Consider the following 72,089-nt stretch of genomic DNA (forward strand, 5'->3'; position numbering starts at 1 on the left):
GCAGCAGGAAGTTGCGTTATTGAAAACGACTACTTCCAAACTCTGACACTTCAATCATTAAAAAAATATTTATTTTTTATAGATATAATTTATTATATTCTATCACTGACTAAACTCTGGCGATTCTATGTGTAGAGGCATTGATTGATTGATTGATTGATTGATTGATTGATTGATTGATTGATTGATTGATTGATTGATTGATTGATTGATTGATGCAACATTTTCAACGGATGCAACAGAACTCCTCTGCTCTGTGCTAACAAATTAGACCTCACCTTGATGACATTGATGTGGTCTTAGGCCTACTTGATAGACCTATTTCAGCAATCATTTTAATGTGCACTTTCAGAGAAGTTTCTACAGTGCTCAATAAATAAATAATAATAACTATTTCAGCAGTCTGCCAGTCAACAACAACACTTAGGCTATATTCTGTATAGGGCATAGCAGTGGCGGCCATTTTCTGGTTCCACTTCAAAATAATCAATGCATTTTTCCCATTGACATTTCCAAAAATATTTATATCAATTAAGCCTAGAATCAAGCCATCCAGGGTCCTGGTGAATCATGACCATAAACATTTTTTTCTGTGATTTTATTTTATTTTATATTTAAATATGATATACTATATTTAATAAATACCCTTTGGTTTGCCGTTTTCAAAAAAGTTTTTTCACAGAATCAAACGTTTTATGGTCATGATTCACCAGGACCCTGGGTGGCTTGATTCTAGGCTTAAAATAATTGATATAAATATTTTTGGAAATGTCAATGGGAAAAATGCATTGACTATTTTGAAGTGGAACCAGAAAATGGCTGCCACTGCTATGCCCTATAGGCCTACATGTAGTCTAATGCAAATGTTAAACGTACATAGCACATCAGTTCATCCCTCACACATCACTGTATTGCCTATTGTATGAATTGTCAACTCAACCAAGACAGTCACATTGGAATTTGTTTGTATAAAAAGCTAGGGGCAGCTATCAACACTACTGTAGTGTCAGGACATGCTACCCTTTCAACAACGTGCACATTGCAGTCTGAGATCACAAAAATGATCATGCTCCAACTGAATGCTTTCAGCACATGCACTTGAGAATTCTTGAAATCTACTGAAAGGGATTTTGTTAGATTCCCTAATTGGAATTGATTATTATGAGACCTGTCACAAAATAAATTGACACCTGCCATGGAGTGCATGTTTTTAGTTTATTCCTGTTTTATTTGCTTGTTTAAATATTGTTATAATCTGAAATTGCCTGTGTTGCCTTCTTGGCCAGGGCAGGGCCCACTTGAAAGGAAAGGAAAGATGGAAAAATCTGTGGTTGGCCTGGTTAAATAGGATACAAAAAAAAGAAGAAGCAGGAAGTCTGTCAGACAAAAAAAATCAATCGGAACTCAGTCAATGATTTATGCCAACATTGATCAGTTGAACATTAGGGGCAGAGGAAGGAGTAAAAACGCCAACAATATAATAAAATACAGTTTATCTTATTGTAGAGGAAGACCCACACACAGAAAACACATGCAGCCACTAGGGAAAATTAATGGAATACAAACTCTATTAAATTCTCTCTCTCTCTCTCTCTCTCTCTCTCTCTCTCTCTCTCTCTCTCTCTCGTTCTCTTACTATGTCTCTCTCTCTGTCTCTCTCCCCCCCACTCTCTCCACTACACACAAAACTATTGCCTTCTATCACACATTGATAAATCTGGGTAGTATTCGTACATAGGGTTCTGCTTATAAGTCTCATCATCTCATCGAGACACATGCAAGACCATTGATACTTTTACTTAAGTAAAACAAATATGTAGGCCTACTTTTCCCACCGCTGCTCTCCACTATATACACACACAACTAGCCTTCTATCATCACACATTGATAAATCTGGGAAGTATGGGATTCTGCTTAAAGTCTCATCGCGAAAAGACCAGCATCGTTGCGAGCGGGCGAAGAACACAGCCTAGCTAGAGCCATGCACTGACTAGAGAGAGAAAGCTACACAGTCGAGGAGGAGGAGGGGGCGGGGTCGAACGAGAGGAGATTAACGTCGCCTAATTGCGTGCGTCTTCTCCGTCAGCATCCTGACGCACCTGCCCCGATCGCTCCTCTGATCTGAATGAACGAACGGACGAGGGGGAATCGTGTCCACATTACACACGCAGCCAAAACAGGTCGACAGACATGGATTATTGAGCAGAGGGGAGCCGTGGTGTACCAGACCTTCACTGTGTTGTTCCTGTTCCCGGTGTTTACCAAGTTGTTTCTTGGCCAGGACAGGACAGGACGGTTGGGACCGTTGGGACGGCGCGGCGCACCCGGCGCTCACCAAGTGATTATAGCCAAGAGTGTCTCCGTTACTCGGTTAGTACCCTGACTGGTCTTAAAGCGCTGTTTTGATTTGATTTTATTTATTTATTTATTAGATTCCCATTATAGCTTAGCTTACTGTACAGTTACAGCAGCTACTCTTCCTGGGGTCTCAACCAGCATCATCAACAACAATAACAACAACAACATATTTAACATCAATATAACATTCATTCAACAAACTCATCACAAATTACAGACAGTAGCCTACACAACACAAAGACACATGACCTGTCTAATACATTCGATAGCTCTATAGTACAATTTAATCTTCAACATAATTTATAAATCTCTTATCTCAACCTTAAATGTCAAAATAGATATTACAGTGGGATGTAGATAGTATAGTGGGATGTGTAGCTCATATCCCCCTTTGTTTCTTTTTTCTTTTTTTTACATCACTTCTTGTGTGAACCAATTCAAATGTAACTTTTTCTTAAAACTCATATAGTATTAATTACTTTCAGAAATTAAAAAAATAGGTAATGAATTCCATGCCACCCATGTCGCCCATCATTTGGCATTTATTAAAGACCAGACAAAACAAACCCAAAATAGATTTCAAATGTATTTTTGTTCTGACTCATTGCCTCACAATACTAGCTGAACAAGGTGGTGTCTACTAGGTTGGTTCCTGGGATATTGTCAATAATGGTTGGTTGTGAGCATAACTGTTCTGTATAGCGTATAGGCTACTACTTTGACACTTACTTACAGTATGTGGGTTTATCCTTTCTCACCTAAGGCGTGCGTTTTGTGCTCCTAGGAAAGATCCCATCCATCCCCTACTACAGCCTGCAATACACCATTCTCAATGTAGAGTTCGGGGACCCCCAGGGGTCCTTGAGGTACTAGCAGGGGGTGCCCAGCTAAATGAATAATCGGACTGTATCTCTGAGAGTGTACAAATGCATTTATACACTCTTGCTGTTAAATTAACACTAAGGATTTTACAGTGTGGATTGGGGTGCCAGAGATTAAAATGGTATGAAATGGGGGCTGCTGTGGCCTAAATGCATATGAGGGGTCCTTGACATTAAAAGGGTTGAGAACCACTGCCCTACGCTACACTGCTGAGTGTACAAATCCAACAACAGCATTTTAGAATGATCAGGTGAGCCCATTGAAAACTGATCTCACTTATGAAATCAATGTAATGAAGAGGAGACATGCATTTAACGGAGACAGGTTAGAGTACAACTCTTGAGACTTTAGACCAATCATTATGGATTGTGCAAATTAAAGTCCTAATGTTATATATAGGCTACTGAGAATAGATCTTACAACCTCCACACCATTGGATAGCCTTTTAACAAACCTTTTCCTGGTTCCTTGTGAAGCAAATGACTCATTTGTTTTCCATATACAACCAACCACTGATACACTATTGATGAGTGCACTAATAGTGTAGTCTTTGTGTGAACTGTGAACAGTGTGAAAAGTACATCAAGAAAACTAAGAAAAACATGCACACATTCTTACAAACTATACCTAGATTATATGTAGTCATAATGTATCAGATTAAAAAAAGAGCAATTAGAAACCTAGCTAAAACTAAGCTCGTAAAAACAAAGGTTAAATAAAAAAATCTTTAATTTTGTTAGATTGTGATATGCATTTTGTTCCCCCACTGTATCAGTACTGTATGTACAATAGTTATCTCAGTTGTTCAAGAAATTGTACTATATTTTGCTGTATCATCATACTGTATACCTCAGTCAATCTCGCGGAAGACCATGAACACCGTCTAACCCGTCTGGCAACTTGCTGATCTTTGCCACAATTTGCCCTGTTCGGCTGTGCCCTTTATTTGTTTGACTGCATCATACATGTATCTATTCACAAACAAATACAGTATGTGTGTTAAACATGCCATTCCTTCAATGAATATTAGCCATTAGCTTAGTCCCAAATGAAACAATCGCTGTGCATAAATTCACTTGTGTGGGTACTGTACTGCATGTCTATCTACTGTAATGCATGCATTTGATTGCACGTATATCTGTGAGTGTGAATGCTATACTTGTCCACGTGTTTCATGTATAGACATACTATGTCAATACAAAGTGAGCACAGACACCCAGCAGCAATGAAACAGAAGAGGAATTTGAGGCTGCCTGCATTCTGTAGCCCCCCCCCCCCCATGCCTTACTAATTCATGATGTTATTCTTAGATCGGGCTACATTTTTAATGCTGCATATTTGTCAAGTTTAATACTGGGCGAAAACTCAGGGTGTGTCTGTTGTCGTCATTGTTGTACAACAGTCTCACGTTTACTCCATCCCAGCAACTGCATACATACAGTCCTGTCTGTACACATACGCTCTTGCACATACAAACAGGTAACCGGAACACTCGCCCCAAAACACACTCGCCCCCATTTCTTTCGTGGATCGCTCGCCCCCCAGCGGTTCTTGTATTCTTGTATTTGTTTTACTGAGGATAAGCCAAGGTTAGGAATAAGTTTAGGTTAGGCATAGTTTTACTGTGGTTACGTTTAGGAATAAGGTTAGGTTTTGGCATAGTTTTACTGAGGTTACTTTTAGGAATAAGTTTAGGTTTAGGCATAGTTTTACTGAGGTTACGTTTAGGAATACCTGGTGGATTTGACCCGGGCTAGCGTGTTTTGGGGCGAGCGTTCTTGTATTCATATACAAACATACACACACATATGGACATGTGTGTAAGCACACATGCACAAAATGGGTGTTTTGCATAGCTATTTGTAATTCCCTTGCATAGTATATTGAACACTCATAGACATGTATGTTTACGCACACACATACTGTTCAGTTGAGACTAATCCTCATAGTCAGACCTCCTTCCAGCCAGTTGATTCCAAATGGTCTAAGGTAGAAGGTTTTAATGCAGTGAATTACTGTAGGCATGATGAAGTAAGCAGTGGGACTAGTCAAAATAAGGAAATATGAACCAAATTAATCCTATGAAAAGTAACTGAATGCAGTAACATTATATACATATTCACATTTATTTGATAAGGATGCCCCTTTAACACAGAAAGCCCAGGATATTGAACATGGTTTCAACACACATTTGACCCATTCACACCACAGTATGCATGGTCACAGGTAAGTCCTGTGTCACTGCCATCATGGTTAGAAATGAACTAGGGCTCTAAGCAATGTGTCCACATTTATTTCAGTAGCCTATAAAGGGCTTCCCATTAGATCCGATGGCCCCTTATTCCGACGTCCCAATAGTCCAAAAAATGTGTTAGGTCAGTGTGAGGTTAGGGTCAGGCTTAGTTATAATGCGTGGCATCTGGACCAATGATATTTTGGAAAAATGGGCTGATGGAATAATGGCATGGCACCAACATTTAGTCTGAGTAAAGCTTCCGTGGACTAATGCATCATGATCTACACTCCACCTCATGAAACCACACAAGCAACCTGTTTTTTCCGGTATCTCTAGAGGGGTCGTAGCTGCTGTAATTGATCCAAGTCAAGTCAGTTGATTGGCAGGTGAAGGTTGTTGCACATTCAAATATGAGAACAAACTCAAGACAAGCATTGGTTGAGTGAACAATTAACGGAGCCTGTCCAGACGGAGCCACGGAGGTGCATTAGCCAGTTTAACATGTTAGCCTAACTTAAAATGTGGGGGCAGAAGATGCCCCTGTTCCATTGTTGTTTTATTCGTAACACTTGATACATTGTTTTGTTCAATCTAGTTTTATGGATGGATTGTTGTCTTACTGTTATATTTGTTTATATGACAGAAAACAGCCATGATTGAGTAATTATTGCAATGCCCTGACAATCTAATCCAGCGGGTATAAATTTCCCCTTGGATTTGATTTAGTATATTTCTTACACTGGTCTGGGTCTGCATTTTGAAAGCTTGCCTGTGTTAAGTGCCGTTGACGCCATTCTAGTGCAGAATGCCCCAATGACAATTCTTCTTTGGTCGTTGCAGCAGTCTTACTGTAGGAGTAACGTAATTAAAAGGACCCAGAGGTGCAGATTTCAGTAAGTGCATGTTTTGGTTAGTTCTAAGAGGAACTAACCAAATCTGCTTGTCCATATACAGTAGACAACAAAACAGTTCATGAAGCATTTTAATGTGTACCAGAGGCACATCTGTTGTGCCTTTTGTCTTTTCACTGACAATTGCCTTATAAATTCTCAGTGAATCCAATCTGAACATTATTTAACATTTGAATCAGCATTTTGTGAGCTTTATCAACATTTAAAATGTGTTTGTCTTCTCGGTCACCAGAATAGCAAGTAGTAGGAGTTATTTATTTTGTGATTAAATAACATAGCCACTACTGTAGTCAGTACTGTTGAGCTTATACCCATTTGCATCCACAATACACTAAAAGTGTATTCTATCCACAGACTCCGCACTACTTAGCCGGTGAGACTGTTGAGACAGTCTCAACTAAAAGTTTAGAAAGTTGATTCTGTCCGCAGACTCCGCACTACTTAGCCGTTCGCCTGTTTTACTCAATATTTATGAGTCAGGCATCCTCTGAGTATATGCTCTTGAACATGATGTTCAGCATACCATCAAAATTACTGTAGTATTTTGTTGTATACCACATCATATTTCAACTGCATTTTATTACTGTCTTAACTTAAGGCTTGACAATGAATACCAGAACTACAAGCAGTGACGCAAGCAAAATTTGTCATGTTAATTAGACTCTAATTAACTTAAGGCTTGACAATGAATACCAGAACTACAAGCAGTGACGCAAGCAAAATTTGTAATTCGGTATATAACACTAGCTAAATGTGTATGCACGTGCGTGCGCATGCCACACACGTGCTCACACACACGCACGCACACACACACACACACACACAGTCACTACAAGGTCTCTGGGAGATTTCATGGATAATTTACATCCTGGTACTCCATATCATGTCTTATTAATCCACATGACTGTGTTTACAAGAGGACTAATGTCAGACTGACACATGGTTTACAATGTGTGTCACATGACTTGACACAATGGTCAGTGTGACTGTACACGGCACACACATCATCAGTGTGACTCCACACAACAACAACACACACAGACACACATCATCAATGTGACTGTACAGTGTGTATCATCCAGTGTCAGTCAATTAGGCATTACAGAGAAATGTCCCTGGGTCATTAGGTCATTGTGTGTGTGTGTGTGTGTGTGTGTGTGTGTGTGTGTGTGTGTGTGTGTGTGTGTGTGTGTGTGTGTGTGTGTGTGTGTGTGTGTGTGTGTGTGTGTGTGTGTGTGTGTGTGTGTGTGTGTGTGTGTGTGTGACAGAGAGAGAGAGAGAGTGAGATTGTGTTGAGGAGAGTAGCTAATTGGATTGAATCCCCTGTCTCCAGCCCACAGAAGATCTAACAAATAATCCTAGCAAGTAGGAGAGACGGGGGGAGGGGAGAGATATAGATTAGAAGGATGATAGTAAGTGTAGTTGTGTTTCCACTGAAATACCAGTACATTGCTGGGTAAAACATGAACATAAATTGCCAGTATTACACAGTGGGACAGTCATTCCCACAATGCCCTCCTTAATATTTAAGTATTTGTTACTGTTCCCACATTAGATGAATATAACGGGTAGAGTACTTAATGATTGCGTAAGACGTGTCTATAAGCACGTGAGACTAGGAATAGGGTATGATAAAATATGTATTTGGTACAACTAAACAACAAATATCTGCAGTCTGGGAGACTGTCTAATTTAACTCTTGCTCTCTCCCTCTCTCTCTCTTTCTTTCTCTCTCCCTCTCTCTGTCTCTTTCTTTTATTTCCGGCACCTCACTGTTGAGCACTAGCTGTTCTGCCAAGGTAGACAAGGTACAACATTAAATATAACAGTAAATTGCAGGTATTACAAGGAAGTGGGAATGCAGGTTTAACTAAAGGAAGGAAGTCAAATGTATTTGTATATCATCTTTCCAGAGCAGTGTCACAAGGTGCTTCAGTAAAAACAATCAAAAACAACAGATCATAATAACTTACACAGAGAACTTAGCAAAGGCCAGTCTGAACAGATGAGTCTTTAGTAGTTTAGTTGATATTTAGCCCTGCTCTGAAGGCTGATTGACTGGTTGGTTGGTCAGCCCGTCCATTCTGAATGGCTTGTTGAAACAAGAAAGTGACCGGATTGTCTTAATTAAGCCTAGTCCAGATCTCGTCAGATTCATGACGAGATGGAATGCTTTTAGAACGTTGCAGAGGAAAGTCGCAGTAGTCTGAATTATCCTGTGACAGTCGGCTGATGCTGGCTGATTGACTCGCAGGAGATTCAACTTGTCCAATCGCCATCAACATGTTCCAACGCATTTCTGATCCCACAAACACTTTGCATTAGCACCCCCCCCCCCCCCTCTCTCTCACACACACACCCCCCCATCTTCTTTTACTGCCCCCTGAGAGAGAGAGAGAGAGAGAGAGAGAGAGAGAGAGAGAGAGAGAGAGAGAGAGAGAGAGAGAGAGAGAGAGAGAGAGATGAGAGAGAGAGAGAGAGAGAGAGAGAGAGAGAGAGAGAGAGAGAGAGAGAGATGAGAGAGGAGAGAGAGAGAGAGAGAGATTTGTGTATTCTGTTGCAAGTGGTTTTAAGTTTAAATTGCTCGTCGTGAGCCGAGGTGAGTTCTGAAGAGTCTTGGTCTGGACTAGGCTTAATTTCACAGTTTGTGTGTTAATTAACACCCATGACATGTGACATTGGTTAATTAACACCCATAAGATCGTGCACGCACATCTATCTAAGTGCCCAGGTGAAGGACAAACAACAGTACATAAAAGAAGAATAAGGTCTGCACACTTATAAAAATTAGCTCCACTGTTTGTTTATTGCTTCAACCTTTCGATCACAAAAACAATTCCTGATGAGATCCTTGTCAGTGTTGCCAGATTTTGCGGGAGAAACAAGCAGCCTCTATGAAAACAAGCCTAAAAGAAGCGGCTAGGCTACACGAGCACTTTAAACCTATATACATTGGCTATTTGAAAATAGCCGATCGACATGCTTACAATGTCGCGACGCGCTGTGAGCTTGTAAATCTGCTTTTTTCAAAAACATCTTGAAAAGAAAAAGTGAAATATTTAGAATATATTTGAAAAAGAAAATCTGATGGTCTGCGTTATATACATTAATTTGGGCGTCCTTGATCTGAAAATGTTAGAGAACTGGTTTTGAAAATGGAAGCAACACCAAAAAACAAGCCCAAAAAAACACAACCCGCAACTACCAATAAAGTAACTTTACAGAAAAACAAGCCCAAAGTTGCTTATAATAAGTAGACATGGCAACACTGATCCTTGTGTGCAAGCAATAAACAAACAGTGGAGCTAATTATTACCAGTGGGCGGACCTTATTCTTATTTTAATTAACCCCCATGACATTGTATGGTGTTAATTAATATTATGAAGTTTTCATAATAATGGGACCTTTAACCACTATGTACTTGACTGGGGTCCCCAAGGGCACTATTCACACGCACGCATGCAGGTGTGCATGCGTGCATGCGTGCGTGCGTGCACACACACACACACACACACACACACACACACACACACACACACACACACACACACACACACACACACACACACACACACACACACACACACACACACACACACCTACCCACAGACATTAGACACGCATGCACACACTTACTATATACCTTTCTGAGGATGTCAAAACTATTCTCTCATTAAAAAATGCCATACTTACCAAGTCTATCCCTAACCTATATTTACTCTATCCTAATCCTAACACTATTTTGCAATATGCCATGCAATTTGCACTTTTTTTCTGTACTATTTGCAATATCTTTATTACCCTTTGGTCATAGGGACCTGGGGCATATTACAGAAAACTCGCAACTCCAATCTTATTTCTTTAGTAACCATGGTGATAATATCAAAGAAAATAGCCATTGCAGAACAGTACTTAAGTTATTTCCGTAGCCTAACTGTAGATAAGATAATTGTATTTCAGAACAAGCATAAAATCCCAAATATAAAGTCCTAGAGATAACCCTGTTGGTGTCCTAACTGTCACATTCTAACATTCAAATCATTCAAAGGCAAAACACGGTTGACTTGATAACTTTGACTAGTTATTGTAATGGCTGCTGGAGCAAAAGCTTTGTAAACAATATTAGCAAGAAGTTAGAACAAAGTACAACCATGCTTTTTTCATAACTTTTATATGTCTAGTTTTTGAAGAGAATGGTTTTATAGAAACTGCAAAAGTAATTTATTTGGTTGATATTTGGGTCGAAAACTGAAAATGTACCCTTCTTCAAAAGGGACAGTGTCTGCCTTATCACATGTATCTCTGGAATTAATGATCAGAATGTTACCAAATTTAGACAGTTTGCAGACAATATAAAGCATGATCTCATCAATATCTCTGTCCATCTTTGAAATGTACATGAATTATAGGCAGAAGCCTATAGCCAAAAGTTATGCATATGTGTTGTATTGTATGTCTATTATTATTTTGAAAATTGTGAAAATAGGCATTGCGACGTGTTGTGAACTTGTAGATCTGCTATTTTCACTACTTTTGTGCGACACTCTTGTATGATGAAGTAGGGCATGCATTCATTTATGAAAAAACATAAAAGATTGAAATATCTTCTTGTAAGGATCGGGCATTCGTGAAATGAGAAATGTGAAAAAGGTTATATTAAAAAGAAAACAGGTCAAGAACCAAACCGATTAAAAATAAAGATGACTTATAATACTCTGTTGGCTCTGAATATCGGCACTGGATCTCTGAATGAGTGAGTAAATGAGTGAGCATGCTGTACAGTTTATCAAATATAAATGCACTGTGAATATATGAATGAATATTGGCACATCTCTCAATGAACTTATGTACAGTCTATCAACAATGAGTATACTTTATGGGTGGATATTTCAACATTTCACATTTAATGCATACTGTAGTGTTTTTTGGCAGTGGCATCAAAGTTCAGTTGGGGCAGTTGAGAGGCAGCCAGGCATGTCTGAGGTGGTTAACATACCTCAACTCATCCAGTGCATTACGTTGAACCCCTTTCTCATTCTTCTTGTGGCCATGCAAAATGAGTGCATAACGCAGTGATGTCAAACTGGTGTTTCGCGGGCCGTTTGTGGCCCGCGACGTCGTCAAATCTGGCCCGCGAGGTGATTTGAAAAAACGGCATTTAATACTACCTCTATTGGAAAAAAAAAAGGCAGAAAAAAACGCCAGCGCCCAGCAGCTCCTTACTGAGGTTGCCTGGGGGTTGAATACTGGACAAACTTGTTATGTGAGAACAATGACCAAGCCGTGAAGCCACAGCCAAGGTCATTAACATACAGAAGACCATCACCATTCAACTCTACCTGAGAGAACGCTTTTTCAACAGCATCACAAATCCGGTAAAACACCGTTGTATGGAGAAGTATATGTCAGTTGCGTCTCTCGATCATCTGGAGGAGTAGAGAGTGGCTGCATTCCTCCCCACAGCCCGCTCCCCCCACTTTGTAACCAGTGTTGCTGTTCTAATCTTGAAAACTAGAATCCATTTGTCAGAGGGTGTGACATTAGTAGGATAACCAGCGATAGTAAGAGCCTGCGCACTGTGCGCAGGGCAAAATAATTAACACCAGCTGTGAATGCTTGACTGTGTGTGTGTGTGTGTGTGTGTGTGTGTGTGTGTGTGTGTGTGTGTGTCTGTGTCTGTGTCTGTGTCTGTCTGTCTGTCTGTCTGTCTCTTTCTGAAAGCAATAACTTCTCCAAAACGAAGGAATGGCAGGTCTGATGGACAATAAATAAATAATCCTTTTGCACATCCGTGTTCTGTTCGTTTGTCAACAATGATCTAAATGGGAAGTTTATTTCAGCAGCTAATGTGACAGTTTTAGTCCGTTTTTTGATGCGCAACACAGCCCTCGTTTAAGTGAATTGCTTTCACCTGCTGTTGCTGTGCGTTGTGTGCGCAACAGGGCATATCTCCGCCAAGCCAGAGTGACCTACCCAGGCCCATGAAATTCATATGCAGGCATAGTAGCCAATTAGAATGAAATCTGCTAAAACTAACTCATATACTGATACAGAACCATATATTGGCTATATATTATCGTTGGAAATATTGTATGTTCCTTTTTTTTATTATTATTTAAAACAATTTAAAATTGTGAAAATAGCCAAAATTACAACACCAAAGGCCAAGTGGCCTTGCCCCTAAAATGACGAAATTCCAGGCCTAATTATATTGCCTTTTGTTAGGCTATTCAATGTTAGTTAATTTATTTAATTTGCAATACTTCAACTGTATGGCATGCTAAGGTTTTGAGACATATTGTATTATATTACTACACAATAGTAAATAAATAATTCTAAAAATATGCTTTAAATAACTGATCTATGGATTATAGTTATGATAAGTGTTGCCATAATCATGTAGCTCTACAACAGAGGCATAGCCATGACAGAAATGGTACAAAATAATATTTAAGAAAATGTATATATATATTTTTTTAAATAATCATTTTCAGCCAACCCACACACACACATTACCAGGTATTGTTTAACTTCAAATTGAATTATTCTACTTAAAATGGTTTATTATTATTATTATTATTATTATTATTATTATTATTACAAATTGCATTTGTTTTTAATGTCAATAATTAAAGTAGCTATTCTTCTTAATACATTTTAAAAAAAAAGTGATATGCATAGTTAGTAGCAGTGTCTGAGTGCGTGTGAGCGCGCATGTGCGTCCGCAACTGGTTCCGGTCACCATTTGACCAATCTGGCCCTCACCCCAAAATGAGTTCGACACCCCTGGCATAACGTCTGGCTACAGGCTACAGGAAATGACTCCTTTCAATGACCTTGAGGAAGGCGTTCTCAATAGAACCTTTTCACTGCTCCCGGGATTAAGGGAAAAACTCAATTGTGTTTCATGTTTTTTGACGAATATGACCACCCAAACTCAAAATCAAGGAACAAGAGAGTCAAAGATGTGGAGTGAATGGAGATGCAGCAGGACCAACACGTGATCTCAGGGCACACAAAAGTACCAGTACCAGTAGGAGGTAGTTGACAAGCAGTAGCAACAAGGCTTCGCCTTTTGCTTCTGTGTCCGGTTCATGTAGAATCATCTTGAAGAAAGAAAGAAGATCATCTTGGGATTTTGGAGATGTGGAAGAAACCAAAACCATGGAAAAGGACAGTGTGAAGAGCCTAGTCGATTTGATGAGTGATCAAGTAGAGGTGTACGTACAACAGGATAGTGCTACATGCCATCCACCTAGCCAAGAGACACACAAGTCATCATCAAGTGGGATGGTACTGACGTCCTTGTGTTGCTCTTGTATTACGCAATTTGCAGCTTCCACTCTAAGGCGCAAAGGCCATACTGTTCAGGCAAAGAGAGGTTTGTGCTAATCAATACAATCTACAAAAAAACTGGGGAAAGCTTTGTTCCAGTGCAGTGCTTTCCAGCTTGCCATGCCCCGATGGACTGTGATACAATAAAAACAACAGTTCCTTTTTTTCTTTTCTTTTAATAGGAAAAGAAATGCTTTCACTAAATTTCAGAAGCACTTGGAACTTTGTTTGGACAACAAATCTCCTGGAGTCATTGCCTGTAGCTAAACGCAATGCTCTCATTTTGCATGGCCATAAGAAGAATGAGAAAGAGAGGGTTCAGTGTAGTGTACCACTCTGGAAAAGTTGAGTGCACTGTCAACCACCTTAGCCATGCCTGCCTCTCATCTGCCCCAAGATTCATTAGGCAGCATGTACTAAGAGCAATGTACCAAATGGTAGTTTAAAGACATATATTGTCTAATGACGTTTTCTTTTCCCCTCTATTAACACCCCCAGCACAAGGTCAATTTCTTTCTAGTTTTACAATCCTCATGGGGACTTTTGGTTCCCTCAAAGATAATAACACATTATCACACACACACACACACACACACACACACACACACACACACACACACACACACACACGCACACACACACACACCGGATCTACTGTAGGTCAAAGTTCTTTCATTCTTGAAAATAAGTGGTTAAATTGCTTTGCATAGTGTTTGCCCTGTAGGACCATGCAATGCCAATACAGTGTCAGTCATATTTCTAAAGTTGACTGGCTACGCCTGTTTTCGATCAACATACTATCTTACAATATCTGCAGGAAACCACATCCATGTGGTGCTTCAGTCAGCTTCCTTGCTCACATTTCATTCTCTTGCCTTCTCTTTTCTCGCTCAACCTCTCTTCCTGTGTTCCTGTGTCCGTATGCCTGTTAGGAAGTAGCTGTTGGTAGAGTGAAGTGGCTGCATTATCTAGCTACATTATTGATGCAGACTGCACTTTAACGCACTCTAACACACACACACACACACACACACACACACACACACACACACACATACACACACGTACACACACACACACACACACACACACACACACACACACACACACACACACACACACACACACACACACACACACACACACACACACACACACACACACACACACTGCAAGCACACACATAAACATACACAACCTCTGGGAATTTAAGCACCACATACACGAAAGAAGCAAAACGAATTTGAGTTGCGTGTATCTAAATGTGTTTCTCGATGTGTGGGTAGGAGAGAGAGAGAACATGAGCATGTGTGTAAAATGTTCCTTTGTGTGTGCGAGAGGTATCAGCTGATCATGCAACCTACTGCCATCTCTGCTTTTAAGAAAAGTTGACCAAATAATCAGGCTTGATATTAATTGAAAATAAGTTGATCAAGACAAATTAGTCTTAAAACAAGTGATAGGGACATCAAGAGAGTTGGGTAACTGAGATAAACTGAATAAGGGGTTGTGTGTGTGTGTGTGTGGGGGGGGGGATTCTCGGCAGCGTTCCATTCTTAGGGCTTTGTAAGGGCGTCATTAAATATGGATGGTGTTTGGAGCAGAGCAGGGGCGAGTGGGGCACCACAAACTGCAGCACAGAACGCTATATGTCTGTCTGTCTGTCCCTTTTCCTCTCCACCGTTGTCTCCTGTCTCCATCCACGTGGATGTTTCTCTCCCCCATCCTGTCTCTCTCCCCATTCTCTCCATTTCCATCATGTCATCTGTTCTCTTTGCTGTTGACCACACTCGTGTTTCCTTCCCTGCTTGCTCCCTTATTTTTCTCATGTCTTCTTTTTGGGGTTGTCTTTTCAAAGCAAAAAGCTCTGTATAGTGCATTCTCAAATTAATTGTCAGTCACCCATTTCCTCTCCTTCCCTCTCAAACCACTTTGCCTCTCTCTTTCACTCCTTCTGGTCTTTCTCTCGCTGTAATGATAGCTGACTCCTTTTGATTAAAAAACGAATAGGGGAAGGCTCCCCTCCCTTGTTAAACCTCTTTCATAATATCTATCGCTCCCTTTCAGATGAAAAACATGTGCACTGCATGCCATGGTAAAAGGTGAACAATATGCTGATGATACCACGCATGCTCCATCTGTCTGCCTGTATGGCTGGGTAGCTAGCTAGCAAGCTAGCAGCATTTAACTGCATGCCTTTTCATGTCTACTTGTTTGCTTAACTGCCTGTGGTTATTTGAATTGGTTGGTTATAGTTCTTGCTTGACCGCTGTGCATTTTCGTTTGAGATTAATAGCAAGCATGAGAGGATAGCTTATAAATGTACTATACCATACGATGCAGCCAATGATCTGTTCAAAATCCTGCACATTTTTGTACTCGTATAAATAAAGGGCTATTCAAGATTCATGATTGTTACATCTTCTATACTGGTACACAAAAGTACAATTAGTTGGTTTTGGTTCATCAACATTCTAGCAGCAATAGCAAAGAAATAATAAAGAATAGCACCATGCAATAGTAAAAAAAAAACAAATATGTACTGTACATTGTTCATAGCACAAATAATGTAATTTGGTCATACATTGGTCATAGCACACTCTGAGGTGCTTGAAGGTGCTGTGTGCATGCATGCGTACGTACGTACACTGTGCAGTGCAGGTATAAATAACTGTTTACATGTATCTACTGTATATATGTATGTACATAGCATTGTGGGCATATGTAGCAGAGGAGCCAACCCCCCCTTGCCAAGGGGGGGTTGGCGCGTAAGCGGCAGATGTTTGGCTTTAAGCCTAGCCTAGCCAAATGTGGGAACTCAGTGTTTGAATCTTGGGTGTTACATTGGTGCCATGACCATATTTTCGTCTGGGGGGGAGGGGGGGTTACTGAAGGTAGCAGAGTAGCCTGAGCCTGAGCAAAAAAAGTGTCATGTCCCCCCAAGGGGGGGATTCCCTCTTAGTCTTCTTGACGTAAGCGGCAGATGTTTGGCTTTAACGCTTGCCCCATGGGGGGAACCTTGTGTTCGAATCTCTGGTGTTACAGTATATTACACATATTTCTACTTCTGATGTCTACTTCTGATTCAATGACATAGACATACTATACTGTAACATAATCCCGCCTAACTGTTACTTCCTGTGTGTGTGTGTGTGTGTGTGTGTGTGTGTGTGTGTGTGTGTGTGTGTGTGTGTGTGTGTGTGTGTGTGTGTGTGTGTGTGTGTGTGTGTGTGTGTGTGTGTGTGTGTGTGTGTGTGTGTGTGTGTGTGTGTGTGTGTGTGTGTGTGTGTGTGTGTGTCTGTCATCAGGCCATGGAGAGGCATCATGCTGGTCTTCATCAGCAGAGTGCTGAATGGAGTGAGGGCAGAGTGGGAGTGTAACCGGCACCTGCATGGAGCCCTGATACAGGGCAGAGAACAGGTACAAGTCTTTGTGTTTGTCTCTGAATGGGACTCATGCAGCAATAAGTTCCTAATATGTTTCCTCTTACATTTCTTCCTAAGTGAATTCCTAAGAGAAGTCGAGTCAGATTCATGAAACGTTCTTAAAAGGCAGAATTGTTCGTAACTATGTTCTTATGATGATGAATCCCAATCCTCATAACTTGAAGGGGTGTGCCAGTTAATCCTAATTACCATAGGGAGCCGCCCCATCAATCCCCATATAAGGCATGACTGCATGGCTTTGCCTGCAGTCACACCTGTGTGTGATTGCTGCACACAGATATCACAGGAAATCACACACAGGAATAAAGTTGACAGAATGAAGTAAAGAATACCTAAACTAGTAGAATTGAAGAAACTTAGAGAATAAATTATTTTTGCACGAACATGTCACACTTAAGAACTCAAAGGCCACCCTAAGAGTGCTCTTCAGTGTGTGTAGATTATGTTCTTAAAAACTTCTTAAGTGGGTCTAAGAAGAAATGTCCTCTTAAGAAAGTGTGCATAGATTCTGTTCTTACCTAAGAACAGATCACAGCTAAGAAAACATTGGAGTATACCAAAATCTTCTTAAAAACTTCTTAAGTGGGTTTAAGAAGAAATTTCCTCTTAACACATTGGGTACCAGTGGGCCTCATGCAGCAACCGTTCTTAAGAGGAAATTTCTTCTTAAACCCACTTAAGAAGTTTTTAAGAAGATTTTGGTATACTCCAATGTTTTCTTAGCTGTGATCTGTTCTTAGGTAAGAACAGAATCTACGCACACTTTCTTAAGAGGACATTTTTTCTTAGACCCACTTAAGAAGTTTTTAAGAAGATTTTGGTATACTCCAATGTTTTCTTAGCTGTGATCTGTTCTCAGGTAAGAACAGAATCTACACACACTGACGAGCACTCTTAGGGTGGCCTTTTAGTTCTTAAGTCTGACATGTTTGTGCAAAAATAATTAATTCTCGAAGTTTCTTCAATTCTACAGTTGTATAATATAGGATTTAAATTACAATAATATTTTTTTATCATATCTTTAGAGCACTGGTTCTCTATGTGTGGTCTGGGGACCCCCAGGGGTCCTTGAGGGAGTTCCAGGGGGTCCACAGCAAACGAGGAACAGTTTAATCACTTTAACCCTATTTTATACTTTGTTTGAAAATAGCCGATCTACAAGCTTCTTTACATTCATTACTGGCCATTTTGAGCTTGTAGATCGGCTATTTTCGAAACATTTTGATAAATCTTGATTTTTTTTCCCTGGCAAAAAAATATTTTCAGGTGGGGGTCTACAGCCAAATGCATGTGAATTTGGGGGTCCTTGACATGAAAATGCTTGAGACGGGTCTGAAATTACAATCTAACCCAAACGGACCCGGTTGAGTTGAAGCCCAAGCCCCATACCCACCCCATACCCCCCCACCCAACCCACCCTCATCGCCCCCCCATACCCCTACCCCCATATCCCCGACATTCGCCACACCCCCATTTTCCAGTCCCCTTCCTACCTGAAAGCCCCCCTATACCCACCCGTCATACCCATCCCCATACCCCCCACATAGCCCCCTACACCCCTCCTTGCACCACCATATCAGTCACCCACCACACCCCTATTTCCACCCCATTACATACCAAGCAGCTGCTACCTTAAAGACCCTCCATATCCACCCACCAGCTTTCAGTAATACAATGTTTTATATCCACTACTAACGCTACTCCAGAACATGAAATATGGATAACATTTTTTAACAGCTAATTTCAGCAAATGTACATTGATGTCTAGTGGTGATATGTTGATAATAAAATACACAAATTAATGAAATAAAATAATTTACTGTTCACTTCAGAAGTACCTCCACAGAACTATGAATTAATGTATTTTTATGTTTGGAGTCTGGTTTTCCACCATCTTTAGACTTATAGTTTAGGTATTCTTTACTTCATTCTCTCAATTTTATTTCTGTGTATGGTTTCCTGTGATTTCTGTGTGCAGCAATCGCAGAGCCATGCAGTCATGCCTTATATGGGGATTGGTGGGGAGGCTCCCTATGGTAATTAGGATGAACTGGCACACCCCTTCAAGTTATGAGGATTGGGATTCTTCATCATCAAGAACATAGTTACGAACAATTCTGCCTTTTAAGAACGTTTCATGAATCTGACTCAACTTCTCTTAGGAATTCACTTAGGAAGAAATGTAAGAGGAAACATTAGGAACTTATTGCTGCATGAGGCCCAGTGTTTTTTAATAACAGAATACGTTGGGTGCCAGCAATCTCACCATTGACTGCGCTTTGCTGTTTAAAGCTCTAGACTCCACGACGAGCAAATCCATGTAAAAAAAGCATGCATTCATGGAGCGCGATGACCCTGGCTACATCCTGGAACAATAACATTTCACTCGCGAGTTACAACGGGGAGGGATCGCGCATCGCGCATGACCGGTTTTCCCCAGCGGAAACAGATTCGGAGATACAGACGTTTTAAAGAAGGAAATAGACAGGAAGCGGATGGGGAGCCATGTTTTTTACACGGTGATCCAACTGGCCTATCCTTCTCGGAATCGCCTAGGGTGACTCCAGAGCTGCTCTAGCCCCTCCCGTGAGGAAAAAAACGGAAAAAACAAAAAGACTGAAAACACGGTTCAGACTGTGTTCGGCACCAATGCGCTACTCTGTGTAAACACGGTTCAGACCGTGTTCGGCACCCGATGTGTTAAGAACGGTTGCTGCATGAGGCCCAATGAGTGCATGTGAGGGGATTTATGCAGAGAAAGAGAAAACACATGAATTAAAGAGAGAGTGAGAGATGGATTAATAGATAAAATATGATGAGAGTACATTTGAGTACATTTGTTGACAGACATTTGTCTTGTAAGTATAAAACAGCCTTTAATCTGGCTCAGCAGGAGTGACGTGCTAACTCCCAGACACAAACACACGTTCTTCTAATCCTATTATTCTGGCGTGAGTGCGTGCATGCGTATTCACACATTAGCGTGTGCATGCGCTTCAGAGTACGGTGCAAAAGTTGTGACGTTCTTACTGATCCTATACACTGATACACTTCCTCAGATCGAGTTACAGCCCACTTTTTTTCATACACGCCCATCTCCAACGGACTCCTCTGCCACTTGTGTCTTCCCCTACACATGTCATGATGATATAATAAGCCATTATTGCTTTCACGTCTTTCACTCTGCTCAGTCTATTTCAGGGAAAGAGCAAATGTTCCTAATATTTTGTGCCCTTGTGAATACTGTGAAGTGTTCGTAATGGAAAGATCCATAATAGAGAGAGTATGGGGAGGTGGTGTGTGTGTGTGGGGGGGGGTTACTAGATGTGTTGCCAGATGAAAAAATGACAAAGTGAATGAATGAACAAGAGTGCTTGAGTGTAAATGGTGCTGCAGCCCCATTAGCCTGTGTGTGTGTGCCGTGTGCGCGTGCGTGTGCGTGTGTGTGCGTGTGTGTGGGGCACAAAAGGGACACAGACAAACGGGTACAATGGGTATTGCATAACCGGGTGGGGCATGCATTCCCAATTTGCATAATTCTCGATTAGATTGGTCTATTAATAATAATAATAATAATAATAATAATGATATTAACCACATGAGAAGTAGGCTACTCACTGAAGCCTGTGGGGTGTACCACAACACTTTGTCAAAAGAACCCCAACATACGTCTATCCATCATGTAGCTCACAGCAGCACTGTTGAGGACCGAGTAGTAACTGCAGTCAATCATGGGACACTAGTGCTACTTTGCCTATAAAGTCAATCAAAAGCACTTACTGTAGGACATTCAAAAGGGAAATATGATTTTGGGTTTTGAGTGGATTGGATTTGATTTATTATTATAATATATTGAAAGGGTTGTTTTATTTTCGGTGTACAACATCAGAAATGAAACTGCATGCTATGCTTGATATTCAGAGCCTATATTACAGTTCAAAAGAGGGCATGGCTAATGAATATTATACTTTTTTTCTTCTTATTGTATTGTTGAAGTACAAGACTTCACTGCCTATAACTGTATTGTATGCATATAAGGGTCAAGTGTGTTTATTGAAACGGTAAACACTTGACCCTTATACCATGGCCACGGTTACTTGATTCTGATTTGCTGGAGGGTGTGAAATATTTATAACCGCACACCTTTGACGTAGCGGCCTCATCACCGCTATACAATGATACACATAATTCAAGGTCCAAGGTTCTTTATTGTTAAATCTTGTGTACAGTTACAGGCACAAGAGTACTTTGTTTTTGTTAAATGACACTTGTACTCTAATAAAGGTTATTTAAGTTAACATTGCCTACAAGCTACAGTATCCTTTATATGGATTTCAGGATCACATTCAACATTTTGGAGGAACTTATGTGTGTAAAAGATGTGATTATTGTCAGCTGACTAACTCAGTTGGTGGGTTGTTACTAAAGCAATAAGCCCCAAGAGGCCATGGTTTACAGTGATTTTAGAATAGCTAAGGGGCGTTGTTAGGCACAATGCGGAGCGGAGCTCGATAGAGTATTTTACAATGGGACCCAGCCTATCAGAACCAAAATGGAACCTTCCATTTTATAATACAGCTGGAGTAAGGTAACATTTATTCCAAGGTTGACACGGATATAGTGCAAAATATAAAAGATTTACATGTATTTCTGTGGTGCATAAAAGTTTTTATATAAAAGAATATTGCTTCAACATATTAATACAATACTAGTAATATTTTACTATAGCTGGTCCAACTCCGAGCCATGTGTGGTTATTGAAAAATACTGCACACATCATGCATTGTTTTTTGACAACTGCACGGCTCATCATTAATTATCCCTTACATAGCTCTTCTGTGATACGTTAATGCATGTACCTGTCCTGAAACACTTGTTAGGTCACCATGCTGCCATCCATGACGGGCTAATGGTTCTGTTCTACATCCCAGCAAACCCTCTGGCTCTGTGCCACTGTAACCTGAGAACCAGAGATGAGAGAGGGAGGCAAATGGAAACAGGAAGATATGAGAAGGGGCGGGGGGGGGGGGGGGTAGGGGCTAGTGAGAGTAGGTGGGGATGATACAGAAGAGAGAAAAGTCAAGAGAGAGAAGAGAATAGAAGGGTCACCATGAGTAGAATGTAGGAGAAAGATAGAGAATGAAGGCGAGAGAGGAGTGGAGAGATGGAGGGATATGTTGACAGATGGAGGGATAAAGTGCTTGTGACAAGCAAGGTACCCCTGGAGACATCACTGTCTGGCTGTATCATCCCCCACTCCTGTTAGCTCCACCCACCCCAAACACAAACAACACACACACACACACACACACACACACACACACACACACACACACACACACACACACACACACACACACACACACACACACACACACACACACACACACACACACCATAACACTAGTGGTGGGAAAAAACGTTTATGTTTCGTTCATGTTCACGGCAATGATTCGTTCACGTTCAACGTTCAGTAGCGCTATTGTAGTGAAAAACACTTGTCGCGGGAGCGTTATTATTACGTCACGTGTACAGCCTGCCCTCCCGTCCTGTGTACGGGGGGAGGTGATGGGGGGCATGAACGAAAGCGTGAACGTAACAACAGGAAGTGAACGATTTCGTTACTGTTCACGGCAATGGACTAGTTCTTTTGAACAAATCGATCATGAACAACCCATCACTATATAACACTCATTTTTGTCTCCGCCAGGCCGATAGGCATGGCGAGAGAGTATGTTTTACCCCCTGTCCGTCCGTCCCTCCGTCCGTCCGTCCGTGTGTCCTGTCCGTGTGTTAGCAGCTAATCTCCGGCACCGTTGGCCCGCTCGCTGCGAAACTGTGCACACACACTCCCTGGATGCCAATTCAGAACCTCTGCCCCAAATTTTTCACATGGGCCTGTTATAGCGCCACCAGGAGGCCGATTTGTGCAAAACCAATTTTTTTACATTACTCCTACAGATGTTATCCAAACGTCATGCAAATAGGTACACAGTATCTCTATAGTCATGTAATCAACCCGGATCTGTCCGATTTCCCATATTCCATCCTGATTGGCTACGGTTGGCTTCCAAAGTTTGCAGGATTGGTCCATTTTGAACAAAATGCCTCAAATCATGAATGCAGCTTGCAATTTCCGTGAAATTTCACACGCATATTCCCATTAGGCCGAGGAAGAAATGCCACCCATTTCACATTGGCCTGTTATAGCGCCACCAGCAGGTCTAATTTAGCAAAACACATTTTTGGAACAAAATGCCTCAAATCATGAATGCAGTGTCCGATTGCCGTGAAAGGCCTAAGAAGAAATGGCACACTTTTCACATTGGCCTATTATAGCGCCACCAGGAGGCCACAATAACGTACCTGACCTGGCGGAGACCTGTGCTCCGAGGAGCACTTTTTCTAGTCTGCTACTCTTTTCTGCCCCTTCGCCATCTCTGCTTCTCCTTTATTCTCCTCCTGGTTGCTGCTCCCCACTGTGGCTCCACCCACCCACTCCCTTTTTCCTCTAATGGACGGTGTTAAATGCCTATCATCACTAATGTCCATCTGAAGGACCTTCAACTTCCTGCAGCTGCTCACTGTGGGAGGACGCCTGCTACATCCACTCATTCATTTTGTCATCCATCCATCCATCCATCTACAGCAGTGTTTCACCGGTGGGCCATGAGGATATTGCAAGTCGGCCCCCAAATAATTGACAAACACTAAGATTTTAATGACAATATATTCATTGATATAAAAAAAAGAAAAGGCATTCAAAGATTTCCATAATAGAGAGAGTATGGGGAGGTTGTGTGTGTGTGTTTGTGTGTGTGTGTGTGTGTGTGTGTGTGTGTGTGTGTGTGTGTGTGTGTGTGTGTGTGTGTGTGTGTGTGTGTGTGTGTGTGTGTGTGTGTGTGTGTGTGTGTGTGTGTGTGTGTGTGTGTGTGTGTGTGTGTGTGTGTGTGTGTGTGTTGGGGGGGGGGGGGGTTACTAGATGTGTTGCCAGATGAAAAAGTGAATGAGTGAGTGTGTGTGTGTGTGCGTGTGTGTGATTTTCAAGTGGGCCCTGATCAAAAAAAGGTTGAGAACCATTGATCTACAGTATATATTCATTCATTCATTCAGTCTATGATTCATAGTTCCATAATCCTGCATGAATGCCCACAAGCAGAGTATCTGTTTCGCTGTCATGGGCTATCTGTTCACCCTTTGATGATCTGATGGTGGTTTTAGGTTACAGCTAATGGCTGAGTCTTTGTGCGACCACCCCGGTCTTCAGGGTGGAGGGGGGGTTGTTTGCTCTGAGTGTGTTTGTGTTAAAGTAGGGTGACATCACCTACATTTGCTTTATGCACCATTAGCATGCCGTTTCACAGCTTGGTCCATGCATTAGTTCGCCAAATGTGCCCCCATAGACACCCATAGATACTAGGGCACTGGGCAGCCAACCGACCAATCACCCACCACATACTGTCTGGAGTCATTTTATGATACCAAAGCCAATGGGAACTAATTTCAATGAAACATCTGCTCCAGAGTATTAATAACTGTTATTATTGACATAAGAGCACCATTTACCATGTACCGTACACCACATGCAGGCAAGTGGTTTATAAGTCTGGCTAAGAGCCTATTAGGCCACAACCACAAGTGACATCACTGTTAGCCTTGATTTATACTTAGTTGTGGAAATTTGCAGATCTATAAGCTCACTTTGCATCCCACTGTGATGCGTTTTGAGCTCGACACCCACGCGCAACTACGTATAAATAAAGCTTCAGCTTCAACCCATTCCAGAAACTCCACAGGGATCCCAAACAGAAGGGCCTGTCACCTACCTGGAGGAGCTGAGCGAGCTGAAGTCGTTTGGACGGAAATCATTTAGTGCCACCATGATGGTAAAGTTGTGTGTGTGTGTGTGTGTGTGTGCAGGGACGCAGGGGGGGGGGGGGGTGGCTTGAACATACTCAGTTCCATTGGGGGGGATATCCCCCCCCCACTTTTGGGATGAAGAAAAAGAAAAAACCTCAGACATCTACACTTCATGGAGTACATTTTTTGTACCGAATGAACAGAATGAACCGAATGAACGCGCACACTAGGAACACATGCACATGCGCTGCGCATGCGTCCCCTTCGGTTTTAACATTGTGTGTGTGTGTGTGTGTGTGTGTGTGTGTGTGTGTGTGTGTGTGTGTGTGTGTGTGTGTGTGTGTGTGTGTGTGTGTGTGTGTGTGTGTGTGTGTGTGTGTGTGTGTGTGTGTGTGTGTGTGTGTGTGTGTGCGTGCGTGCGTGCGTGCGTGCGTGCGTGCGTGCGTGCGTGCGTGCGTGCGTGCGTGCGTGCGTGCGTGCGCACACCATATACACATGCTTTATGTTTTCCTGCTCCATGTACAATATGCATGTGGGTGAATATATGCGTTTCATTATTCAAATGCACGAAGAAACTTGCAAATTGCAATATGCATATGAGACGTAATTAATGTTTTTTTTCTTCTTCTTCTAAAGCACCCTGGAGGAATTCTTGTGTACTTATTATTGGAACCCCTTGTGACACTTGACCTTTGACCTCTTCCAGTTAAATGGAGGAGCGGGATAGAAGTCGCTCGCCGTCCCGCAGGACCAGCCGGGTGGAGCAGGTGGTGGGCCGATGGCTGAGACGATCTCGAGACCTTGGCAGCAGGTCTCACTCCCTAACAAGGTTTCTAACTTTATTATTATTTTTGACCCATTTTATTTTGCCCTGGAAAGCCTATACGTTGTTATACGTATACCTTTCAACCCGGGAAAGCATCTGTGTCATTTTAGTGGTTACTATTTATCGTCACTGTCGGGCAGAAACCTTGCATCTACAAGTTTCAAATTTGTACGTTTTTTCTTAAATTAAAGCCCTGCTTCATCATACAAGGGTGTCGCACAAAAGTAGTGAAAATAGCAGATCTACAAGCACACAGCGCCTTGCACCGCGAGGCGTTGTGCGCTTGTAGATCGTCTATTTTCACTATTTCAAATAATTTTTAAACAGTTTTTGACATACAAGATTTCTACCCGAATATTATAAAAATAATAATAATTTGAATCAAAAATTGAAGTTTTGGAGAAAACTTAGGTTAGGATTTAGAAGATGTTTTTAGAATCGGCCTCAGGCCTAAATGTTTTTATTTTTTATTCTTATAATCTCAGTCACTGTCTGTCTGCCCCTTCCTGTCGATGCCTCTTTCTATTGACATGTGCTTTCAATGTACTCATAATGTCCTCTGACTTACTGATCGGCTCTGCAGAGAGAGGGTCTCGGCGGACGAGAAGACGGTGGAGTCCAGCGTCTCCGACCAGAGGAACCACCCTTTCCGTTTCACTGTTCGGATCCAGCGGGAACCTGGCCTCACCTCCCATGGCTTCACTCTGTCACGCCAGACCCCCATCCTGGTGCAGGTCATCACCCCAGGTAGGACACATAATAAAGACAAACTGTATGGAGGATGCTGAGGCGGACTTTGAAAACGATAGTCTTTGATGATTTGTTTGAACCTACCTACCTTCACCAGATCATCAGACTTCACAACCAAACTTGACCCCGAACAAGGACCTGTTACTGCTCTTGCATATGGACTACTAGGATGTACATTGCAGAACACTGACATATTTATTAAGGATAACTGTTGATTGATGTACATAATTCATTCATACATTGTACAGTACATTATATTCATTCATATTGATTGGTGAGAAACATATTCATTAATATGTTCACTGTTGATATAATGTACATATACAATATACTGTATGTACGGATATACTATGTGTGTGTCATTCAGAGACCCATTGCAGATATTTTGCTCCAGAATCTAAGCTTAGAACTGTTTAATTTATCTTGGTTTGTTTTCTGACCTTTAGTCTTTCCGGTGTTTCAACCTTGATGCAATTGCTGCTATGGCACTTAAATTTCCCTGCGGGGTTGTGGTGTTCTGGCCATCTGGCGTACTGGGGCAAATCCCGGTGGGCCGCCGTATCTCGGTGGGCCGTTCGTTGGACCTTAGCAAATTCCATAGCGTTTTTACCGGCCAACCCGCCCTATCTGTCACTTTTCCAGCTCTATCTGTGTGCCTGTCATTTGGGATGTGCATGACTCATGAGACTGAGAGCATGCTGCGACTGCTGCCGTGTTCTGTGACTGGGCTCACTGGCTGATCACAACCAAGTTAAAGGGATAGTTCACCCACCTTATCGATCAGTCACCCCATGGAGACTTGAATTCATTCATTCATTCCTAAGCCAATAATTTGATGACCAGCGGACCGGTAGGCAGCGGTTCCGGTAGGAGACTTTTTGTGTCTCCTACCGGAACCGCTGCCGGTCATCAAATTATTAGCTTAGGAATGCGACAAAAACAAAAAAATATCCGTGAATTCAAGTCTCCATGGGGTGTCTAATGGATAGGAAAAAAAGTCATTTTGGGGGTGAACTATCCCTTTAAGCGGGCTCACACTACAGTGTTGGATGGATTTATCCTTGATTCAGTTAAACCTGCCCTTACGTTATCGGCTCCACCGTAGCCTACTCCGTCACTACTCTGTTGCAACTGTGGATAAATTAATTGTTCCGAGTATCTCAACCCTCCAGTTTACCTGTAGGTCACTATAGAGCTCTGCTAAGCTCCCTGTCGTCCCTAAAACTCCCTGAGTGGGACGAGTATCCATAGTGCTGAGATGCCAGACCTCTGCTGGCCGTCACCTGCGTTATAGGAAAATATATCTTGTACTAGAGACTGAACCATGGTTTGGTGGTTCAGATTTGAACTGGCTGTAACCCTAGTAACACCTTACCAACATGGTAGAATGGTGGAAATTCACAATTCAGTATGTGACGTGTTTTCCCCATGCCACATGCTTTTACATTACTGCACATGAGCACAGTCTAAAACTCATAAAGACTGTGTGTAACATTCTAACTGCAGTGAGAACAGGAGACAGCATGGAACGCAGGCTTTCTCTGTTGACTCCAGGAAATAAGCCAGAAATGTATCATCACCTTCTTAAAATAATATTATGATATTTTTGCCTAAATCAGCTCTTCATGACACTGGCCACCTCTGGTAAAATCGCCTATATCCTAATTGAAAAGATCATGCTGTTCCCGCGCCAGTAGTATAATGGCCTATATGTCAAGAGTGACATTGGCCATTTTTTTGTCTGGAGTAAGTCAGTTACTCCACAAATAATTTGGCCTAAGTCAGGTTTACAATTGCCTTAGTCAAAACACAAATTGGCCTAAGGCATTTAATCCTCTTATGTTGCATAACTGACAGACAGTGTTATATGTCAATAGTCATATATTGTTATAGACTTGGTTAAGTTTTTTCTGTTTTATTATTTTAAGAAGGTGACAGTATATTGGTAGACTAGACAAGAAAAATGGGCTGCTGCCTGCCCTGGTACAGCACCCCCTACTGGTCAACATATGTCAATGAAAGCATTATGGTGGCCAACCTGCTCCAGTAAGATTGTTTTGCTCAAAGATTCAGGACGACAGCAGGACCCTATATACACAGTCTATGACGTAAGGTGGCGCACTGTCTAAAGCACATGGCGATAGTGCCTTGGGGGTGTGTCCAACTCCAATTTTGCATAGGTGCATAATCTGGGTGCAAAGTAAGGTGTGAGGTGCAAAGGGGTTCTGTTTAGTCTCATGGTGTCTTTTGGGCATATCATGGATTAAACCAATGCAATGTGATCGTCATCTCCCATTCCATGTAAAAAGCAGGGAAATAAAGCCGCTGCACCCTGCTGCAGGACTGTGCTGGAGTTTAGACAAGGTTTTAGCTGATCAAAGGAGCAATTGCTTTTGGACTTTCATGCCCCCTAAGATAGAAATGCATCAACAATGAGCCTGCTGCCTGACCACACCTCATTCAAACCAACAAGCCCATGGGAATGCATATGTGCGCAAATGCAATTGCTACTTACACAATGTGGGTGCTGGGGGTGAAGCTAGCAATGACACTTTACATGTTACAGTATGTGCGCTTGCCTTTAGGCCTACATGTTTTTTCACCAGGTGTAAGACCACTGCATGTTTGAGCACATTTTAGATTAGGGAGAGTGGAATAGTTTGTTATCAAGGTGGGATAATGGTAAAAGAAAATACCTGCTTCGGAATTTCCATGCACTTAAAGTACAGTATGCATGCCCCAATCCAACCATTACTTATCTATTATTGGACGCAATAAATGTTGCTGAGCTTGTAAAAGTGTCAATGGAAATTACGGGAATTGCAGGACTGTCTCTAATGGGCATCTATAGTGCAGAAGGTCTTAGCTCAGAACCACAAAGGTAATTCCCCAGTCAGTGAGTGGTTGCTGTGAATGATCACATCCAAAGTGCTGTGGTCAAGTCAAGTGAATTTTCATTTGTAACACATTTTCAGTAAACTCAATGTGCTTCACAAGGACAACCACAAAAATATACAAACAGATGTAACAGGAACATCTGCATACAGTACCTCATAGATGGTATGGCATTACTTCAGTCTGAATGAATCAGGTTTTCACCTTGCAGAAGGCTTTAAGAATCTTCTCACTGCTATTGGGAGAGGAAAAAAATCAATTGTGTTTCCATTGTGTTTGATCAATATGAACACCCAAACTCCATCAAGCAGCAAGAGAGCAACAGATGTGGAGTAAATGGAGATTGATCTCCAAGTGATCTCAGGGCACACGATAGTGCATTACAGGAATACTTGAAACAAGCATAGCTACAAGGCTACATTTTCTGCTTTTGTTTACAATTACATAACCTGCTCAGGTCCATGTAGAATCACTGAAGAGCAGCTGATCATCTTGGCCAGAGTTTTTTTTTTTAAGATGTGGAAGAAACCAAAACCATGGAAAAGGACAGCGTGGAGAGCCTAGCCGATTTGATGAGTGATCAAGAAGAGGTGGACAACAGGAGTGTGCTACATGCCATCCACCTAGCCAAGAGACACACAAGAGTCTTCGAGTGTGATGACACCTATGCCATTGTGTTGCTCTTATATTATGCAAGTTCCAGCAAGGCTCAGCCTCCGCCCTAATGCACAAAGGCCATACTGTACGGGCAAAGAGATTCTGTGCCAATCAATACAAAAACTGAAAAAAGCTGGGGGAAACATTGTGCCAGTGCCTTCCAGCTTGCCATACCTGACGGGCAGTGATACGATGAGCAGTTATTTTCAAAATAAAATAAAATCAATTTCAGTTGAACTTGGAGGAACTGAAAGCCAGTTCGACAACAAATCTTGAGGAGTCATTGCCTGTAGTCAGAGGTTACATGCTTATTTTGTATGGCCACAATGAGAATGAGAAAGGGGTTGAGTGTTCCACTATGGATGAGGTGAGTTATGTATGGTACATGGCAACCAGTGATGTATGAAAATAAATGTTTTTTTAACCTGTTTGTATTAAATGTATAGACGGTAGTTTTTTGCTTATTCTATGGTTTACACCACAACCACATATACACCAACAAGGTCTCGTTGTATCTGTTTGTTTGAAGTGCTCGCGGCACTAGTTGGAGCTGGTAATATCACAGGGTGAAGTGTTACTTGTTACTTTAATAATGACGGACTTACGTTATATATTATACCTTTTGGATTTCTATTTTCCTATTAATAATAATACATACAATTTATATAGAGCTTTTCTGAGTATTCAAAGTCGTATTCAATTTCTGCCCATGTTTAAGAGCATAGATTTCAATTATGCACAAAGGTATTGATTGGTGTTTTATTGTATGCAATATTGTGAATAACTAGTCCAAATGTGGTGACAATGTGGTCATTATTTCCAGAGATACAGGTGATAAGGCAGACACTGTCCCTTTTGATGAAACTTGCATTTTCATTATTTTCTGTTTTTCAAACATCAATCAAATGAACTCATTTTGCAGTAAAATATTTAAGTATACAGCCATTCAGCATTCTGTTTGATCTGCTCAATTGATGCGATTCCAGTTGTTGTGCACAGTGTTCAGATAATGTTGTAGTTTAATTGTGGAGGTACAGTATGAGAATCCATTTCTTGCTGACATCCAAAGGCCCATTTGGCTCTCTCTGTTGAGTTGGCTCAGGTCAGGACTGTCACCATCGTTTTTGGACATGCACACAAACACACATACGTCACCTCCCCACTAAGCCTTGGCTCAATTCTCCATTTCGCTCTCTCATCTGCTTCATCCTCCTCTTCTCTGTTTCTGTCTGTCTGTCTGTCTGTCTGTCTGTCTGTCTGTCTGTCTGTCTGTCTGTCTGTCTGTCTGTCTGTCTGTCTGTCTGTCTGTCTGTCTGTTTCACTCTTTCAGTTAAGTAATTACTGGTAAAACAATATCTTAATGGGTGTAATAAGTACATATATTAAATTCATTAACTATGAATATTACAATATACTTTATCATATATATATATATATATATATATATATATATATATATATATAAATGATATAATACAGTATATTACGAGGTTCAACTATATTTTGGAGCAAAGCATCAGAGATGGATCACTGCCTTAATGTTGCTGCTACAAGTAATGCTTTGGCTGAGGAGGGGTGCTAATCCACAAAAGTGGTCACTTGTGCAGAACCTTTTCCTGACGTAATTGTTGAGTTGTTTGCTGTGTTGGCACTGAGAGATAGAGTTAGAATTAGAGATAAATCATGTTTATGGATCAATCCTAAATGCCAGTGGTTACACCAGAAGTGCAGCGATGGAAATAAGTCCAGAACTTTGTCGTTGTATCCCTGAAAATGACTTATATTTGTTTGTTAATGAATATATTAGAATTTAGCCAAATAAACCAAATCAAACGTCTACCCCATTGGTTTTCAAAGTGTGGAGACTGCTTTTATTTTTTTGACTTTAAATTTTTTGCCATTTTGCAATAGAGCCAGCAGCTATTGCTATTTGCGGGCCCTTGGCATGGAAAGGTTTGTGAACCCCTGGACTAACCTTCAGCATTAGCTGCCCTGGCGGTTCATGTTTGAAGGTTAGTTTTATTTTGTATGTGTCCAGGTGGTCCTGCAGATGGTAGGCTGGTCCCTGGAGACCGGCTAGTGAAGATCAATAATGTAGCTGTCGATGACCTGACCCCAGAGCAAGCTGCCGAAATAATCAGGTAAGATAGTAACCACGCACTCTCATGCATACAAACATCCCCACACACACATGTACACATGCAAACAAACTCTCATACTTTTAACAAAAGAATATACAGGTACTGTACAAAACAAACACACACATATTGCATATACTCTCACATACAAGGACATTACACCTGCATAACACTCATTATGACTCCATTAATGTGATCCTCTCTCTTCTTGTGTCCAGGGAGTGTCAGGACACCGTTACAGTGACTGTCCTCAGAATACTGGTGGTAAGTTGTTAAATGTACATACGCAGGCATGCACACACGCACGTACGCACGCACACCTATAATCCTCCATGTTAATTTATCTATTTGTAACTAGTCTGAGAATGCGCAAATGTAACTAAATGGACCGGTGCATCTTAAGGGTCCATTTGGTTGCATTTGTGCACTTTCAAAGGGATGTTATTATACTAAAGGGATGTTATTACTAACTTCACGCACGTACAGTATACGAAAATCACCGCAGACTGCACTGTGTTCTCCCTCTCTATCTATCCACTTCTAACAGGCACAGACTCACAAAGACACATGTGTATGCGTGCATAAACGCATACTTTTATTTGGCTGCCCATTCAGTATTGAATTCAGTGATGACTGACCGCTCAAAATGAGGAGGTGATGACGGTGGATCAGTGATGTCGTAGATGTTACTTGATGTGAATGTAGAGAGTAGAGACTGATGTGAAAGCAGCGCTGTCAAGTGGAACATGTCAAATGAGCATTCGTTGCCCTAACCTCAGTAGGGCGTCGAACGCATGCTGTAGCCTAATCATTCGGTTCGATTCCAGTCGGAGCTCAGTGTGGTATTGGTATGTCTGTGGTCTTCCACTTGCAGTTTCCTGTCTCTATATTCCTGTTGAAATAAATCACACACAAAATATTGCCAAAAAGAAAAGGCAAACATCCAGGCTATTTTAATTTGTGTAGGTACTTGAATCCATGCTCACGAACGATACTATGGATGTTTCCCCACATGGGATTTAATAATGCTGTTGTCAACATATCCATTTATCCAATGTGTCAACCAGGCCAGAGGTCAGGCGTCGTTGTTTAACAAACATCCTGTCACCAAGGTCCCGGCTCTACATCATTGTTAATGGCGACAGCAGTTTGAAGCTCTGTGTGACCGCCAGGGAGTTGGTCAGACAAATCATCCATCATTATCTTTCAGTCTTTACGTGCGTGTGTGTGTCTTTACTCTATGTGTCTGTGTGTGTGTGTGCTGTGCTAGTGCATGTGCGTGACTGCATGCCATGCGATGCAGCATTGTTGTACCTGGTCATGCACCTCAATCTATATCCATAAAGTTGAAGGATGCATTGGTGCTAAAGCTGCAGTAGAGAGGTTCTTATCTCCGCCCATTGCTGAAAGGTGCACCATTACCACCTGATTCATAGTTCATCCAACGCCACCAAGACATCACTTAGCGTCTCTGAGAAAAACTTTGGCTCCCTTATGCTTGTTGACATCAACAACCCAACATCGGTGGTTGAAATGTAGTGGTTATTTGATGATTATCTAAAGTGGAAATTTTCACACAATCACATGCTGGTAAAAGAGTGTGTTAGTGTGAAGAGTGTGTAGAGTGTGTTAGTGTGAAATCTGTTGATTTCATGTTCTGCCTTTTGCTCTCACAAACTTTGTGTCTGGATGCACAGTAATGATTGCAGCATTGCAGTGTGATCTCTGTAAGCCGCTGTACGTATTAACGTATAAGAGGAAGATGAGTGTATAATGGACTCTTCCAGGATGTTTATATTTATCATTTGTGTTTGGAAAACCCTGAGTGGGAAATACAGAATGTCACAATATCACTTTTGATATAAGTTATTATTCCATTAATGCATTATTTCTAATGACCTATTATCACTCCATTGCAAAAGCTTTCCATTTAAGACCATGTATGTATGGTTGCATTCAGCAAACAGTAGATAAAATAATGAAATTAAGATACGCCACCTTTTTTAAACTACTGCCGTATATTATGTCTCCCAGGGCCCAAAGTCTTCTTTCATAACCCCAGAGAAAAGGGCTAAGCTAAGGTCCAACCCTGTCAAAGTCCGCTTCGCTGAAGAAGTGGAGGTCAACGGACACTCACAGGTGAGTGCGGGGAGTACACTACACTGAAAGAGAGTAGTGGCAATTAAATAGGACTCCATTCCAATAGATTGTTCCAGTTGTAGTCATCGGTAATGTAGCACAAATGGAAATGTGATTCAGCAGATGTTGGTTTTAGTTTGTCATCCTATGTACTTAGTCCATAGTTCCCGTCCTGCACAAGGATGTTACGTTAAAACCACAGCGGCCCTGTGGTGTACATTACTAATCACAGATGGAGACAGGGTGGATCGATCGCCAGCCAATCCCTCTCCTCCTAATGTCTGTGATTACAGGACAGTAAATAAACTACTGGGGAGAGGACAGGGAAACACACACCATTAGGGGCTGGGTACAACGCATCACTGCTCTGCCGTTCTCCATTTCTGAAACAGGGGAAGGGGGATGGAGGTGGAGAAGCATAGGAAGAGAAGAGAAACAATGGATATATAAATGTTCAGAGGCATCATCGATGCTCACAGGACAAAAACACTGAAGCCGACAGAGAAAAGTGGAGAAGTAAGAGGGAGATGACAATGGCTGCAGGCATAACAGACTGACAGATGAGGAGAGAGAGAGAGAGAGAGAGAGAGAGAGAGAGGCGAAGTGAGGAGAGCCTGTGCTCTGTAGGAGGAGAAGAAACTTGAGAGTGAAATGTGATTCATGTATGGAGAGCTATAAAAGTATGGACAGAAGAACAGAGATAAGCGAGGAGGACGTTTTGGCCAGCCCATATTTACGTACTATATTCAGTAGTAACAAAAACAGACTTGGTTCTTTTGATCTGTATTTGTTCATAGCAAACAGACACTCTCTGGGGGAGGTTAAAATGCCAAAACAATGTTAGATTTGTTTCTTTAGTATGAGTACTGTGCACTCCACAAAACTAAATTATTTGTATACCAGGCCTGCTGTTGTGGTGAACATTTTATTGAGTTTGCTTTGTACAAGCATGGACTTGGCAGAAGAGCAGAAATGTCATTGTTTCATTTCATTGTTTTATGCAATGTGCCGAAGCAGCAGTGCTTGTACGTCCAAGAGAAAGATTCCCATGGGAAATAAAGCTTACCTGCTTACACCAACACACACACACACACACTGGCACATGTTTTATTAGTTCCTCCTGGTCATCTCATCTCTGTCACCCTCTTTTAGTTATTTACAGCCGAACCTCAAGCTGAAGGTTTTTACAGTGCTCATAATTTCCCTCGGACTCTTCTGATCCTTGACCCTTGTGTGTAGGGCCGTTAATTGGGGTCCCTGGGGATGGCATCTCAATCCACACCCATCCATCTACATTCTACACGTGACACACATGTTATAGACACATGTTTTCTTGTCTGCAGTCATACGTACATTATGCACCTGGCATCTGTATGTTTTGGGCATGTCATTAAAGACAAACATGTTCATGTTTTTTGTTTCTTTTTCTTCACAAATTGCATTGTGATGTTGTAGATGGGCTATTTTCTTTCTGTCTTTCATTATTTTTTTGCCACCATCTAATTCTATCTGATATGACACCACTGTCTGTGTGTGATTTCCAGGGCAACTCGCTGCTTTTCCTGCCCAATGTCCTGAAGGTCTATCTAGAGAACGGACAGACCAAGGCCTTCAAGTTTGAACCTAATACCACTGTCAAGGTACAGCTGATTGTATTACTGTGCCAGTCCCTGCTGTTCATTATGTACTTAATTATCTACTGCGGTGCATGTTATACTATACTTACGCTGTCTCACTTTCTACCGTCTTGGAGACTTATTATGGTGTAAAGAAAACTTTTTACTGTGTCTGTGTTTATATCAAGACGGTTAACATTGTGAGAGCCATCTAGACCGGCATTTTTCATCATGAATAATTATAATCTTAATAATCTTCATAATACACGTCAATTGTCTTGACGTCCAATCATAAATATTGATAACGAAACTGGTAAAATGGCAATAATACACTGGAGGAGCGATACGGCACCAGTAGGCTTATCTACGTGTGCCACACACCAGTGCTAATTATGTCATGGTATAGAGGGCCAAAGTCTGACATCACTGCCACTAGAGGCCGCTATCCCCTTCCAAAAATAAACAAATCAGCCCGGCGATTTTACTCATATGGACATGAAGCATCACCTGACGGTGAAAAAGTACTAATTTATTCATTTTTATTTTATTTATCCAAACACAAATGTACTGTAACTCAATATCATAAACGTCACATACCTGGCATATTATTTTTGGAACACAGTTCTTATATGACGCGATCTAAGTTTTCTCTATGGGGATTTTCAGTCAAAAAAAAATACTTCTGTGACCTAGGGGTAGCGGAAGTGACGTCAGGACTTTGTCGGTACTCTATAGCATTCCCTCTTGTGTATTAATGCTTTAGTGTCCACCATGAAACTGAAATAGGCTGGGTTCCATCCCCAGCTGCTCACGGTTTAACTCTTCCCTTACAAACACATTTATTTACATGTTTTAGTCATCTAAACTTCCACCAGGCATCTGATGAAGGAGCAGTAGTTACAGTATTTTTTGTCATAGACATAATGTTGTGTGTGTTTGTTGTTCATTTGTGCGTCAGGACATAGTGATGACCCTCAAGGAGAAGCTTTCACTGGTCCGAATTGAGAACTTCTCCCTGGTGCTGGAACAGCAGTACAGCATCACCAAGCTACTGCTGCTGCATGAGGAGGAGAGGATACAGCAGGTACACACACACACACACACACACACACACACACACACACACACACACACACACACACACACACACACACACACACACACACACACACACACACACACACACACACACACACACACACGCACGCTGCATCCAGATAAATATTGTTTCCGTTTCCTAGAGGCTTTGAGCTTTGAGCTTTTAGTACATCATCCCTTCACACTAGTGGATTTCATTAGTTAAAAATGTAACCCATTAAAACCGGGAACGCAACTGTGTAACCACTTTAACCATTATTTTATACTTCTCTATTTTAGAGAAATCGTGAAAATTTGTGCAAATCTTTGAATACATATATTTTTTAAAGCGAACATTTTTTACTCAAATCTTTGCTTCTGGGGCGTCTCTGGAACAATATATTTTGAGATGGGAGTCCGCGGCCAAATACATACCCTTTACATGAAAAGAGAATCCCCAGAAGCAAAGATTTGAATTAAAAATGTTTGCTTTAAAAATATATATATTCAAAGATTTACAAAAATGTTCACGGTTTTCCAAAAATAGCTGATCTACAAGCTCATAGCACAGTACTCTGTGCCGCGCTATGAGCTTGTAGATCTGCTATTAGGGCAATAGCCTTAATTTTTACAATATAGGGCATGAATGATGAATGAAACAATGATGTTGTCTACTGTCGATGGTCTCATCTGAGTCCCCCGCTCCTGAATAACAAACAACACAGAAGTCTCTCACTTGCGGTGCAATCTTATCCTGATCTTTATCCTCTCATATGGGCACATTTAGCTCTGTGGTCCTTGAGAGATACTGTTCGATAGTACCGCTGGGTTTTTAAATACCACAGCAGCTATTGATATTGAAGAAGTCCCACTCTTGCGACAGCTTTTTCTTGCGGCAAAGCCTTTAATAGTGATGTTTTCATTATCTATAATGCAGTGCGTTATCTGCTTGCCCGATGTTGCCCGAGTTATCACACTGACAACGCATTGCGTCCATCAGCGTGTTCAGCTTACTGTTTTGGTACCCTGCATTGGCCAGCATTTCATGAAGCAATTTATGAAGCAATAATTGTTTTTTAACTAGGTGAAATAGGCTCTCTCCCTTTCTCTCCCTCTCCAGATTATAGCATCGGTGAAATAGGCTCTCTCACACTGTCTCTCTCACGCACGCACGCACGCACGCACGCACGCACGCACGCACGCACGCACGCACGCACGCACGCACGCACGCACGCACGCACACCCTTAACCTTAACCCTAACCTTTCAAACACTATGCGTAAACCTAACCGTAACGCTAACCATAACCTTTCAAACACTATGCGTAAACCTAACCTTAACCATAACCATAACCTTTCAAACACTATGCGTAAACCTAACCTTAACCATAACCATAACCTTTCAAACACTATGCGTAAACCTAACCTTAACGCTAACCAAAACCAATAATAGCAACCTTTACAGGGCTCTGCGCCACCTGCCTACTTTGACCAGGTCTGTCAGTGCATAGCAAGGTGCACACTCGTCCATTGCTTTTTTTATTTCACTTTAAGTTAAGTTTACACTGTGTGTGTGTGTGTGTGTGTGTGTGTGTGCGTGTGTGCGTGTGCGTGTGTGTAAATCATCAGGTGGTCCAGAAGAGAGAGGCCCATGACTACAGGTGTCTTTTCCGTGTCTGTTTCATGCCCAGAGACCCTCGTGACCTTCTTCTAGACGACCCCACTGCCTTTGAGTACTTCTACCTTCAGGTAGGTTTGGTGTGCCCACTTTGATCTGATCTGAACACACGCGAAACATACTATATTTAAAGTGTGCTACTCATTCTGTGAGTCTGTATGCGTTTCCTACCGGTTTGGTTGGCCTTGGTTCAGATTTGCCTGGTTAAATAAAGGTTAAATTAAAGACAATTTGTAAATGGAATGCATGCCAACAAAAATTTAGGAAGCTACAGTTCAGCATTAAGTCAACAGTCATCTCTGAAAATAGACAATGCGTCACTTTCATATGATAATTCTAGTTAAGTTAAGTTCTAGTTAAGTTTTATACACTGTTATACTGTAGGCGTTCTGCCACTGCCAAGTTCAAGGCTACCCATGCACACACAATGTTACAGATTATTACGCAAGAATGCAGTAAGAGAGCGTAATAGAAACCGATAGAAGTGTGCTGCTTGTTTCATTGTTTTTTATGATGGTTATTAACCCATTAAGACCTGAGGCCGATTCTAAAAATGCCTTTCTGAAAAGCGTATGTTGCTATACTGTATATTGTCTCTGTCGGGTGGAAACCTCATATCTCCAAAACTGTTACTTTTCAGGATTCAATTTCGAAAGCATCAAAAAGTGGCAGATCTACAAGCTCAAAACGTGCCGCTTTTTTCAGCTTGTGGATCTGCTACTTTTTTATGCTTCTTTGAGATGCTGTTGTATGAGCAAGTATGGCTTTGATTTACGAAAAAGAAAAAAAAATCTAAATTGACACATACTGTATGCTTTCTCGGGTTTAAGCAAGGGATGATAGATAGATAGATAGATAGATAGATAGATAGATAGATAGATACTTTATTAAACCTAGAGGGGAAATTCAGATATCCCATAGCACATACAGACATAGTCTGACATACAGCAAGGGTAGTTAAAAACGGGGGGGGGCACAGGTTAAACCTGAGAGAAGACTAATATAAAAAATATGTTATGAATAAGCTTAAAAAGCATTAAAAAAGTGTCACTTGGAATAATAATAATCCTTTGTCATTGCACATAGACCCATAAATAACTAAATCTAAGACCATTAGTCCAGTCCAATAGGCCTAGTGGCTGGTCATGGAGTTAAAGGGCCTAATTGCTGTTGGGACAAAACCGTTCATTAATCAATGGGGAGCATTGGGGTCATTACTGAGAAATAAAACCCAGACAGAGTGAGATTAGACTCCCTCATCACCCAGCTGCAATGATTGCGTGTGTGTCTGTGTTAGGGAGTGAATGATGTGCTGCAGGAGCGCTTTGCGGTGGAGATGAGATGCAACACTGCCCTGCGCCTGGCCGCCCTGCAGATCCAGGAGAGACTGGCCAGCTGTGGACAGTCCCATAAGACCAACTTGAAGATTATCACGTGAGACACGCACGCTCTTCTAAATTAGTCATTTATGTCCTTTGAACCAATACATTTTTACTCAGGATTCAGACACACACAACCAAACGCTCCTTAAGGAATAACTTTGTCGGCTTGCATTAGGAAGACGTGGGGTATTGAGAACTTTGTGTCGTGCACCTTGCTGAGGAACATGCGAGAGAAGGACCTGAAGAAGGCCATTGGTTACCATATGAAGAAGATCCAATCACAGCAGGATCACAAACAGAAGGGCGTGTCAGCCAATCAGGCCCGGATAAACTACCTGGAGGAGCTGGGCGAGCTGAAGTCGTTTGGAGGGAAATCTTTTAGTGCCACCATGATGGTACAGTTGTGTGTGCGTGTGTGTGTGTGTGCATGTGCGTGTGCGCGCGAGTGTGTGTGTGTGTGTGTGTGAGGGATCCTTTGCTCTTCATTAAGGTTGGCTATAGTAATCCTTCACAGAGTCCTGCATGGGTTTCGGGAACCCGATGGGTGACCCACCAGTTAAGTTTTTATGTAAGGGGTGAGCATAAATAAATAAATAAAAATCTGGTGTCTGGGAGAATAATTTCCTCCCCACCATCACCTAGACAAATTCCTTGTAGGTACAAATGATAGTAATATTATTATTGAAATACAATAAAATTCATTTTGTTTCTGACCTCCTCCTCAGCTTCAGGATAGGGAGTCCATGGTGACATTGTTGGTGGGTGCGCGGTACGGGGTGAGCCAGGTGGTCAACCACAAGCTGAGTATAATGACCAAGCTCACAGAGTTCACCAACATCACACGCATCGAGCTGCTGCCTGAGTCAGACAAAGTCAGTCTGGTCAAGATATACCTGCAGGACATCAAGGTATAGGCTAGCTATACACACGCACGCACACACACATGCACGCACACACATGTTTGAAGACTATACAATATATGAAATATTATATTTACAAAATGTACTTCTCTTCTCTTCTCTTCTCTTCTCTTCTCTCCTCTCCTCTCCTCTCCTCTCCTCTCCTCTCCTCTCCTCTCCTCTCCTCTCCTCTCCTCTCCTCTCCTCTCCTCTCCTCTCCTCTCCTCTCTTCCTGCCAAAGCCCATCACACTGCTTTTGGAGTCAGTAGCGGCTAAGGATCTGTCCTGTCTAATAGCTGGCTACTGTCATGTGTGTGTTGACCCCAATCTCAACATTTTTCCATGGACAGATGACTCGAAGAAGCACAAAGTCTCCACAGAGGAAGGTGAAAAATAGAGACACACTGGATCTGATTTATCAATAATTTCATGTGTGAAACATTCCTCAAAAAATCATTAAAAACTACCACCACATTTATCACATCTTCGGACATACCTCAGAAGTCCAGACACTGTCTCTTAATGTATATAATAAATAAATAAAAATCCCAACAAAAGCCAGTTATCGCAAGCTTGGATTTGAATTAGATTTGAGTTTTTACTAATCAATTAATATTATTAATGAGTGTTAATCATTAAATTATATATTTTTTGGACATGTTCTCATGTTGAATCTGTATGTTTATGAATGTGTGTCCTGCATGTGTGTGTGTGTGTGTGTGTGTGTGTCTGTCTGTCTGTCTGTCTGTCTGTCTGTCTGTCTGTCTGTCTGTCTGTCTGTCTGTCTGTCTGTGTGTGTGTGTGTGTGTGTGTGTGTGTGTGCGTGCGTGCGTGCGTGTTCATAGGTTATGTGTCCCGGTGTGGCAGCGATTCAGACTCCTCTGATATGGATGCACTGGCCACTCTCGTATCCCGTGACGTTAAGCCACGGCCCCGTATCAGATCCTCGTCGGACCCAGATGGAAGAAAGAGGAAGGACAAGAGGGACAGGAGGCAGAAAGAACTAAGCGTAGTAGCAAAAGGAGGCAAACCAAAGAGGGAGACAAATGAAAAAGAAGAAAAAGATAAAGACACTGAGAAAGAAAAGTCCCCACCATCCAAAGATACAGAGAACCAGAGAAGAGAAGAAGGAGACAGTAAGGCAAAAGTAGAGGAGGAAAATGGAGCAAAGACAGAGAGAGTGGAGGACACTGGACAAATACAGATAAAAGTGACAGACAATGACTTGGGGGGAGAACAGGAGAAGGGGAGCAGTGAAAAGGAGGGTGGAGGAGGTGAGGACGGGGCCAGAGGAGAGAGAGAAGAGACGCCAGATACGGTGGAGGAGCAGCCGTCGCTGTCGGAGACCTCCGATTCATTCCGTTTCCTCACCAGCCAATCCAGTGACTCCCTTGACGCCCTGGAGGAAGATGACCTAATTTCCTGCTCCTCCTCTCTCCGTCCAAAAACAGACTCTTACCCTCAGACCCATCTTCATCCCTACTGTCCCCAGCAACTTCACCTCTACCCCCCCACGCCGCCTCACAGCCCCACGGGTTACAGGAGATCCGGTGATGGCGCTGATCCCCACCTGCTTTCTTCGTCTTCTTCTTCCACCACCCTCAACCCTAACGAGAGACCCACCATCGACCCCTCTTCGGATGACAAAGTCCTATGCTTCGTTGAGCTCTCCCGCCTGGTGGACTATCTGCCCAGTCCTCCGGAAGCCAGCGATGAAGAGGACGACGCGGAGGAGGAACTGAGGAGGCGGAGGAGGATGGAGGTGGATGAGTCCATTTGGGCAGTAGGGGAAGGGGGAGAAGAGAGCACAAGCGAGGAGGTTGGTTTAACACAGCGTCGGCACTCAGCGTCCCCCTGCTCCTCCTTGTCGCGAATGGATTTTGTGTTCAACTTCGACCAGCAGAGTGACGCACGCTGCTACTACAAACTCTGCACCAACGTCACCCCCGACAGCGCCCGCAGCCTTTCAGAGGCCGTACCCCACACTGAAGGACAGGCGAGTGACGGCGCGGAGGTGGATGACTGTCGGGACAAGGCTGTAGACCCGGAGCCCGTTACCATCCTTCAGCCTCCTCCTGGTTTTGGGGACAGCAGTTCAGACGAGGAGTTCTTTGATGCACGGGATCGTTTTGCCTCGCCTGAGGACCCGACATCTGGGGCTGTGCCTAGAGGTGATTTGGTTTTCAGTGCGATGTTGTTTTCCAGTTTCTCTTTCATGTGATACTGTGCTCTTTGAGAGATTCTCCCTTTTTGAAGACTTGATGTTCAAAAACATCAATTCACTAATGTAAATATGTATTCCAAATACCAATTGTAGCTTATGCAATGAAATAAAAAAATACACTTTACCTTAATTAATAGTAAATACACTTTAACTACTTTAATAGAGTAACCAGCAGTACAACATACTTTACTTTGCTTTTTTTTGGGGGGGGGGGGGGGGGTAGTATTTATTAATGAACACAGCAACAACACTACAGCAGTAGAGTTGGAATGCAGTCTACATACATTGGCGTTAGCAAGGATGCAAATTTTCATCCATGTTTCATGATTCATGGATCATGATTAATGTAATATGCAGGCCATATTCCTAACATGGGTTTGAATGTGGCTCACAATCTAAATGTCCCATGAGACACTACCATATTTTCAGTTTCAACATGAAACATTGAAGTGAAGTAAATAAAAAAATATTGGATTTGTCTGAACTATTTTCCTTGCTGTTTTCCAGATTTTGCTGCTGAGATGAAACCAGACCATCCGCGCACACTGAGCCTCAGTGACATTGGAATCTCGGTGTCAGGGACGGAGAAGGAATCAAAGGATGAGGGGGGCGGCGTGAGAGATGAAGAGGAAGGAGGGGGGAGAGAAACGCTGTTCCAACTTAGGAGGAGATCGCGTAAGCGACGTTCCTTCATGGAGACAGGTTTCACATCCACCGTGTCGTTCCCTGAACCAGGGATAGATTCAAACCAGGACCCGGTCTCAAACAGGATTCACAAGAACCTCCTAGCACAGACAGTTGATAGACAGTTGCTGAGTTCTCCAGAATCTTCTGAACAAAGCCAGAATCCCTGTCCTACGGTGTCTTCCCTCTCCCGCTCCGAGGGTGAACCTGCCCAGCTGGAGTCTAAGCCCATCTGGTCCAAGCCCCGTTCCCACGGACCCGCACCTCAGACCGGAGATGGAGACACGAGGCCTTCACCCAGGGTTAAAAAACAGGACATGGAGATGGAACCTGATGCCATGGAATCCAAATCTGTCACAGACTCGGTAAAGGAGGCATCTTGCCCAATCACTGCTGTCCGCTGCCGGGTAGAGCCAGATGGGAAGGAGAGCGCTGACCGAAGGGGTGATGGAAAGGAGGAAGGAGAGAAAGAGGAGGACGTGGGAGAGAAGAAAGAAGAAGAGGAGGAAGAAGAAGATGGAGACAAAGAGGAAGTAACAGCAGTGTCATGGAATGGACCATTGACTACTCATATGTTCTTGGCAGATATTGTTGAGGAAGAGAGTAGGGGGGAGGAAGCAGAGGAAGAGGAGAAGAAGGAGGAAGAGAAGAGAAGGCCTGTGCCCAGTTCAGAGTTAAGACCACTCGTTTGTTTGAAAAGAGAGATGAGAGAGAGGGTGCACACGGTAGATGAACGTGTTGACAATCGTATAAAACGTCCATCGCACTCACCACCCCCTCCTCCACCCACCTCCCCTCTACCTCCTCTGCCACTTGTTAGCAAGTCCCTGAATGACCACTCAATGAGGGGAGATGGAGGAACCCCAACCCGTATGTCCATATCCATCTGCAGTGATGGTCCGGACCAGCACATTGGTAAAGACAACTACACCAACAACGAGCAAATACATGTTGAGGTCAAGACCAATCATGAGGATGAAACCATTAGTGTTTTTGGTTCTGTCACGACAAATAGCGATGATGTTGTTTACAGCGCCAATTCTGACAATGTTTTTGAAGATCATTATGAAGTTGATAATTCCTTACATTCAAGTCTTAGCGATTCCACTGCTAAAGACAGCATTAGGGCTAATACTAATACTAATACTAATACTAATACTAATACTAATACTAATACTAATACTCATTCTGATTATGCTGACACTGTAAATTATGTTACAACAAAAGCTGTACCTGCAACAAATGTTGCCCTTCCTACATTTAACGCCAATGTTACAGTGAATAAACTTCCTACAATTGTCATATCCTCATCCAATAGTACAACTATAAATAAATCCACCACAAATGCCGTCACCCCACCAATCATTGACACCGCTTCAAATGTTATCTCAACTATGGCTGAAGCTACACATGAAGGTAAATTAGATACGTACAACACTAGCTTAGCAAAGGCTAACATAGCCACAGTCCATGACGTTTCCAAAGAGTATCAATCCCCAACACACTTCCTGTTCCAAAGCTGCTCCCCTGGCATCATGGGCCGCCTGTCTACATCCACAATTAGGGACAAGATTCAAAGGCTTCCCCTCTATTTGCCTCGCTCTCAGGAAGCCTTTAACCAAAGTGGGATTGGTAATATAGCCCAGAGCCCCTCTCCAGAGTTCATGATAGATGATACTGAGATCACCGTCAAATTAACACATAATGATGATGATGATATCACCCAGACAAAGGACACTGAAATGAGCACTGTGTCTGAATCAGCAGAGTCAGATGATTCAGATTCGACAGTCACAGGATCAGATGTGGAGGGTGACGGTGTTGTGGAAGCAGCTTCTGCTGAGATTACACGTTCTACCATGTCAGAAGTAAAGGAGACGTTCGAAAAGGTGGTGATGCAGGGAAGTGATTCATGGCGGCAAACTGAGCACCATACCGAACCACTGTACTCTGGGCTGAACAAAGACACACCAGGACCAATAATAAAGCCTCCAAGTTACAGAACAGGGCAGAACCTTGACCTCAAAATGTTTACTTCAGGCTCAAAGATGGATGTTCCTGGTCCCATAAGAGAGGCACCAGAATCCAAGATGAAAGCCATCAGCCCCAAGTCTGATGTTCCAGGTTCCAAAATAAGCATTCCGTCACCTTCTATCCCCCCTCCCATAGTAGTGACCACACAGAATCTAAACAGACCAGGCCTCCCCTTTCTCAGTGATTCAGAGAAACAATGTCGGACCAGTAGCGACAGGCTAACACTAACAAGACTCTGTAGGCCTGCAGGGGAGAACTCAGACTCATTTGAAAGGCAGAGCACAGGCTGTGGGGTGTTCACTACCTGTAAGGACCAGTCCCAGACCAAAACTCCAGCTCAACTGGGGCCAACTTTGAAGCCTGACTATGGGTGTAGCTCTGTGCTTGCGGCTGGGTGCGAGTCGGTCATGGAGGGTGTCCAGGTGCCACTGGATGCTTGTGGTTGTCCAGAGGTCTATACCAACTGCCTCAGCAAGGGGGACAGCTTTGATGATGAGCTGACGGTCTACGAGTTCTCCTGCCACACTCAAAGCAGCGGTGTGACCCAAACCTCCGGGATGGGGCTTCCTCTCATGACCGCTCCCTGTGTTCCCTCTTTCCTCTCCACCTCCCCTCCCACCTTTCCTTCATCCTCCCTCTCTCCATCCTTTCCACGCTCTACCCTCTTTTCTGCGTCCAACTCAGAGCTCAGCCCCCTCCTCTCACCACTATCTGAAGCCTCAGACTGTTACCCATCTAGAACACACAAGGACACCATCAGCCACCTGCGTGTGCGAAGGTACCCAGCACCTCCTGCAGGCTTCCAAACGCTACGCAGTGATGTGGACCAGCTCCTCTCTGTTCTGGAAGGGCTAGGAGGGGGAGTGTCTATGAGAGGTAGAGGAGGCCGCCACCCAAGGGGTACTTGCCCTGCCCACTTCACAGAGAATAAGCGGGTGCTCCACACAGAGGCACGGCGGCTGATGGCGGGCTGCCAGAAAGTGGTCGGAGTGGGGCAGAGCCCAGAAGATATGCTCGTTTGCCTGGCTGACAGTTTCCGAACCTTGGTGGAGCTGGCTGGGGTGTGCCTCTGGTTCTCTGGTTGTGATCGGTGTGACCGGAGGAATGCAGAGGCTATCGCAGGTCTGATAGATGTAGCACGGTCATTCACAGACTTCTGCCTGGCAGCAGAGCGTGCCAGTGGGAAGCGAAGCTGCCAGGACCTGAGCACCAAGCTGCTGGCCAAACAGTGCACAGCACTCACTGCCTCCGTCTTCTGCCTCACACAGCTGTTCCGCACCCTCACTGCCCTTTGACTCCTTCAACAACCATTTGCATACAAGTCATACAACCTCATGGTTGACCTTTGATTTCTGATCTTTGAACTGGGACAAATGGCCAAATGGCAGTGATCAGTGATGTGAGGTTATCTGGGGGGGTACACTGATGTGACAATAGCTCACGTGATTATGATCTCACATGATTATGAGAGTTCTCTTTGATGTCATAGAGCCAATTCATGGCATCATAGATCACAATGCCCCGCTGTGGGGCACTGATAACTATCCTGGCATAGATGGGTGAGGAGCATGTGGCCACCTACTGTATGATGTGCACGTACTGTAGCCCACAAATCAACCATTCAAGTAATGGACAAGTAAAGAGTAATGGACATGTGGACTGAAAACGAGCTGCAAAGAACTTCACATACATGTCCATATCTTAGCAAACCTGCCTGCATTCCAGCATTGAGCATTGATGTTTTGAATGTATTGTATGTTATTTGTGTATTGTTTTGTTTATTTAAAATGTCCAAGATATGGATTTGATTATTAATATGTTACTTACTACAGTGTTCTCAAGTGCAAGAGAATGGAATGTAAAGAAGGGGAAATTGGGAGAGTTTACAGGAAAGGTTTTAGATTGAAGAGTAGTTATTATTACAAACACAGATGTAGAGTTCATCAGAGAGTTTGATGGATCCAGGATCCAGTGTATGTACTGTATTGTGTCCATGAGCTATCTGAAATGATTTTGAGTTTTAGATGATTTTGATGATTTCATCTCTCTCATATATCTTATCATTTCACAGGCTGTTGACAAGGAGTGTTTTGAATGTTATTACTGTAATTGTTTACAAGAACCAAAAAGATAACTTTTTTCAGATTAAGTTTATTTTTAGCTCATTAGATATTTTTTCCCCCAAAATGGACAGTACAAATGAAGATTGGGTTGATTTGACTTGATTTCATCATGTAGTACAAAGCTATAAGCCTACAACTGTATATGCTATTTTATAAGAATAGTAGCTGAATGCTGATGTGTGCACATTGACTTTTGGAAAAGTTAAGGTTGGCGCCACACACATATTAATTTCAGTTTCATTTTGCGTATATTTGATATGGTTTGTACAATGAAATACACTCGCTTGCATTTCTCTTGTTAGACAGTTTTAGCACTTACTGTAGATGTGTATGTCCCCATGGCATTATGGCTTCCTTACAATACATCCATCATACACTGCACCAGTCAGGTTCTTTCTAGCAGGGCAGCATTATTATTATTATTATTATTATTATTATATTACTACTAGTACTACTACTACTCGGGAACGATGCAAGTTGGAAATGCATGCCCCACCCAGTTATGCAATACCTGTTGTACCCATTGTCAGAGTACCCGTTGTACCTGTCTGTCTGTCTGTCTGTCTGTCTGTTTCCCTTTTATGCCCATATGAAGGTTTCTGTATCTGTCTGTCTGTGTCCCTTTTATGCCCATACATGGAGTTCCGTGTCAGGCATGCTTACACATGGAGTCCAGGCCAGTCTATGACGTCCGTACTATGGCGTCATATTGATGACTCCAGGGTACTTATGGGGAATTGTGTGTTTATCGATATTTTTTGGAGATCCACTGATCCGACCGACTTCCCACTTGGCGCATGCCTCCCTCAGGTACGATACGCACACCAAGTTTGAAGTCGATTGGTCCCATATATGGGCATATTGTTCGGATCTGCGGTTCTGGACAACCGGAACTCCATTATGCCTAAAATGGGGGCATATTGGTCGGACCAACCGACTCAACACTGGGCACCGCACTGAGGCACTCCCTCGGGTCCTCGACGATGCACGCACCGAGTTTGAAGTCGATCGGTTGGACGGTTCTCGAGATACGAGAACTGCAGTCGCACACATGGACAGATTTCGCGCATTTATAATAGGATTATTGCCATTGTTATGATTATTATTGTTTAATCGCTGTTTAAATATCTCTTTCTCAAGGTAGTCCTGGCCATGGCAGCAACACATTTATTTACAGACTGAAGAACAATTAAGAATATTCACAATAACGTCTACAAAGAAACATAACAGAAAAAGAGAGCAGAGGAGCAAAAGAGAGACAAAGGTAAAACTGCACTAAACTTAGTCTTTCAAATGGCTCTTCCATGCATGGAGGCTTTATAACCTATTTATTTTTAAGGGACAGTCAGCAGAAAATACCTATGCCCCTTTGCCCCCTATCTGTGTGTTCGAATGATACAGTATCTGAGCAGGTGTGATCACTTGTGTGGACCCTTCATACTGTACCTCTGTTTAATATCAATACTGTAGATTGGATGTTTTCTCAGTATGGCCTTCTGTGCACAGTATGTAATGATATACCAGTTACATAGCCCTTGCATGGACACACCCTGCCCTGGATCATGATGCATTATGATTTCACTAGTAAAGGTTACTCCTTCAACAAAATAGATTTATGTTATTCTTTTGAAAATACAAACAGGAAAAATAAAGTAATCATGAAAGAGTATGGACGTTTTGTTTATGGTTCGCCACATACATTGCGTGAGGTGTGCGACAAAAAGCCAAGGGCACGGGTACGTGAAAGTGTGGATGTCTATGGATGCACCACACGCGTGGCATGACGTGTGTGGCATAGAGTCTATGCCATAGCCAACCGGGGCTCTGGGGGGTAAGGATGGGGGTTCCAGGGAAGGGTCCCTGGTACGTTTGGCTTTGGGGTCCATAAATTGTGTCTGAGCAGTGGAAATCATAGAGACGGCCCACCACCCCCACCCCGACAGGAACATGGAGAGAAAGACAAGGGAGAGAAGGAGGGGATGCACACTGACAGATACTGTTAATGAGGCTGGGTTTTAATGCTGGGCTGATTGGCATCAAGGTGCAGTTGCCATCTGCTTGATTGAAGACAGACAGGTGTGAGAACTCGACTTTTGTCCCATAAGCCATGCCTGCCTAGAACGACTAAAGCGACTTTTAATAAAAAAATAATAATAATAATAAATCTTTTTTTGACCCAAAGACCAAGGAGATATGATTTTTCGAAGATCTAGACTCCCATCCACTTCCTTGTTAACTTAAAACTTAAACATTTTGTATCTCAGCTCCTGAGTACTTTTTTTTTTCAATGAAAAATCTCTGGCAGTGTTTCAAACGCGGCCAGAAATAATTCTGGCAGTGAATGAGTTAAAAGGGTCAGAGTTGTCATCTGGCTTGCTTGTAGATCTGTGTGGTTATCATCAGGCTTGGCCTTCCCTCCTGAACTTCAGTTGTACCAACTTAATTATTTTACTGTGCTGTTGGTGATATAAAGTTGCTTTTTCAGTCAGCCGTTGATGGTTGTCACGGCATGTGGAAGTGTGTCTTGGTGTGTCAACCAATACACTAATTGACAAAACAGTAACTGATCAAATGTGCTGTACTGTATGTAGTTGACCTGTCATCTCAGTGGAAATGGATACTTACATTATCACAACGGATATAGGCTATAACACTGTAACCAAGACATACCCTTAAGCATATTACATTACATTAAGGTGTTCCATGGTGGCATTTTCACTTGTTTCGGACCTGATGCTCATTGAACCTGCATGCTCACTGGAGAAATTAAAGTAATGAAAAGAAGAAGAAAAAAAATCGCTTTACAGTGACGATAATTTACAGTAGCAATATTTCTGTATAATTTCAATGACAACGTGTTGAAACACTTTAACTTTTACAGGGTACATGTTTTGCTATATTTGGTTACAAAAATATTTGCTATATTACATTTCCAATTTGCAGTGAAGTGTCACTTTGATCTCTGTGTAGAAATTGCCTGCAGACAGAGGCTGGAAAATCATTTTAACATTATCTGTGCTCACCAAGCATGTCATAATAATAAGCCATAAATGCATTGTTGATTTATCAGGGATTTTATCTGTGAATGATTGAATGATTAAGTCTGCTTTTGCTTTGTAATGCTCATCTTCCACCATTAAAAACAATATCAAGTGTGTTTTTGTGTTCATTTATTAATCCTAGTCAACTGAAGTCTTCCATGCTTATTCTAACATGCAGGAGATGACAAGTTGTTCCCTGTTCCCAAGTTGGTTTCTTAGATCGTAGATTGGCTACTTTCGCACAGCTATTTCTACATCAGTTTGTAGATCGTCTACTTATGCTTAGTTTAGCTACTTTCACATTGGATTATGGATCGGCTATTTTCATCATTCGGCGTATGGATACAGTGGAAATGGTGTGGAGCAACAAGTTGAGGTCAAGGATCAAGGCAGGCCTCAAGCAGGCCTCAGAGGGACTGAGGAGGAAGGAGTTGTGAGTGACGTAGAAGGAGAAGAGATAACTGCAGCCTACACATCTGACGCCAGAGGTAGCCAGAGGAGAAGCTGAGAAAGTAAAGAAGACTCGACGTAGTTGAGAGAATTACGCTGATAAGTGTTGAGAATTACTAAGCGGTATATGAGAGTTATTCTAGTGCGTGTGAAACATTATCTGAGCTATTCAATGACTAATGTATTATTGTGATCTGCTTTGATTGTGTTATAATGTGTATTGTCACTAGTTATAGATGCATGTCTAGTCTAGTTGAAACTAAATGTATGTTACTGCTGAAGTTAGAAAAACTGGTAAGATGTTCCTATTTGTAATAGTAAACAACAGATAACAGTCAGATCTGAATGTGTAACCATACGGTATTAACTGTGAAAGCTGAGTTTTTGCTAGGGAAGCTATGTTATGGTAAACATTAGGGATTCCCAAACCTTGCTAGAGTCACACTGCCTGAAGAGGCTGTGGAATTTCAAAACATGTCGTGTCCGACATCACCTAGCAGGTGGGTAGAAGGAATAAAGTGGGTTGTACTATTGACGAGGTCATCCGGGTTTATAAAGGCGCTGCACAACGGGTGCGTGAGAGGATGCCAACCCCAAGGAGGGACGGGGCACTCCTGCCCGAGGAGGATGAGTCTTTACGAGGAGGCTGCCACACTACTGTTTTCAGAATCCGCTTTAGCAAAACATTCTGGCATTGTCCGTCTTTTGGCTTGAATAGCTGTCTGGCAATATTCATGTAAAGTATGGCTTGTCTACAGTTTAAGAACATGGGCTCCATCAGGACTAAAGGTCTCAAAGTCAGATTAAAAGAACCCCCAGCTCTCCGGCTATTCAAGAATAATGGGAGGCTGTCAAGGTCGAGAAGGGCCTTTATCAACCTATCTAAATTATATTATGTTGTCAAGAATCAGGTAATTTTGTGTCGGATAACAGCTCTCAATCCTACTACATAACTTTCTTCCAACTGACTTTCATCACTTGTTGAATTAGTTCCAATCTTCCTTTTATTTTTATTTTCATTTCCCCTTGAGTCCTCCTCTGTTTGAATTTCGCTCTCCATTTCATGTTCTGCCATTCCGAGCTCGTCTCTCTCCATCGCAACCCCTCCTCACCCCCCTAGCGAGACAATTGTATGACCGGAAGCATTTGAAAAGCTGGAAGCCGCCACCCTGAACCTATGCAGCTGTACAGTGTGTGTGCATGCAAAGTTCCTCATTACTGTCTATAGGGCACAGGTTGCCCCGTGACACTGACGACAGCACTTTATCCAGTTTCATGCTAAACATATACATAGATATGTATATACAGAGATTTCAGTTCCTTCTTTCTCTCTTTTTTGGTCTTGTCAACTGATTTGTGGTTTGTCATGAGGTCTTCCAAGTTCTCTTTATTCACTATACTGCTGCATTGTTGTTACTGACTAGACAAATACATTTCCCATTCCAAATGACTAAAACATAATTCATTGTAAGTATTTTGGCTCATGGTGTCTGTACCCAAACTCATTCTACTGATGTTGCGTCTCATTAGCTATGATTGAAAAATAGTAGTAGCCTAGTAACCTAGTAAACATCCAACACACCTGGACTATTGATATGTTGCCAGCATCATTCCTGTGTTAATTCACACTGTGCCACACGACACCCCTGATATTATTCGTTGGGGTTCACATTGGGACCCTGAGGCAGTCTCAGGCCCAGGGGCCCATGGACCCAGGATCCGCCCCTGGTCAATGTCATGTGACATTGAAGTCGAGCGGCAGATAGTGAACGTGCGTCCCATTTCAACTAATCAAGTCATGTCAGTATTTACAGTGAATTTAATCTCTCTCCTTTCATTGAGTCTGTGTTACTGTGCTACATTATTTACGTTAGTTTCTGAACATCTGACGGACAGATAATTTTCCGCATGTTGAAAACAGACGATCTGCAAGCTCTCAATGCGTCGTGGATGCGACACATTGTGAGCTTGCAGATCAGCTATTTTCCACAAGTTGTACGAAAATCAGGCTTTACTTGGGAGATGTGTTTGTTGGATGAGGCGACGCACAGTGCTCGCCCCGGGTTTAGCTTTATCCTAAAGCTAAACCCCTGATAATTGGTGCCATCTACAGACCTCCAGATAAAAATGCATTTTATGACTTCATTGAGGGGTATGTTGTGGTATATTAGCCCATATGGCTTATAGTTATTGAACAGTATGCAAGTAAAAAACATATAGAAATGATACTATAGTAAGAGAATCATGAATGTGTTGTTGACTCAGACCCAGCCTGGCATTTGCTAATCAGGGACTCTGCCCTGGGGTGAAGTGTGATTTACATCTCCATTGTTTAACCTGGAGACACCAGGTCTAGGCTTCCTGGCATTCAGCTGCTAATCAGATAGAGGCACTGATCAAAGAAGTTGATCAACAGGTGGAGGCTCTCATTGACCCCCACCCCACATGTTTGTAATGTGAGCTACCTACAGTGTATAAAGGTTGACTGTAAATGACTAGTGAGGGAGTACTGTTGTCACACGCTGTGAGGCTGCTGGGGAGCTTCGGCTCCTTCTGCTGTTGCTATGATGTTTGTTTGATGCTGAATAAATGAACATGGAACTTGGAAACCTGACGTCTTCTTCTCCTCTACCTTATTACAACAATTCAGCCTGCTAGCACGCAGTTTACTGCCTCGAATTACACCACAATGTGACAGACATAGGCAGCTTGGAATTAATTAAGACTGGAGACTAACAACAACATGCTATGTAAAGACACTCCCATCTTTAAATCCTTCAGCAAGTTCTGTAGCCTGCATAGCCTTTTCCAGCTGATAACAGTATACAAGGAAACACAGTATACAAGGAAGAGGGTGTGCCCTACTACTCAAACCATCATAGACCTAATTTTGACCTCGGACCAGAATCTCAAGAAGTGGCGTCATTGAGTGCAATTTAAGTGACCATAATGTCATTTTCTGCACTCGTAAAATTGTCACAACACAATCAGATTCAGATCAATGAAACACTACTCTAGTGAAGCACTAACAACTGCTCTGGAGAAAATGGACTGGTCCATTGGCTGTTCTCTCGGCCACCCCGCCCACCTCTTTCAGACCGAGGTTACACAAATTATTGCCAAAATCCCATTTAATGGTATTGGAGACCGGGTTTACACAAATGATTGCCAAAAACATGCATTGCAGAGGGTTACACAAATTATTGCCAAAATCTCATGTAATTGTATTGGAGACCGGGGTTACACAAATGATTGCCAAAATCCCATTTAATGCCTTGCAGACCAGGGTTAATTGTCAAAATCCCATTTGATGGTATTGGAGACCGGGGTTACACAAATTATGATCCTGTTTAGTTTGTGGACTCTTTAGGCCTTTGTTCAGTATGTTCTGTATTTCTCTTGTATTTCTGTTACTCTGTTGTTGCCTTTTTGCCTTTCTGTTGTGTATCTTATTTTCTAGTATGTTCTCCAGTATGTGCCCTCCTGTCTGCCCCTGTAGTTCTGTACCTGCCTTGTCTAACCAGTCTTGTTGTGATTTGTCAGTGTTTCCACCTGTGTCCTCTTAGTCCCCGCCCAGCCTATCCCAGTGTTTATCAATCAATCAATCAATGATTGGCAGTTGAGTTCACTTGTGTCCTGTTATCCCTGTGTCTATTTAAGCCCTCTGTTTCCATGTATTCTTTGTTGGTTCGTGGTTCCCTGTTGAGTGATTCTGTCCTGTGTTTGTATCCTGTATTACCTTTCTTTGTTTTGCCCATATTTGGAAGATTCTGTGTTTTCGTTAATAAACACTTTAAGTTCTGTTCTGCCTCCTGTCGCCTGCTTTTGGGTCCTGCATGACACAACTGGTCCCTTATATTTTAAGGCAGCCATCATTGTCATCATCAATTTGCTTACTGGCCCCATGTTTAAGCTGGGTGTCCCAAGTCCATGACAAATATCTGTCACTACCAAATTGTCCCGTTAAAATAATACTTGTTTTGTGTGCTTACATAGATGTTTATCATGTTCTCATCTATTCTGTTGAAAGGTGCAGTCACTAAGTGTTAAATGATTGTCCCCCATCCTCATGAAACACCAGGTATAAAAGAAAGTCAAAGAAATTGTCATTGTAGTGAAAACAGCCGATCTGTAAGCTCATCAAGATGCAATGTGAACTTGTAGATCATTTATTAATGTCTGTGTTATAATTTTAGCGTTGATAAAGAAAGTAATATACTGATTTTGTGTTTTATCTCATATGATTGTCATGCAGATTTTTTATTATCTTACTCTTTAAAGCACTTTGTAACCTGGTTTGGAAAAGCGCTATACAAATAAATTAATTATCATTACAGTACATAAACAGCATTGTGGTGATGTAATGATACAAATATTTACGTATTTGTAAATGGAAGCATACAGTACAGTATATAGCCTAAACGCTACCAGGGGGTGTTTTTGTGATAGCTTATCTGAAAATGTTCAGGTACAAGTGTACCAAGTTTCATACTTTTATGAAAAAGTGAAAGATTTTCGGACAAAACCACCGGACTACCTCACAACATCACTGAATTGACCATTAACTATTCACCTGAACAGTTTATGATGTTGTACATGATATTATTGTAATCAGTGACCATCAAAACAGGTGTAGACAAACTGCCCCAAACTGTACAAGTCTACCAAGTTTCATGCTTTTATGAAAAAGTGAACGATTCACCTAAAATGTCATCTCAATCCACCAGACTATTTCCATTGAATGGTGTGATTCATAGTAGATCGAGTGAAACTTGACACCAACTCGGTTCAGGGGTTTGCCATCAGAATAACCACACCAGGGGTCACATGTGGCTCCCATGGGCCATGTTTGGGGCCCCCGGGGGCCACAGCAACACTGTTGCTCGAATCTGCACCAAAATTGACAAAAGAAATTATCTGGGGCAGAATGAAAGATTGTGTCGCAGACATACGAGGTGTGTTTCACTTTGTTGTTTATTTCCTGTCTTAGGCAGATATGGAAGCCGATATGACAATTGTGAAACAACTATACTTTACAGGGTACACTCAGCTTTGGTAGGTGGTTATGTTGCTGTGATCCTCAAATCCGCATTTGAACCCAAAAGCAGCACGGAGAAGGAAAAACACTAGTACACATTGCTGCAAGCATACCAGTTAATCTGTTCTTATTACAAACCTGTAGTATTGGCTCAGCAATTTTAACACGCCTGCTTCGGATGTTATCAATGTTGTTAAGTATAATTGTGAAAAAGTAAGAGATAAAGATTACAGCTAATAATGGCAAGTTAATGGGCTGATAACATCTGAAGCAGGTGTTTAATGAGAAGTGGAGGGCGAGAAATGTCATAGCTGGTTGAAACTATCAATCGTTCCAAAGGTATAGACGCCCGAAAATCAGGTCTAGAGGTCTAGAGGGTCTGTGAATGACGTCATGTCCATTGTCTAATAAAGAATGAGTTCAGTTGAAAACAATGTAAATATCACCACTACTAACATCAACGTCAATGTTGCACATCAGAAAGTATATACAATGGAAACAAGCCCCTGGGGCTTTTTGTGTTACCCTTTTAGCATAACCTTGTATGTATTTGAGTAAATTCACACATATGTTTTAGTTGTCAGACTAGTAGATTGTGTCATAACTGTCTCGCTTGAACTGCTATATTAAGAATGATGAAACATGAAGACACATATGATATCTGGACAAGTCGCAATGTCCAGCCAATGACCCTTCTGTCTAAAGGTCTGTGATTCAAATAGAGATGAGAGAACAGACTGCACGTAGGTCTGCAGCATCATTTCTGATGATGGATGCAGGAAGCTAATATTGAAACACCTTGTGAAGAATAGCTTGATTCTGTCTGCCTGATAGGGAATGATAAGAGGATATATAAACCAGCACCCAGGAACTCATGGGAGATGATTGAGCTTCTACCACTGATGCTGATGCTGCCTGCTTCTTCTGCTGCAGGATGATTCCTGCCTAAGTCATTTCTGCTGCCTGCTCGTGCGCGTGCTAGAATAAACCTAGGATGTTGTATGTATACTTTGTGCTGAATAAATTGTGAACATGCAGACTGGGCTGGTTGCTTGGGGAGCCTTTCTCCCCAAGCAAATATTGTTATAATATTTGGCTCTTGGACTCAGGAGGCTGAGCTGTTGTGTTGTGTTTGTCATAGTTTACAGGATTTTTTTTAAAACAAATAGTATATCACCAAGTCATAACAGTTACATAAACAGGCAGCAAACCTCACTACTTTAAAAGTTTAACTTTTTGCTCCTCAAGAGATGCCACCACAGAACATTACGTTTTCATTGCGAAAGTGTCAAAGACATAATAAAATAATTTTAGAAAAAACTGGCAGTAGGTTAAAGTAGGCTGTGTACAGTTGGAGGGGGTACAGCATTGTGTAAACAGACCTATGTCACATTGCAACTTGGAAGAAATACTAAAGGGTATAGTTTTGTATAAAGCTTTTTGATATAGGGCTAAAGCTTTTTGAAACAAATAGCAGCAATCTTTCAGGGTTTTGCAGTCAGTTTTGTGGACAAATATCAGCAGTTTTCCAAAACTATTAATTAAATTAAACATCATTTTTTCAAATGTTGAAGTAGCTCCAGGCCAAATAGCATTCTTTTTCACTTTGGTTTGGGTTGACACTTTCCAATATGTCAAGTAGTTGCTATTGCACGATAGATGTGTTGTTGTTGTTTTTCGTTCTTGTTTATCATATCACTATATGACATTGACACTGTTAAAACAAAAACAATAACTAATGCCATTATTGACAGAATTCCTGTTTCATTTCACTATACTTCGTCTTTTTAAGATCTGGTGCTCTCTGCTGGTAAGATAGAGAAAGTCTTTCGCCATAATATTGAACCCCCATGCGATGCTGCGATGTTAATAATTATGTATTACGTTAATTAAGCTCAGCCAAAACAAAAGGTAGGCTATGCTCAAAGACTTATTACATTTTCCTGTAGGCTACTTAAAAAGAAAGTCAACAGTCTGACTAGCAACATTGTTAAAGCAAGTAAAACATTACAAAGTGTGTACTATGATGTTTAATCTTTTCTAATTATTAACGATAGTTAGGTCGGTTGTGCGCCATATGTGCTATATTATGTGTGCTCTCAGGAGAAACTCATTTAACCTAATTACAACAATAACAGTGCATTTGAGGCAAAACCCCACCCACTAGCAGCGGGTCCGACCTCAGTTGTTCTGAAGCCATGCCAGACCCTATGTACCCTACACTTTAGTGGGAGGGGGCAGTGGTGGTAATGGGTACTCAAATGTTTTACTTAAGTAAAAGTATCAATACAATGAAGAAATACTCAGTTACAAATATTTTTTGGTCCGGAATTAAAAATTCACTTGAGTAAAAGTACAAAAGTATTGGTATCAAAATGTACTTCAAGTACCAAAAGTAGAAAGTGCTCATTATGCAGAATGTCCCATTTGACACGTTTTCAAATAAATTGCAAAAAAAGAAGAAAAAAAAGAAGAAGAAAAGAATTGAATGTGTCATGATGCAACACATTGTGAGCTTGTAGATCTGCTATTTTCAAATGGCCGAAATTTATATAGGGTTGAAAGTAGGGTACAAAGTAACTATAGTATCTAAAGTTTTCAAATAATTGTAGGCTAGTGGAGTTAAAGTACAATATTAATCTGATATGTAGAGTGGAGTAGTACAAGTACTGAAAACTAGAAATACTCCAGTAAAATAAAAAAAAAGTTACTTTAGTACAGTACTTGAGTAAATGTACTTAGTTACTTTACACCACTGGGGGGGGGGTTGCCTTCTCAAAACACGTGTGACGCATCCCCTTTTTGCTTGCTTATTAAACATGGTTAGCGGTCACACTGTCTGACACACTTCCAGTCAGTGAAAGGGACGTACTGTATCTGTGTAATGCCCAAACTCCTGTAGGTACTATGGAGGACAATACGAAAATAACATTTGCCAATGGAGTAAAAGGAGGACAATCCAAAATAGACCAAGAGCTTACTACTCACAGCGCCGTCTGTTGCGGCACTTGCCTTAAAGGCATCAAAGACTGGATACCGGTGGATTACAAGAGAGAAATAGTCCAGCTGTTAACACTAGCCGGACCAGTGGTAAGCTTGGGGTTTGACGCGACACGTGTGAAATAATGTAGTCTTTCCGTTTTTTAGGCTAGAAATAGATTTAGTGTAAACAATAGGACCTAACGGGTTCGCCTAACCAATGCTTGGTTGTTATACTATTTGGACTTGGGGGAGGCTGAGCTGTTGTGTTGTGTTTGTCATAGTTTACAGGATTTCTTAGAACAATTTTAGCATATCACCAAGTCATAGTTACAGTTACAGTTACATAAACAGGCAGAGAGCAAACCTCAGTCACTACTGTAAAAGTTTAACTTTTGGGGGGGGACGTGGGAAAGACTCTGCCCCCTAGAGGCTGGGCTGCTCCTTGCATCCAAGCAGCATGGGCTGCTAACAATGAAATGGAATGAAATTAATTGAGTGACTAAATAAGGAACATTTAAATTAGGTTATTAATGGCAGACTTGTGGGGTGTGGGGTCATTATTATATATTCACCCAAGGAGTCAGAGGGAGGGTTGTGCCCAGTGGGCATCCTTTTACAGCTTTAAGGTGCAGAGTAAATGTATATCAATCCAGCCTGTTGCAACTTGTATGGGATCCATGTTGTTGTTCTACTCGGCTACAGCAACAGGTCTGGGAGAACTGGTTTGCTGTTAGAATACATGTGGGCATTTGGTAACTCTGGGCGTACTTGGTAAATATGGGCACCAAAACAGAGTGGAAAACGGGAATACTGGACACCAAAACAGAATGGGCACCTGAGAAGTCTGGGCAAGAGTGGGCTTACTTTGTAGGCTATGTGAAGTCTTAAACATTAAGCTCATGTTCTTACACATTCTTAGTATATGTGTGATAGCAGGCTGAGTCAATGACTACACCAAGAGTTTTGGCTTGGGTTGTGGTTTTTATTACTGATTGAAGCTGAGTGCTGACTAAATCACCTTTTTACAGCAATTTGCCTAAACAAAGAAGCATTGATGTTTGGTTGGTCACTCAAGCATTGCGTGATGGGGTACCCACTACCCATTCACACGTTCACAGGCAATTCATTCTGGGATGTGTGAATGACCCAGTTTAGCAGTAGTTGATGTATAATTACCTACTGTATGGATGGACACATACACATTTTTGATAACTCTTTTTGTTCTAACACAGTAGGGACTGTTACTATGTATGTACAAGTTAAAGGGAGGGTAAGTGATACTTTTGGGTTAAAACAAAACGTTTTGTGTTAAAAGGTTAAAGCACTATATTGTGATAGAAATCATTGCTATAGAGTGTTTGTTCAGTAACAGGGATCCCTGTCTCTCCAGCTCTTTAATAAACAGAAAATACATTTTCAGGTAAGTGACAACATTTCAGCCAATCAGGAGAGAGTACCCATTTATCAGCTTCAATTTTGTCTGCTCATTTCTTTGTGTCATCATTTCCAATTTCTTCCGAGTTCTCTATCCTGATTGGATAAAATGGATATCCTGACCTGAATTAGCATTTTCTGTTTACTAGACGTGGAGAGACATGGAGACTCCTGTTACCGAACAAACACTCTACAGCAATGAGTGCTATCAGAATATAGAGCTATCTAACATTTATTTTAACCATAAATCACTTACCCTACCTTTAAGTTAGTTAAGTATTTAATACATCACATCCTCTACATCAGCCATGTCATTTACATTAAAAATATTCTTAATATGCTATACGGTAAAGCCAAAATTGGGATTATTCTGTTGAAGCAGTTGTGAACCACAAAATGGTCTGTCTCATAACATTCACAGCTTTTACTCTTGGCCTAATTGCTACATTATGGACCCATTTAGGAATCATACATTCTCTGGCTATAGAAAAGTCAGAATGGGATTTTTACATGACTGTTTCTATTGTTTCAGTTTATTTCACAGTTGATGGTCTTTCTGATCAGTTTTGTCAGCACAGTGTTCTGTGGTCACCTGGGGAAAACAGAGCTTGCTGGTGTGGCGTTAGCAATAGCGGTAAGAAAACGTGCAACTATTTGGATTTACTACTTTAATCAATTAATCTATTTGTGTATTTAATCTTTAACCACTTCAACCTGGCATTCCTATTTTGGACGTAATTTTATGCAGACATTTTAGAAATCTAAAAAAAAAAGTCATAAATGTTCATATTTTTGCACAACACCGTCATGTGATTAAGTATAAATAGGCCTTAAGTGGTTAAACCATTTTTGTTGTAGGCGTAATTTTTGATAATTTCTTTTAAGTTGAATTTCCCCCCCCAATGCAGGTCATTAATGTTACCGGTATTTCCATTGGCACTGGCTTGGCGTCCGCCTGCGATACGCTCATATCTCAGGTACTATCCCACCCTGACAGTGTTTATCCATTCATTCTGTTTGTCTAACGTGGAAAATCCTAACCATTACTGCTGTGTCTCATTGCTAGGGTCTACAAGAAAACAGTTCTACTGTGGTCTTTTGTATCAAATGTGTTTTTCTTTTGTTCAACTTATCCACTTGGTCATAGGTGTATAGGTGTTCTCTATCAGCATGTATTTGTGTATCTCGGTGACCCACTGTGCACCTGTTTATGCAGACTTATGGGAGCGGTAACCTAAAGCGTGTGGGAGTGATACTGCAAAGGGGGATTCTGATTCTGCTTCTGGCCTGTTTCCCCTGCTGGGCGGTCCTCATCAACACAGAGCCCATCCTGCTGGCTGTCAGACAGAGTCCAGAGGTTGCCAGGTCAGCCTCATTTGCCTTTCTTCTGTTATTGTCTTTTGTGGCTTGTCTTTTTATCAGCTGCCATTTTGACCAGGTCTTACTCGAAAAAGAGATCTCTGAACTCAAGTGACAACCTGGTATAATAAAGGCAAAAATAAAGAAATGAATGCTTTATTCAGACACAGCGAAGAGAAAGATTGGACAGAGAGCAGGGGAAAGACACAGAGTAAATGGCCGGCCGGGAGTCAAACCGGGGACATGCTGTAGATAGAAGGCATGTGTTATGCACCCTAACTGAATTTCAAAACTAGTGAATTGATGTAATGCGTTGTCAGCTTGCACTGCATGACAGGTGTTTTATACCAGGTATGAAATATCAATACATATTGAATACAAGTATACATTTATACCAAGTATAAAATAGAGCATAAGTTCTTAATCTGCTCCTCCATAAAACCAGATAACACCACAGAATGTAATGGCTAGATGGAGAAAAAAGGTTTCCAAAATAAATTATGATCGGATTCATTCAGTCATGTGATTCAATGTTGAATGAATTCATCTATGGACTTGCAACATATCACAGTGTGTGTGTGTGTGTGTGTGTGTGTGTGTGTGTGTGTGTGTGTGTGCGTGCGTGCGTGCGTGCGTGTGTGTGTGTGTGTGTGTGTGTGTGTGTGTGTGTGTGTGTGTGTGTGTGTGTGTGTGTGTGTGTGTGTGTGTGTGTGTGTGTGTGTGTGTGTGTGTGTGTGTGTGTGTGTGTGTGCGCGTGCGTGTCATAAAGACTGTCCCAGCTCTATGTGAAGATCTTCATGCCAGCTCTGCCGGTGAGTTCTGCTCTCCCTGCTATTCCCAGTTCAATCCACCACATCCCATCATGATCCATCGCCGAGCATTTTGTCATTGTCACTGTCTATTTCTGCAGGCTGCGTTCATGTACCAACTGCAATCGAGGTATCTTCAGAATCAGGTGAGGTTGATTACACAAAAGCTCTGGCATTTTATGTAATCCTGTTTAATTTATATAATTGTATCTGCTATTATAACTGGGTGAGAACCTGCAACTTATGTTTTGAGAGATTGTCATTAATGGCATTGAGAAAAATGTTGTGGTTTGGTTTACAGGGAATTATATGGCCCCAGGTGATAACTGGAGTGTTGGGCAATATTCTCAACGCTGTTATCAACTACGTCTTCCTCTATCCTCTGGATTTGGGTGTTGCGTGAGTGTACCCATTATCACAATATGCAATATTGAGATGGTGATTATTATTGCACAGTTAATAATTCTGCATTGATTGGTAGTGAACAAAATAAATTAATATTAATTGCCATTTGTCCTGGCTGCATTGTCAGTATCAACCATTGCTTTAAGTCTTTTGAAGTACCTTAAGTATGCTGTAATCTTTCATCATCATCATCATCAATAATTCAGAATCTAGATAATTATCTAGAGACTAAAGTTTAAATTTATTTTAAAAATGTAATCCGCAGTGTTAATTGGTCCATTTGTAACTCGGAGTCGATCCATTAGTAACTTAGTAATTAGAGGATTTTACATTGTACTCCATGTTTTATATGTTTCCTGTCTTGGCTGAACCAAAAGTGGATCTGCAGCAGCCAACTCCATCTCCCAGTTCTCCCTGGCTGTGTTCCTGTATGTTTACATCTGTTGCAAAGGACTGCACAAGACCACCTGGGCAGGTGAGCTCGTTTTCTCTTTCAGATTGGGAGAGATGGTAATTCATTATACACAATAATAATACTGTAGCTTTGTTTAAATCAAATGTTCCCTTACTCTGAATTCATTTGTGCATTGTTTGCAGTAATTCAGTTATGTTGTCCTGAGATCATAGATAGAGCGGTAGAATAATACTAACAGATAAAATAATTGTCTTTCAGTGCTTGTCCCCCTATGAACAAAATAAAAAGACATAAATAAGTACAAAAGTAAAGTCTATCACCAGTAAATGTGAACATAAATCTATCGCCTATGAATGGATTTACAGTATACATGTACAAACTATCGACAGTGGAAAGGAGACTGATATAGTATGCACAGTACAGTGTCAACAGTGGGTATATGGATTATATATGCACATAGATGTTAACTATAAATTGAACACTGAGAACTCTCTCCTGAGTAATGTTTGACAACTATAGTGCCACTCTCTCACTGCTTAATGCAGCACTGACACAGCTCCTTATAGTTTGAGGTTATTTTTAGGTTTAACAATTTATCAGCAAAATGTTACCCTGTTGGTGCAGTATATCACAGTTTTGCATATTATATGTACTGAGTTGCCCTTAGGATATCAGGATAATTCCTTTAACAGGTCCATTCATGAAAGTCCTTACGTCTTGTTTCCAATGAGGGCCTGTGTGCAATTAGGGGTTAAGAGTCTTGCTCAGGGACAAATTTCATTTCATCGACACATTTGCTGGCCTGGCCTGGAATCGTACCTGGGGCAACCAGGGCCTCTGGCTCCCTAGGCGGGCTCACTAACCACTCAGCTATGGCCGCCCCAAACAGTCTGTTAAATGTGTTGAAGAGAAAACAGATTAAGTTAAATGAATTAAAATAAACCCTTTGGTGTGTATGAATGCAAGTATATTTGATCTAGCACATCAGAATTACTACAGCGTATTTATTACTCAATACTAATGTCTGCATTATTATGAACACAATGTTACACATTACACATTTAAAGAGCTCTAATCCAATATCCGTTTTGCGAAAGGAAAAAAAAACCTCACTACCAGCCTGTGAAATTATTTGTTCAGCCAATGATGTTAGTAACATACCTGCTCACTAGTCTAGCATAGCCAGACGAAACAATTAGTACATTTTTAAAATAACAGCGTCGCAGAACCAATACAAAGACTTTAGGGCAGTCCTTCATATTGGGACAGTATCAGGATTGTTTTTTACAGTGCATATATGGGCTGTTCAAGCCCATACATGCATTGAACACACCTGGTATAATAAAGTAAAATAAACCCGGGGACATGCTGTAGAAAGGCATGTGGTATGTATCGTAACCCATTTGTCTATCGGGTCGTGATACACGCGCTGATAACACCCCTAGTCAGGTTGAAGCTGAATGGAGTTATGTTGAAACGTCTACAATGTTACAAAACCTTTGGCCAAAAAGAATGATAACAGGTTAAATTGGCCTCCCTGCTTAGTGGTGTAGCAAAACTAACCGGAGTGTGAGGCAGTGCTCGATCAGACCTAGACTTTGCATGGCCATACAGCCCCAAAAAGAGATGTATTCAGCCAGTAACTGAAAACAATGTATTGTTCAGGGCCTCTACTTTGTGGCTGTCCAAAATGTTGTGTGAACAAAGTGTCACTTTAAATGGTTGACAGGCTTATCTCCCAACTCCTCATTTGCCTGAACTATGAACATCTTGACTCCCAGGTTGGACACAGGACTGTCTGCAGGAGTGGGGTCCCTTTATCCAGCTGGCCATTCCCAGTATGCTTATGCTGTGCTTGGAGTGGTGGATGTTTGAGATCGGAGGATTCCTGGCTGGTATAATTAGCGAGAATGAGCTGGGAGCGCAGTCGATAGTGTACGAGCTGGCCACTATTGCTTACATGGTAACGCATTTAAAGTTAATTATCTTGTATTTAAGGCTTTACTTTTACTTCTTTTAGCCATGCCATTTCCTTATGTGTTGCTTGATATAATAATATACTCTATAGCAGTACCAGTAGATCACAAAGGCTGTGCAAGTATTTTTGGCGTCTGTCAATTGAATTAAGGTGACTTGATTGATTGACATCAAGAAGGGCCTGATGTCAGCTCACTGACTTCACGGCCTCTATGGGCAAACCCACAATGCAATGCTTTGTTTTCAAGAGTTTTGCGTGCAATCATCAGTAGCAGTATTATGTAACGCCAGCGCCGTTATTCCAAAGCCCCCTCAGGGCGCGCTCCCACCGCACTTTTATTTTACCTCTGGGGCGGAATCTGCCAATGCTTTGTCAATGCAAATGCGTGGATTCTTGGAAAAAATCTGCAAGACCATGAATCCACGCATTTGCATTGACAAAGCATTGGCAGATTCCGCCCCAGAGGTAAAATAAAAGTGCGGTGGGAGCGCGCCCTCAGGTACATTTTCAAAGTATTTTCAGCAATGGGATAAAAAAAAATTGGGTTGGTAGATCTTGTTGAGCTGGTCATGGCACACCTGCTCTATAGAGACAAAAATTTAATAATATAGTAATAGATTTTACACTTTTGAAACATTGTGCAATATTTAAAGATGGTTCAAATACTATTTCACTCTGGTACAAATATGTTTTTTTCTGAGTGTGAATATATCACCTCCTCTATAGACATTTTGTCCTGGTGATCTGCTGGCATCAATCCACTTTCACTTTACAGCACTATTGTTCACTTACAAAATGTATTAGAAATAGACATTCAAAGCAAGTTTTTTCTAAATGAAAGTAATACAATGGTGCTGACTACAGGTCACAAGAACAGTAAAAGTTGGTGACTAAACCATTCATAAACTGCTGTTGAGGTATGTGCAATAAAAGGAGATGAAACTCAATTGAAATATCACATTAAAACAAGTAGTTTTTGCAACACTGTTCTTTTCTTTTCCTGTCGCACAGTTTCCTCTAGGATTCTCTGTTTCAGCCAGTGTACGAGTTGGTAATGCTCTTGGTGCTGGGAACACAGAGCAAGCCAAGCTGTCTGCCAAGGTCGCCATCATCTGTGCAAGTATGAACCAATGCATACATGCTGCCCACTTCATTGAACACTTTAAAGGGAAGAGGTCATGATGTTCAACATTATTTCTTTAGCTTATATGCAGTGGTGGAAAAGTAACTAAGTACATTTACTTAAGTACTGTACTTAAGTACAATTTTGAGGTATTTGTACTTTACTTGAGTATTTCCAATTTCCAATAGTTTTACTTCTACTCCACTACATCTTCAGACATAAATTATGATATTATGAAACATTCATTAACCACTTCAGCCCTATTTTATACCTAGGCTATTTGAAAATAGCAGATCTACAAGCTCACAATACGACGCGTTGTGAGCTTGTAGCTATTTTCAAACATCTTAGTACTTTTTCATGCCAATACCTTTGTACTTTTACTCAAGTACATTTAGAATTCTGGACTTTTACTTGTAAGGGCGCGCTCTCACCGCACTTTTATTTTACCTCTGGGGCAGAATCTGCCAATGCATTGTCAATGTAAATGCGTGGATTCACGAAAGAGCGGATTTTTCCGCTTGTCGCGCAGACCTTGCGTTTATCTGCTCTACACGACTTGTCCATTTGAAGCAGAAAACTGCTGGAGGCAGGAGCTGATTTTCCTCCTCTGTCCAATCGGGTGAGTCGAAGGCGGACCGTCCCAAGACTCAGGAAGCACAAGGCAGCAAGCGGTGCGGGCTACGGGGACGGTCCTGAAAGTGAGTGACAGCGTTTTTTTAGAATCCGCTGGCTGCAAAAAACTGTGGCCACGCACAACCTGCGTTTAACAGCGTCCAGCCAACTTTTGGTGAGAGCGCGCCCTAACAGAGTATTTCTATATTATAATATTGATACTTTTACTATATAATCAATTTGAGTACCTTTTCCACCACTGCTTAGTTCCACAACATGAGCAGTCTTCTGTGCGTCTCAAAAGCTGTATGAAACGTTTACTCCAGTGTTGTCAGTGTCACTAGACATTTGAATATACATTTGAATATGTCAATATGCACATTTCTTTTCAGAAAATGTTTATTTGTATTTACGTACTGTATTCTCTATGCCTGATACAGTTGTAGTTTCATTCTTTGTCGGAGCTAGTCTTTCAATCCCTAAAGATGTGCTGGGATACATTTTCACCCCAGAACAGTGAGTTAAACCTCTTACAAGATACATTTAGTAACATTCACTTTCTTGTACCTACACTTTGCACACATCGGCGGCTCCAAGTGGCAGCAAGAGGTAACTGATTTGATTCATTTGCCATACCAGACCATAGATATAGAAACCTAGATACCTCATTGGCCGCTGCAGTTCATTGGAGCGACCCGTATATTGCGGCCGCCATATTAGAGGGGGCATGCTTCCTGACTCCTGGCCAATCACAGCGCGTCTTTTCCAGGACTTCAGAATCTAGTTGTATAAAAATGTCCCGTTGTATTTTTATACAACCAGATTCTGCCAAATCTCGGAAAAAAACGCGATGTGATTGGCCACAAGTCAGGAAGCGTGCCCCCCTCTAATATGGCGTCCGCGATACAGACACTCCAGAGTCGGACGAGGCGTCTATCTTTATATGTCTATGTACCAGACCACTGAGATTATTGCTGTAAATGTGCAACATATTAGTTGTGGACGATGCGCTTGCTTGCTTACTTACTTACATACTTGCTATTTAGATAGCTGCTTTTCTTTTCTCTTTGAGTTGTCTTTTATGATATTGTTTTTTCAACAAAAAACAAAATAAGAATTTCTATTTACTCTCTTTTAGAGACATTGTTGAGCGAGTCGCTGATGTCATGCTTATGTATGGCTTCTTCCATCTTGCTGATGCCACTGCGGTGAGTGACTATGCTTTACTGTACTGTAACTTCATGCCTTCATAAAGTAATCATATTATATATTGGGTTTTTATATATGTTTTATTGGATCTTGTTTATTCGATACACTTTAGTTTTAGCTCTTGCTCATTTGATTTTCCTATTTGTCTCATCTGTTTAAGAAAGTAGGTAGCTGATATATTGCACTTTTACCGTAGTGCTAGGTATACTCTTAGTTGCTTGTTTTAGAAGAAAATTCAATTAAGACTTCTGGTGATTAGTAGTTTTGTTCCCTACCTATGTTGAATGCACTTATTGTAAGTCGCTTTGGATAAAAACGTCTGCTAAATGACTGTAATGTAATGTATTCATTATAAAGAAAATCATTTTGCCGTGGCAATTCAGTTCTAGAGATGATATCACTTTCTCAAAATGGCGTGTATTTCATAAATACAAATATTCAAACATTTGTTTTCCTCTGCAGGCTGTGACAGGGGGTGTAGTAAGGGGAGCAGGGAAGCAGATGATTGGGGCTCTTTGTAACCTGATAGGATACTACTTCATTGGCTTCCCCATCGGAGTGTCCCTGATGTTCGCAGCCAATATGGGCATTGTGGGTGAGGACACCTAAGCTACTACGACGCAAAAATATTATATTGTCTCCAAAATTACATTTTGGCCTGGTAAAACTGTGAAGGTGGCCAATTAGGACGGCGTTACTTACCATGTAATGAGAGCTCTCCTTGTATTTCTGTTGTAGGACTGTGGTCAGGACTTTTCATCTGTGTCATTATACAGTCCATATTCTTCTTAGTCTTTGTGTCTAAACTAGACTGGAAGAAGGCAACAGAGGAAGTGAGTAGTACTGTAAAAATGGACCCAGATGGATTAAGGTTTATATACTCTCAGAGTTACATAAATTAACTTTTACTGTGTGTGGCATATTCTCCATTGATGTATGAAAATTGTAAATGAAGCTGTTCTGACTGGCATGAAAACCTTTTGATTTCTCATTTTCCATGCAGGACATATAAGTTCTAAACCTGTCTGTAATGTCTCTAATTAGGCCCTGAAGAGAGCAGGTGTCCAGCTCCCGGAAAGCAAAGAGACATTCGGAATGGAAAATCAGGGTAAATGAAGCCTCACTTTTGCTTTCTATCCCCCTCAGTTTCATGAAACACCTCTCCTCCTTTCCAGGAACTGTTGTGTCTTTCTGCAATGTAATGGCAAAAAAACCTGACTCCGTTTCTCATTAGAACTCTCCCTCGTGGCCCTTGAGCGGGCTGTGAGCCCGACCTCTGCATCCGCCTGTGTGAGCTCTGAGGAGGGGAACACTGACCTGGAGGCGCTTGGTTCCGGCCAGGTTGCAGCAATCGCCTCTACAGTTGGAGTCGTTCTGTCAGTCAGACAGTTGGTTTTACGGCGTGGCTTCACATTGCTGGTAATGGTCCTCATCCTGGCTGGTGGGGTCGTCCTCTGCGAGCTTCTCATGGGACTGCTAAAATGAGTTATCTACTCTGTATGACTTATTGGTGGCAACTGGTTGTTCAAACACTACCATCAGATAAGAGATGCCACTGGTCTACACACACTACGCACACTGGCCTGTTCGCCTCAGTGTTCCAGCCTTAAAGCTACATTCCGTGACTTACTTGAATGAATAAAATGCTATTTTAACCAGTCTGTATGGTAAGAGTTATCCTGGAATCCAGACTGAGGCACTCGTTCAGCGTTTTCTTTTTTCAATTGAAAAACTAAAACAAACGCTGAACGAGTGCTGAAAGATAGGACATTACAGATTGACGATGTCAATAAAGTTATTTGACGGTAAACGGCGGATTTGACACAAGATATGCCGCCCTTTTCATTGTAGTTCGGACATCATTGCCATTACCTCTATCAGTCGGGAGAGTGACAATGAACATAAAACGTACAGATTGTAGCTTTAATTCTGACACACACATCAGAGCTCGTCTCCCGGTCAGATATTCATTCCTTGCGGTGGAGAACATGAGTTAGTAAACATATGCAAATTGTAAGGTATTTATACACAGTATATAGCACCTTATAAAGCATTCAGTTAAAAATGCCTTACAATGATTAAATGTAATTAAAAGTTGAAAGCAAACAAATGTGAAGCAACATACAGTACAATACACAAGTAAGACGCGCGAACACGGGAAGCGAACGCTTTCAACTTGCCATCCGGCCTGAAATATGCACAAAAAATACATGGAATTCTTAGATATCCCAATAGCTGAACTCGTCTAGATGCTTTTAGATGTGTTATTTTTTTACTGTAGCTGCTATATTTCTCTCAGAGGAGTGTAATTAGTCACCCAGGGGCAGGCGGATTTCAGCCACACTGTAGTGCACTCTGGCGCACTCTGGCGGCTGCACACAGGCAGTGCACACAATACTGCACACACACACACACACACAAGCCGAGCACGGTTTCATAGTAAGCTCCACTTGCGCGGAGGCGCGCCGTTCGCAACAAGGTACATAAAACAAAAACAACTCGGACAAATGCAAGGACATACTAGTTAGTCATGTGATTTCACACATGGTAATTACAGGATATAATTATTTAGAGAAGGTTCTTTATTGTGGTTACGTCTTGTGTACAGGTACATAAGAGTAACATAACTTTTGTTTGACTAACTTGTTTGATGTGAAACATCAAGCTTTTGATTGTATACTTATCCTAGTATAAGTATCCTAGTATGTATGTTGTGGCATGGTCATAAATGTCGGAAGGTCATCAGCATGAAAAAGCTTAAGATAAACTAATTAGATTCATATAAGAATAACATCAAACCAAAATACTCAGGCAAAATAACTACTAAAATGTGCAAAACCAAAGGAAAATGAATTAATGCTCCTCAATTTGAGCTCTTATTCGGTCTTCTTAGAGCCAGTCTCAAATCCTACCCTGATGTACTACAGACTCAGGAAAGTTTTTTAAATCAAACAATCCTTCTGATAAGCCAAAGAGAGTCTTTATCTGCCTTCTTAGATGCATGTCTCTCCTGCTTTATAATGAGCCAGCCATGCAGGTCTGAGGACTGCTTAATTACTACCTCTTCACATTGTATAACCCC

General features: G+C 41.7%; 2 protein-coding genes across 2 annotated transcripts in view; both read left to right on the forward strand.

Moving 5' to 3' along the window:
- Positions 1 to 2,140: 2,140 nt before the first annotated feature.
- Positions 2,141 to 49,813, forward strand: frmpd1a (FERM and PDZ domain containing 1a). Its single transcript, XM_080454252.1, has 16 exons — positions 2,141 to 2,370; positions 17,032 to 17,143; positions 25,736 to 25,858; positions 26,439 to 26,602; positions 32,196 to 32,298; positions 32,514 to 32,559; positions 34,330 to 34,434; positions 35,979 to 36,074; positions 37,009 to 37,134; positions 38,755 to 38,874; positions 40,101 to 40,237; positions 40,361 to 40,580; positions 40,911 to 41,093; positions 41,326 to 41,470; positions 41,930 to 43,255; positions 43,816 to 49,813. Exons 3-16 carry the CDS (start codon positions 25,740 to 25,742, stop codon positions 47,319 to 47,321), a joined length of 6,396 nt encoding a protein of 2,131 aa, XP_080310378.1. The 5' UTR covers positions 2,141 to 2,370; positions 17,032 to 17,143; positions 25,736 to 25,739; the 3' UTR covers positions 47,322 to 49,813.
- A 9,728-nt stretch (positions 49,814 to 59,541) lies between these two features.
- The window catches only part of LOC308102276 (multidrug and toxin extrusion protein 1-like), a 12,820-nt gene continuing 272 nt past the window's right edge, over positions 59,542 to 72,089 (forward strand). The window contains exons 1-16 of the mRNA XM_080451914.1: positions 59,542 to 59,768; positions 61,627 to 61,728; positions 62,003 to 62,071; positions 62,311 to 62,459; positions 63,223 to 63,265; positions 63,364 to 63,408; positions 63,564 to 63,661; positions 64,045 to 64,142; positions 65,864 to 66,045; positions 67,072 to 67,180; positions 68,239 to 68,314; positions 68,937 to 69,006; positions 69,470 to 69,602; positions 69,746 to 69,840; positions 70,052 to 70,115; positions 70,242 to 72,089. The exon at positions 70,242 to 72,089 is cut by the window's right edge and continues 272 nt beyond it. Of these exons, the coding sequence (XP_080308040.1) occupies positions 59,586 to 59,768; positions 61,627 to 61,728; positions 62,003 to 62,071; positions 62,311 to 62,459; positions 63,223 to 63,265; positions 63,364 to 63,408; positions 63,564 to 63,661; positions 64,045 to 64,142; positions 65,864 to 66,045; positions 67,072 to 67,180; positions 68,239 to 68,314; positions 68,937 to 69,006; positions 69,470 to 69,602; positions 69,746 to 69,840; positions 70,052 to 70,115; positions 70,242 to 70,492 (1,767 nt within the window). The 5' untranslated portion in view covers positions 59,542 to 59,585 and the 3' untranslated portion in view covers positions 70,493 to 72,089. The remainder of the gene's footprint in view (positions 59,769 to 61,626; positions 61,729 to 62,002; positions 62,072 to 62,310; positions 62,460 to 63,222; positions 63,266 to 63,363; positions 63,409 to 63,563; positions 63,662 to 64,044; positions 64,143 to 65,863; positions 66,046 to 67,071; positions 67,181 to 68,238; positions 68,315 to 68,936; positions 69,007 to 69,469; positions 69,603 to 69,745; positions 69,841 to 70,051; positions 70,116 to 70,241) is intronic.

This window comes from Gymnoscopelus braueri (assembly GCF_963280865.1).
Source record: "Gymnoscopelus braueri genome assembly, chromosome: 2".
NCBI classification, from domain to species: Eukaryota; Metazoa; Chordata; class Actinopteri; order Myctophiformes; family Myctophidae; genus Gymnoscopelus; species Gymnoscopelus braueri.

Coding starts and splice junctions, on each gene's coding strand:
- frmpd1a (XM_080454252.1), top strand. CDS start 25,740: ATGGAGGAGCGGGATAGAAGTCGCTCGCCGTCCCGCAGGACCAGCCGG. Junction 32,560..34,329: donor CTGTCCTCAGAATACTGGTG/GTAAGTTGTTAA, acceptor TATGTCTCCCAG/GGCCCAAAGTCTTCTTTCAT. Junction 37,135..38,754: donor AGGAGGAGAGGATACAGCAG/GTACACACACAC, acceptor GTAAATCATCAG/GTGGTCCAGAAGAGAGAGGC.